The 72089-nt window shown below is 44.7% G+C and overlaps 15 pseudogenes; all 15 read left to right on the forward strand.

Annotated features, from left to right (window-relative positions):
• Positions 1-1221: 1221 nt before the first annotated feature.
• LOC146835154 (U7 small nuclear RNA) lies at positions 1222-1276 on the forward strand (annotated as a pseudogene).
• Positions 1277-8115: 6839 nt separating this feature from the next.
• LOC146835155 (U7 small nuclear RNA) lies at positions 8116-8170 on the forward strand (annotated as a pseudogene).
• Positions 8171-11557: 3387 nt separating this feature from the next.
• LOC146835156 (U7 small nuclear RNA) lies at positions 11558-11612 on the forward strand (annotated as a pseudogene).
• Positions 11613-14998: 3386 nt separating this feature from the next.
• On the forward strand, positions 14999-15053 carry LOC146835157 (U7 small nuclear RNA; annotated as a pseudogene).
• Positions 15054-18441: 3388 nt separating this feature from the next.
• On the forward strand, positions 18442-18496 carry LOC146835158 (U7 small nuclear RNA; annotated as a pseudogene).
• Positions 18497-21886: 3390 nt separating this feature from the next.
• LOC146835159 (U7 small nuclear RNA) lies at positions 21887-21941 on the forward strand (annotated as a pseudogene).
• Positions 21942-25338: 3397 nt separating this feature from the next.
• On the forward strand, positions 25339-25393 carry LOC146835160 (U7 small nuclear RNA; annotated as a pseudogene).
• A 3388-nt stretch (positions 25394-28781) lies between these two features.
• Positions 28782-28836, forward strand: LOC146835161 (U7 small nuclear RNA; annotated as a pseudogene).
• A 3401-nt stretch (positions 28837-32237) lies between these two features.
• Positions 32238-32292, forward strand: LOC146835162 (U7 small nuclear RNA; annotated as a pseudogene).
• Positions 32293-35680: 3388 nt separating this feature from the next.
• Positions 35681-35735, forward strand: LOC146835163 (U7 small nuclear RNA; annotated as a pseudogene).
• Positions 35736-39123: 3388 nt separating this feature from the next.
• On the forward strand, positions 39124-39178 carry LOC146835164 (U7 small nuclear RNA; annotated as a pseudogene).
• A 3390-nt stretch (positions 39179-42568) lies between these two features.
• LOC146835165 (U7 small nuclear RNA) lies at positions 42569-42623 on the forward strand (annotated as a pseudogene).
• A 3388-nt stretch (positions 42624-46011) lies between these two features.
• LOC146835166 (U7 small nuclear RNA) lies at positions 46012-46066 on the forward strand (annotated as a pseudogene).
• Positions 46067-49438: 3372 nt separating this feature from the next.
• Positions 49439-49493, forward strand: LOC146835167 (U7 small nuclear RNA; annotated as a pseudogene).
• A 3378-nt stretch (positions 49494-52871) lies between these two features.
• On the forward strand, positions 52872-52926 carry LOC146835168 (U7 small nuclear RNA; annotated as a pseudogene).
• The last annotated feature ends 19163 nt before the right edge of the window (positions 52927-72089 follow it).

Below are 72089 nucleotides of genomic sequence, written 5' to 3' on the forward strand. Positions count from 1 at the left end.
CTGCACATAAACAATCATACATGACTCCCAGCAGCCACTCCGCAAGGCCTGCTCTCAAAACCCTGCACTGGCTCCCGGTTGCGGACAGAATAAAATGCAAGTCTCTATGTATCGCCCACAAATCTTTCTGGTAGAAAGGCCCCCCCATACTCCAAGCCATCGTATCCCCTTACCACCCTAATAGACTTCTACGTTCATCCAGTCTCTAACTAAATGCGGTCCCAAAAATCAACAGGATGAGAAGGCGTGGTCGGTCCTTCCGCTTTACTTCCGCCAAGTTCTGGAACACGCTTCCTCCCCATCCACGATCAGAACCAAATCTCCTTCCCTTCCGTAAACTTCTGACAACTTGTTTTTTTCAAAACCCCTCCTACTAAGCTGCTGTGACCTGCCTCTCTCTCGGGTAGCGCTGGGACGCCTTCGGGTGGCCATGCACTCTACAAATATCCATAACATAACATGCATGGCGTTTAGTTGTGTTTATGTGTACAATGCAGCACACATAGAAACAGTAAAAAAGGAGGAGAAATTTGGCATTTTTTCTCATTGCACCATGTAAAGACTAGGGGCATATTATCAAGGATGGCGTTAAAAATTATCGCCGGTTTAGCGGCAGAACAGCGCCGCTAAAGCGGCGATTATGGGTTTGATAATATGCCCTTGAGAATTCCAATAGAAGTCCATGTTCTGGTGTGAACATGGGCTTCCATTGTAATTTTCTACGGCATATTATCAAGCCCATTATCGCCGCTTTAGCAGCAGTTTTCTGCCGCTAAACCGGCGATAATTTTAAATCTGTTCTTGATAATATGCCCCCAGGTGTTTTTTTGTCTTAATTTTGGCGCTGCCCCATATTTACATCACCCTTGTAAATATGGGGCAGCGGTTGTACGTATTTTAACCGGATCTAGCATGGATGCCAGGCGTCTCATTCCAGTGACGTAAAAAGCAATGGCGAGCTTTCTAGCCAGTGAGGTACTTGGTTTGACGACGAGAGATGTAAGTAGGGCGTGGCCACTGAACTAATATTTGCATATTTTCTGTGCAATGCTATCAACTTCTTTTCTTTGGTTCTCTGTGCTAAATTCTCAATACTAACTTCTGTTAGTACCCTCAGATCTTTAACTCCTTCCCATTTTAATCAAAGTGAATATATATAAGTGGACCTAATAAACGTAGGTATTACTTAGCCTGACCCGTGAAATTGCTACGTTTTGTGTTAAGAATACAGCTCTTTACAATTTGTCTAGAAGGTTCCTCTTAAAGAGGAGCCGCCTATTCACGGTTAATGAAAGTTTTAGAGAAAATGCAGAAAAGATTTGCTTAGAAGTGGGCTAAGAAATCGAATACATTTAGAGAGTTTGGCTAACAGTGTAGATTAAAAGTAGATATAGCGCGAACATTTTGTAAATACAAACGAGATTAGCAAAGCTCATCTTTGTTAATTGAAAATTGCTCAAGTTTACCTTAATTTGAAAACTGGGATTTTTTTAGTCCATGTAACTTCTACTTATGCTGCTAAGTAGAATTCTTTGTGAGAAGTTGTTGCTCGAGAGATAATTAAATGATTACAATGAGCTTAAAGTTCAACAATATGGACTTGTACAGTGTAAGGTAGCAGGCCCTGGAACCACTGGCTAAAGAAACAGTGACACTAGTTACAAAACTTACTTAACTGACCACGAGTTAGAGCACCCGGGCCCTTTTTAGGTTTCGCCTGCACAGCTGTGCTTGTGAAATCTATTGTTTTTTATATAAACTTAAAAAGGGGCTCACATCCCGCCCCTCTCTTTCCTGGCTTCTGTGCGTGCCACTTACTTTTCCTCCATTTATATTGGTTGTAGCATGTTTTCCTGCTTTTACAAAGGCTTGTTCCTTGTCTGCTTCTCTTATCAGTTTCCCCCTGCCAAAATACTGTTAACATCTGCTTTGGTGGAACTCTTTTTTTTTTTTTTAAAATATAGTTTTCCCTCATTTCGTATTTTTGTCCTGCAGCATATGTTGAGCACCCGGAGAAAGTGATTTGCCCAGAATCAGGATGTTGCGCCGCTGAGACTCGAACATGGATCCCTAGCTCTCGAGTCGGCAGCTCTGGCCACTGCACCACATCCTCTCCACTTCTGTGTTACTTGTCAGGGAGGTCCTTCCTTTGTCCCGAGTGATGATTGATAAAAACAGCATTTTATTTGTCACACAGTCTAAACGGATGCATCCCGATGCTTGTATTGACAGGGTCACCCGACTGGCGATGCCTGTGTTGTATGTGTGTGGGGTGGGTGGGTGTAGACAGTACCGCTAGGGAGGGCCTGATAAATGACGTGTTTAGCAGGCAGGGCCAGAATGGGAACACAAAGCAGCCCTGGCAAATGTTATCAGACCAGCCCCCATACGGTGCGTGCGAGCGAGCCTAACCAATAGAACGAATGTCTGGGGGAAGAATATTTGTGAAGAATTGCATTATTGGTACATTCTACACCAGTATTTTCATTATATATTGAAATGTCTGTGTTTACTGAGGGTGAGGACACTCACGGGCTTATTTACAAGCTCCTGTGCGCTGATGGAAATTCACTTTATTGACGGTCCGGTGACACACACTGCAGGGCCATATCTAAAATGCCACGTAAAGCCATGCTACGTGGCTTTTCGTTGCTTTTCATGGCCTTGTAGATATGGACTGAGGCAACGCAGCACAAGTTGCTGCGTTGCTTCACCCTGCAATAGGGAGGCGTGCCATGGGCATTACAGTGGGTGTTCCCACGTAACACCCATGGCATTTGACACATTCCCAGACTTACGAGATTTAATAAACCTGGAAATACGCAAAAAGCCTAAGCCTTCCAGGGGAGGTGTAAGTGAGGCGCAACAAGGAGAAATACCTTTATTTGTTCTCGTTTTTCCTTCTTCTCAGGCACGCTTGCACCATGGTGCAAGGGTGCTTGTGTTACCCCATGGCACCCCATTGTGAGCCAGTGAGGGGAAAAGGACAGGAATGCACGTATCTCATAAATTAAGGCTTATTCCGGTCCTTTTCTTTTGACTCAGGGCAGCGCAGCAAGATTTCTTGCAGTGCTGCCCTGTGCCAAAACCTCATAAATGAGGCCCTTAATTTGAAGAGGTTTGCCACATTTTATAGCTCTGTCCTCAAGTACCCCTTAAAATTCTCCCCTTCCCCTACCTTGCATCTCCTGCCTCCACTAAAACATTAAGGGGTATATGTACATGGAAAGTGACAGAGCGCGGCGTTAGCCTTCTTGGCGTAACGCAGCGCTCTGCCACTTTGGAAACGCAGGGCTGCAATGTTTTTACAACAATATGGTGCAGCCCGGTGTTTCCCCCTGCTGTAGTGCTAATTAAAGCTGCCTAGCGCCAATGCAGGCACCCTTGGAACATAGAGCAAAGGTGACTGCGCTGGGGCATGATTGTTTACGTGCAGGAAGGTGTCCCTTTCTGCACATAAACAATCATACATGACTCCCAACAGCCACTCAGCAAGGCCTGCTCCCAAAACCCTGCACTGGCTCCCGGTTGCGGACAGAATAAAATGCAAGTCTCTATGTATCGCCCACAAATCTTTCTGGTAGAAAGGCCCCCCCATCCTCCAAGCCATCGTATCCCCTTACCACCCTAATAGACTTCTACGTTCATCCAGTCTCTAACTAAATGCGGTCCCAAAAATCAACAGGATGAGAAGGGGTGGTCGGTCCTTCCGCTTTACTTCCGCCAAGCTCTGGAACACGCTTCCTCCCCATCCACGATCAGAACCAAATCTCCTTCCCTTCCGTAAACTTCTGAAAACTTGTTTTTTTCAAAACCCCTCCTACGAAAATGCTGTGACCTGCCTCTCTCACGGGTAGCGCTGGGACGCCTTCGGGTAGCCATGCACTCTACAAATGTCCATAACATAACATGCATGGCGTTAAGTTGTGTTTATGTGTACAATGCAGCACACATAGAAACAGTAAAAAAGGAGGAGAAATATGGCATTTTTCCTCATTGCGCCATGTAAAGACTAGGGGCATATTATCAAGGATGGTGTTAAAAGTTATCGCCGGTTTAGCGGCAGAACACCGCCGCTAAAGCGGCGATAATGGGCTTGATAATATGCCCTTGAGAATTCCAATAGAAGTCCATGTTCTGGTGTGAACATGGGCTTCCATTGTAATTTTCCACGGCATATTATCAAGCCCATTATCGCCGCTTTAGCAGCAGTTTTCTGCCGCTAAATCAGCGATAATATTAAATCTGTTCTTGATAATATGCCCCCAGGTGTTTTTTTTGTCTTAATTTAGGCACTGCCCCATATTTACACCACCCTTGTAAATATGGGGCAGCGGTTGTACGTATTTTAACCCGATCTAGCATGGACGCCAGGCGTCTCATTCCAGTGACGTAAAAAGCAATGGCGAGCCATTCTAGCCAGTGAGGTGCTTGGTTTGACGACGACACATGTAAGTAGGGCGTGGCCACTGAACTAATATTTGCATATTTTCTGTGCAATGCTATCAACTTCTTTTGTTTGGTTCTCTGTGCTAAATTCTCAATACTAACTTCTGTTAGTACCCTCAGATCTTTAACTCCTTCCCATTTTAACCAAAGTGAATATATATAAGTGGACCTAATAAACGTAGGTGTTACTTAGCCCGACCCGTGAAATTGCTACGTTTTGTGTTAAGAATACAGTGCTTTACAATTTGTCTAGAAGGTTCCTCTTAAAGAGGAGCTGCCTATTCACGGTTAATGAAAGTTTTTGAGAAAATGCAGAAAAGAATTGCTTAGAAGCGGAATAAGAAATGGAATACATTTAGCGAGTTTGGCTAATTGTGTAGGTTAAAGGTAGATATAGCGCGAACATATTGTAAATACAAACGAGATTAGCGAACCTCATTTTTGTTAGTTGAAAATTGCTCAATTTTACCTTAATTTGAAAGCTGGGATTTTTTTAGTCCATGTAACTTCTACATATGCTGCTAAGTAGAATGCTTTGTGAGAAGTTGTCGCTCGAGAGATAATTAAATGATTACAACGAGCTTAAAGTTCAACAAAACGGACATGCACAGTGTGAGGTAGCAGGCCCTGGAACCACTGGCTAAAGAAACAGTGACACTAGTTACAAAACTTACTTAACTGACCACGAGTTAGAGCACCCGGGCCCTTTTTAGGTTTCGCCTGCACAGCTGTGCTTGTGAAATCTATTGTTTTTTATATAAACTTAAAAAGGGGCTCACATCCCGCCCCTCTCTTTCCTGGCTTCTGTGCGTGCCACTTACTTTTCCTCCATTTATATTGGTTGTAGCATGTTTTCCTGCTTTTACAAAGGCTTGTTCCTTGACTGCTTCTCTTATCAGTTTCCCCCGGCCAAAATACTGTTAACATCTGCTTTGGTGGAACTCTTTTTTTTTTTATATAGTTTTCCCTCTTTTCGCATTTTTGTCCTGCAGCATATATTTAGCACCCGGAGAAAGTGATTTGCCCAGAATCAGGATGTTGCGCCGCTGAGACTCGAACATGGATCCCTAGCTCTCGAGTCAGCAGCTCTGGCCGCTGCACCACATCCTCTCCACTTCTGTGTTACTTGTCAGGGAGGTCCTTCCTTTGTCCCGAGTGATGATTGATAAAAACAGCATTTTATTCGTCACACAGTCTAAACGGATGCATCCCGATGCTTGCATTGACAGGGTCAACCGACTGGCTATGCCTGTGTTGTATGTGTGTGAGGTGGGTGGGTGTAGACAGTGCCGCTAGGGAGGGCCTGATAAATGACGTGTCGAGCAGGCAGGGCCAGAATGGGAACACAAAGCAGCCCTGGCAAATGTTATCAGACCAGCCCACATATGGTGCGTGCGAGCGAGCCTAACCTATAGAACGGATGTCTGGGGGAAGAATATTTGTGAAGAATTGCATTATTGGTGCATTCTACACCAGTATTTTCATTATATATTGAAATGTCTGTGTTTACTGAGGGTGAGGACACTCACAGGCTTATTTACAAGCTCCTGTGCGCTGATGGAAATTCACTTTATTGACGGTCCGGTGGCACACACTGCAGGGCCATATCTAAAAGGCCACGTAAAGCCATGCTACGTGGCTTTTCGTGGCTTTTCATGGCCTTGTAGATATGGACTGAGGCAACGCAGCACAAGTTGCTGCGTTGCTTCACCCTGCAATAGGGAGGCGTGCCATGGGCATTACAGTGGGTGTTCCCACGTATCACCCATGGCATTTGACACTCCCAGACTTACGAGATTTAATAAACCTGGAAATACGCAAAAAGCCTAAGCCTTCCAGGGGAGGTGTAAGTGAGGCGCAACAAGGAGAAATACCTTTATTTGTTCTCGTTTTTCCTTCTTCTCAGGCACGCTTGCACCATGGTGCAAGGGTGCTTGTGTCACCCCATGGCACCCCATTGTGAGCCAGTGAGGGGAAAAGGACAGGAATGCACGTATTTCATAAATTAAGGCTTATTCCGGTCCTTTTCTTTTGACTCAGGGCAGCGCAGCAAGATTTCTTCCAGTGCTGCCCTGTGCCAAAACCTCATAAATGAGGCCCTTCATTTGAAGAGTTTTGCCACATTTTATAGCTCTGTCCTCAAGTTCCCCTTAAAATTCTCCCCTCCCCCTACCTTGCATCTCCTGCCTCCACTAAAACATTAAGGGGTATATTTACATGGAAAGTGACAGAGTGCGGCGTTAGCCTTCTTGGCGTAACGCAGCGCTCTGCCACTTTGGAAACGCAGGGCTGCAATGTTTTTACAACAATATGGTGCAGCCCGGTGTTTCCCCCTGCTGTAGTGCTAATTAAACCTGCCTAGCGCCAATGCAGGCACCCTTGGAACATAGAGCAAAGGTGACTGCGCTGGGGCATGATCGTTTACGTGCAGGAAGGTGTCCCTTTCTGCACATAAACAATCATACATGACTCCCAACAGCCACTCAGCAAGGCCTGCTCCCAAAACCCTGCACTGGCTCCCGGTTGCGGACAGAATAAAATGCAAGTCTCTATGTATCGCCCACAAATCTTTCTGGTAGAAAGGCCCCCCCATCCTCCAAGCCATCGTATCCCCTTACCACCCTAATAGACTTCTACGTTAATCCAGTCTCTAACTAAATGCGGTCCCAAAAATCAACAGGATGAGAAGGGGTGGTCGGTCCTTCCGCTTTACTTCCGCCAAGCTCTGGAACACACTTCCTCCCCATCCACGATCAGAACCAAATCTCCTTCCCTTCCGTAAACTTCTGAAAACTTGTTTTTTTCAAAACCCCTCCTACTAAGCTGCTGTGACCTGCCTCTCTCTCGGGTAGCGCTGGGACGCCTTTGGGTAGCCATGCACTCTACAAATGTCCATAACATAACATGCATGGCGTTTAGTTGTGTTTATGTGTACAATGCAGCACACATAGAAACAGCAAAAACAAGGAGAAATATGGCATTTTTCCTCATTGCGCCATGTAAAGACTAGGGGCATATTATCAAGGATGGCGTTAAACGTTATCGCCGGTTTAGCGGCAGAACACCGCCGCTAAAGCGGCGATAATGGGCTTGATAATATGCCCTTGAGAATTCCAATAGAAGTCCATGTTCTGGTGTGAACATGGGCTTCCATTGTAATTTTCCAGTGCATATTATCAAGCCCATTATCGCCGCTTTAGCAGCAGTTTTCTGCCGCTAAATCAGCGATAATTTTAAATCTGTTCTTGATAATATGCCCCCAAGTGTTTTTTTGTCTTAATTTTGGCACTGCCCCATATTTACACCAGCCTTGTAAATATGGGGCAGCGGTTGTACGTATTTTAACCCGATCTAGCATGGACGCCAGGCGTCTCATTCCAGTGACGTAAAAAGCAATGGCGAGCCATTCTAGCCAGTGAGGTGCTTGGTTTGACGACGACAGATGTAAGTAGGGCGTGGCCACTGAACTAATATTTGCATATTTTCTGTGCAATGCTATCAACTTCTTTTCTTTGGTTCTCTGTGCTAAATTCTCAATACTAACTTCTGTTAGTACCCTCAGATCTTTAACTCCTTCCCATTTTAATCAAAGTGAATATATATAAGAGGACCTAATAAACGTAGGTGTTACTTAGCCCGACCCGTGAAATTGCTACGTTTTGTGTTAAGAATACAGCTCTTTATTATTTGTCTAGAAGGTTCCTCTTAAAGAGGAGCCGTTTATTCACGGTTAATGAAAGTTTTAGAGAAAATGCAGAAAAGAATTGCTTAGAAGCGGAGTAAGAAATAGAATACATTTAGCGAGTTTGGCTAATTGTGTAGATTAAAGGTAGATATATCGCGAATATTTTGTAAACACAAACGAGATTAGCGAAGCTCATTTTTGTTAGTTGAAAATTGCTCAATTTTACCTTAATTTGAAAGCTGGGATTTTTTTAGTCCATGTAACTTCTACATATGCTGCTAAGTAGAATGCTTTGTGAGAAGTTGTCGCTCGAGAGATAATTAAATGATTACAACGAGCTTAAAGTTCAACAAAACGGACATGCACAGTGTAAGGTAGCAGGCCCTGGAACCACTAGCTAAAGAAACAGTGACACTAGTTACAAAACTTACTTAACTGACCACGAGTTAGAGCACCCGGGCCCTTTTTAGGTTTCGCCTGCACAGCTGTGCTTGTGAAATCTATTGTTTTTTATATAAACTTAAAAAGGGGCTCACATCCCGCCCCTCTCTTTCCTGGCTTCTGTGCGTGCCACTTACTTTTCCTCCATTTATATTGGTTGTAGCATGTTTTCCTGCTTTTACAAAGGCTTGTTCCTTGACTGCTTCTCTTATCAGTTTCCCCCGGCCAAAATACTGTTAACATCTGCTTTGGTGGAACTCTTTTTTTTTTTATATAGTTTTCCCTCTTTTCGCATTTTTGTCCTGCAGCATATATTTAGCACCCGGAGAAAGTGATTTGCCCAGAATCAGGATGTTGCGCCGCTGAGACTCGAACATGGATCCCTAGCTCTCGAGCCAGCAGCTCTGGCCGCTGCACCACATCCTCTCCACTTCTGTGTTACTTGTCAGGGAGGTCCTTCCTTTGTCCCGAGTGATGATTGATAAAAACAGCATTTTATTCGTCACACAGTCTAAACGGATGCATCCCGATGCTTGCATTGACAGGGTCAACCGACTGGCTATGCCTGTGTTGTATGTGTGTGAGGTGGGTGGGTGTAGACAGTGCCGCTAGGGAGGGCCTGATAAATGACGTGTCGAGCAGGCAGGGCCAGAATGGGAACACAAAGCAGCCCTGGCAAATGTTATCAGACCAGCCCACATATGGTGCGTGCGAGCGAGCCTAACCTATAGAACGGATGTCTGGGGGAAGAATATTTGTGAAGAATTGCATTATTGGTGCATTCTACACCAGTATTTTCATTATATATTGAAATGTCTGTGTTTACTGAGGGTGAGGACACTCACAGGCTTATTTACAAGCTCCTGTGCGCTGATGGAAATTCACTTTATTGACGGTCCGGTGGCACACACTGCAAGGCCATATCTAAAAGGCCACGTAAAGCCATGCTACGTGGCTTTTCGTGGCTTTTCATGGCCTTGTAGATATGGACTGAGGCAACGCAGCACAAGTTGCTGCGTTGCTTCACCCTGCAATAGGGAGGCGTGCCATGGGCATTACAGTGGGTGTTCCCACGTATCACCCATGGCATTTGACACTCCCAGACTTACGAGATTTAATAAACCTGGAAATACGCAAAAAGCCTAAGCCTTCCAGGGGAGGTGTAAGTGAGGCGCAACAAGGAGAAATACCTTTATTTGTTCTCGTTTTTCCTTCTTCTCAGGCACGCTTGCACCATGGTGCAAGGGTGCTTGTGTCACCCCATGGCACCCCATTGTGAGCCAGTGAGGGGAAAAGGACAGGAATGCACGTATTTCATAAATTAAGGCTTATTCCGGTCCTTTTCTTTTGACTCAGGGCAGCGCAGCAAGATTTCTTCCAGTGCTGCCCTGTGCCAAAACCTCATAAATGAGGCCCTTCATTTGAAGAGTTTTGCCACATTTTATAGCTCTGTCCTCAAGTTCCCCTTAAAATTCTCCCCTCCCCCTACCTTGCATCTCCTGCCTCCACTAAAACATTAAGGGGTATATTTACATGGAAAGTGACAGAGTGCGGCGTTAGCCTTCTTGGCGTAACGCAGCGCTCTGCCACTTTGGAAACGCAGGGCTGCAATGTTTTTACAACAATATGGTGCAGCCCGGTGTTTCCCCCTGCTGTAGTGCTAATTAAACCTGCCTAGCGCCAATGCAGGCACCCTTGGAACATAGAGCAAAGGTGACTGCGCTGGGGCATGATCGTTTACGTGCAGGAAGGTGTCCCTTTCTGCACATAAACAATCATACATGACTCCCAACAGCCACTCAGCAAGGCCTGCTCCCAAAACCCTGCACTGGCTCCCGGTTGCGGACAGAATAAAATGCAAGTCTCTATGTATCGCCCACAAATCTTTCTGGTAGAAAGGCCCCCCCATCCTCCAAGCCATCGTATCCCCTTACCACCCTAATAGACTTCTACGTTAATCCAGTCTCTAACTAAATGCGGTCCCAAAAATCAACAGGATGAGAAGGGGTGGTCGGTCCTTCCGCTTTACTTCCGCCAAGCTCTGGAACACACTTCCTCCCCATCCACGATCAGAACCAAATCTCCTTCCCTTCCGTAAACTTCTGAAAACTTGTTTTTTTCAAAACCCCTCCTACTAAGCTGCTGTGACCTGCCTCTCTCTCGGGTAGCGCTGGGACGCCTTTGGGTAGCCATGCACTCTACAAATGTCCATAACATAACATGCATGGCGTTTAGTTGTGTTTATGTGTACAATGCAGCACACATAGAAACAGCAAAAACAAGGAGAAATATGGCATTTTTCCTCATTGCGCCATGTAAAGACTAGGGGCATATTATCAAGGATGGCGTTAAACGTTATCGCCGGTTTAGCGGCAGAACACCGCCGCTAAAGCGGCGATAATGGGCTTGATAATATGCCCTTGAGAATTCCAATAGAAGTCCATGTTCTGGTGTGAACATGGGCTTCCATTGTAATTTTCCAGTGCATATTATCAAGCCCATTATCGCCGCTTTAGCAGCAGTTTTCTGCCGCTAAATCAGCGATAATTTTAAATCTGTTCTTGATAATATGCCCCCAAGTTTTTTTTTGTCTTAATTTTGGCACTGCCCCATATTTACACCACCCTTGTAAATATGGGGCAGCGGTTGTACGTATTTTAACCCGATCTAGCATGGACGCCAGGCGTCTCATTCCAGTGACGTAAAAAGCAATGGCGAGCCATTCTAGCCAGTGAGGTGCTTGGTTTGACGACGACAGATGTAAGTAGGGCGTGGCCACTGAACTAATATTTGCATATTTTCTGTGCAATGCTATCAACTTCTTTTCTTTGGTTCTCTGTGCTAAATTCTCAATACTAACTTCTGTTAGTACCCTCAGATCTTTAACTCCTTCCCATTTTAATCAAAGTGAATATATATAAGAGGACCTAATAAACGTAGGTGTTACTTAGCCCGACCCGTGAAATTGCTACGTTTTGTGTTAAGAATACAGCTCTTTACTATTTGTCTAGAAGGTTCCTCTTAAAGAGGAGCCGTTTATTCACGGTTAATGAAAGTTTTAGAGAAAATGCAGAAAAGAATTGCTTAGAAGCGGAGTAAGAAATAGAATACATTTAGCGAGTTTGGCTAATTGTGTAGATTAAAGGTAGATATATCGCGAATATTTTGTAAACGCAAACAAGATTAGCGAAGCTCATTTTTGTTAGTTGAAAATTGCTCAATTTTACCTTAATTTGAAAGCTGGGATTTTTTTAGTCCATGTAACTTCTACATATGCTGCTAAGTAGAATGCTTTGTGAGAAGTTGTCGCTCGAGAGATAATTAAATGATTACAACAAGCTTAAAGTTCAACAAAACGGACATGCACAGTGTAAGGTAGCAGGCCCTGGAACCACTAGCTAAAGAAACAGTGACACTAGTTACAAAACTTACTTAACTGACCACGAGTTAGAGCACCCGGGCCCTTTTTAGGTTTCGCCTGCACAGCTGTGCTTGTGAAATCTATTGTTTTTTATATAAACTTAAAAAGGGGCTCACATCCCGCCCCTCTCTTTCCTGGCTTCTGTGCGTGCCACTTACTTTTCCTCCATTTATATTGGTTGTAGCATGTTTTCCTGCTTTTACAAAGGCTTGTTCCTTGACTGCTTCTCTTATCAGTTTCCCCCGGCCAAAATACTGTTAACATCTGCTTTGGTGGAACTCTTTTTTTTTATATAGTTTTCCCTCTTTTCGCATTTTTGTCCTGCAGCATATATTTAGCACCCGGAGAAAGTGATTTGCCCAGAATCAGGATGTTGCGCCGCTGAGACTCGAACATGGATCCCTAGCTCTCGAGTCAGCAGCTCTGGCCGCTGCACCACATCCTCTCCACTTCTGTGTTACTTGTCAGGAAGGTCCTTCCTTTGTCCCGAGTGATGATTGATAAAAACAGCATTTTATTCGTCACACAGTCTAAACGGATGCATCCCGATGCTTGTATTGACAGGGTCAACCGACTGGCGATGCCTGTGTTGTATGTGTGTGAGGTGGGTGGGTGTAGACAGTGCCGCTAGGGAGGGCCTGATAAATGACGTGTCAGGCAGGCAGGGCCAGAATGGGAACACAAAGCAGCCCTGGCAAATGTTATCAGACCAGCCCCCATATGGTGCGTGCGAGCGAGCCTAACCTATAGAACGGATGTCTGGGGGAAGAATATTTGTGAAGAATTGCATTATTGGTGCATTCTACACCAGTATTTTCATTATATATTGAAATGTCTGTGTTTACTGAGGGTGAGGACACTCACAGGCTTATTTACAAGCTCCTGTGCGCTGATAGAAATTCACTTTATTGACGGTCAGGTGGCACACACTGCAGGGCCATATCTAAAAGGCCACGTAAAGCCATGCTACGTGGCTTTTCGTGGCTTTTCATGGCCTTGTAGATATGGACTGAGGCAACGCAGCACAAGTTGCTGCGTTGCTTCACCCTGCAATAGGGAGGCGTGCCATGGGCATTACAGTGGGTGTTCCCACGTAACACCCATGGCATTTGACACTCCCAGACTTACGAGATTTAATAAACCTGGAAATACGCAAAAAGCCTAAGCCTTCCAGGGGAGGTGTAAGTGAGGCGCAACAAGGAGAAATACCTTTATTTGTTCTCGTTTTTCCTTCTTCTCAGGCACGCTTGCACCATGGTGCAAGGGTGCTTGTGTTACCCCATGGCACCCCATTGTGAGCCAGTGAGGGGAAAAGGACAGAAATGCACGTATCTCATAAATTAAGGCTTATTCCGGTCCTTTTCTTTTGACTCAGGGCAGCGCAGCAAGATTTCTTGCAGTGCTGCCCTGTGCCAAAACCTCATAAATGAGGCCCTTAATTTGAAGAGGTTTGCCACATTTTATAGCTCTGTCCTCAAGTTCCCCTTAAAATTCTCCCCTCCCCCTACCTTGCATCTCCTGCCTCCACTAAAACATTAAGGGGTATATTTACATGGAAATTGACAGAGCGCGGCGTTAGCCTTCTTGGCGTAACGCAGCGCTCTGCCACTTTGGAAACCCAGGGCTGCAATGTTTTTACAACAATATGGTGCAGCCCGGTGTTTCCCCCTGCTGTAGTGCTAATTAAAGCTGCAGAGCGCCAATGCAGGCACCCTTGGAACATAGAGCAAAGGTGACTGCGCTGGGGCATGATTGTTTACGTGGAGGAAGGTGTCCCTTTCTGCACATAAACAATCATACATGACTCCCAACAGCCACTCAGCAAGGCCTGCTCCCAAAACCCTGCACTGGCTCCCGGTTGCGGACAGAATAAAATACAAGTCTCTATATATCGCCCACAAATCTTTCTGGTAGAAAGGCCCCCCCATCCTCCAAGCCATCTTATCCCCTTACCACCCTAATAGACTTCTACGTTCATCCAGTCTCTAACTAAATGCGGTCCCAAAAATCAACAGGATGAGAAGGGGTGGTCGGTCCTTCCGCTTTACTTCCGCCAAGCTCTGGAACACACTTCCTCCCCATCCACGATCAGAACCAAATCTCCTTCCCTTCCGTAAACTTCTGAAAACTTGTTTTTTTCAAAACCCCTCCTACTAAGCTGCTGTGACCTGCCTCTCTCTCGGGTAGCGCTGGGACGCCTTCGGGTAGCCATGCACTCTACAAATGTCCATAACATAACATGCATGGCGTTTAGTTGTGTTTATGTGTACAATGCAGCACACATAGAAACAGTAAAAAAGGAGGAGAAATATGGCATTTTTCCTCATTGCGCCATGTAAAGACTAGGGGCATATTATCAAGGATGGCGTTAAAAGTTATCGCCGGTTTAGCGGCAGAACACCGCCGCTAAAGCGGCGATAATGGGCTTGATAATATGCCCTTGAGAATTCCAATAGAAGTCCATGTTCTGGTGTGAACATGGGCTTCCATTGTAATTTTCCACTGCATATTATGAAGCCCATTATCGCCGCTTTAGCAGCAGTTTTCTGCCGCTAAATCAGCGATAATTTTGAATCTGTTCTTGATAATATGCCCCCAGGTGTTTTTTTGTCTTAATTTTGGCACTGCCCCATATTTATACCACCCTTGTAAATATGGGGCAGCGGTTGTACGTATTTTAACCCGATCTAGCATGGACGCCAGGCGTCTCATTCCAGTGACGTAAAAAGCAATGGCGAGCCATTCTAGCCAGTGAGGTGCTTGGTTTGACGACGACAGATGTAAGTAGGGCGTGGCCACTGAACTAATATTTGCATATTTTCTGTGCAATGCTATCAACTTCTTTTCTTTGGTTCTCTGTGCTAAATTCTCAATACTAACTTCTGTTAGTACCCTCAGATCTTTAACTCCTTCCCATTTTAATCAAAGTGAATATATATAAGTGGACCTAATAAACGTAGGTGTTACTTAGACCGACCCGTGAAATTGCTACGTTTTGTGCTAAGAATACAGCTCTTTACAATTTGTCTAGAAGGTTCCTCTTAAAGAGGAGCCGCCTATTCACGGTTAATGAAAGTTTTAGAGAAAATGCAGAAAAGAATTGCTTAGAAGCGGAATAAGAAATGGAATACATTTAGTGAGTTTGACTAATTGTGTAGATTAAAGGTAGATATATCGCGAAAATTTTGTAAACACAAACGAGATTAGTGAAGCTCATTTTTGTTAGTTGAAAATTGCTCAATTTTACCTTAATTTGAAAGCTGGGATTTTTTTAGTCCATGTAACTTCTACATATGCTGCTAAGTAGAATGCTTTGTGAGAAGTTGTCGCTCGAGAGATAATTAAATGATTACAACGAGCTTAAAGTTCAACAAAACGGACATGCACAGTGTAAGGTAGCAGGCCCTGGAACCACTGGCTAAAGAAACAGTGACACTAGTTACAAAACTTACTTAACTGACCACGAGTTAGAGCACCCGGGCCCTTTTTAGGTTTCGCCTGCACAGCTGTGCTTGTGAAATCTATTGTTTTTTATATAAACTTAAAAAGGGGCTCACATCCCGCCCCTCTCTTTCCTGGCTTCTGTGCGTGCCACTTACTTTTCCTCCATTTATATTGGTTGTAGCATGTTTTCCTGCTTTTACAAAGGCTTGCTCCTTGACTGCTTCTCTTATCAGTTTCCCCCGGCCAAAATACTGTTAACATCTGCTTTGGTGGAACTCTTTTTTTTTTAATATAGTTTTCCCTATTTTCGCATTTTTGTCCTGCAGCATATATTTAGCACCCGGAGAAAGTGATTTGCCCAGAATCAGGATGTTGCGCCGCTGAGACTCGAACATGGATCCCTAGCTCTCGAGTCAGCAGCTCTGGCCGCTGCACCACATCCTCTCCACTTCTGTGTTACTTGTCAGGGAGGTCCTTCCTTTGTCCCGAGTGATGATTGATAAAAACAGCATTTTATTCGTCACACAGTCTAAACGGATGCATCCCGATGCTTGTATTGACAGGGTCAACCGACTGGCGATGCCTGTGTTGTATGTGTGTGAGGTGGGTGGGTGTAGACAGTGCCGCTAGGGAGGGCCTGATAAATGACGTGTCGAGCAGGCAGGGCCAGAATGGGAACACAAAGCAGCCCTGGCAAATGTTATCAGACCAGCCCCCATATGGTGCGTGCGAGCGAGCCTAACCTATAGAACGGATGTCTGGGGGAAGAATATTTGTGAAGAATTGCATTATTGGTGCATTCTACACCAGTATTTTCATTATATATTGAAATGTCTGTGTTTACTGAGGGTGAGGACACACACGGGCTTATTTACAAGCTCCTGTGCGCTGATGGAAATTCTCTTTTAGTGACGGTCCGGCGGCACACACTGCAGGGCCATATCTAAAAGGCCACGTAAAGCCATGCTACGTGGCTTTTCGTGGCTTTTCATGGCCTTGTAGATATGGACTGAGGCAACGCAGCACAAGTTGCTGCGTTGCTTCACCCTGCAATAGGGAGGCGTGCCATGGGCATTACAGTGGGTGTTCCCACGTAACACCCATGGCATTTGACACTCCCAGACTTACGAGATTTAATAAACCTGGAAATACGCAAAAAGCCTAAGCCTTCCAGGGGAGGTGTAAGTGAGGCGCAACAAGGAGAAATACCTTTATTTGTTCTCGTTTTTCCTTCTTCTCAGGCACGCTTGCACCATGGTGCAAGGGTGCTTGTGTTACCCCATGGCACCCCATTGTGAGCCAGTGAGGGGGAAAGGACAGGAATGCACGTATCTCATAAATTAAGGCTTATTCCGGTCCTTTTCTTTTGACTCAGGGCAGCGCAGCAAGATTTCTTGCAGTGCTGCCCTGTGCCAAAACCTCATAAATGAGGCCCTTAATTTGAAGAGGTTTGCCACATTTTATAGCTCTGTCCTCAAGTTCCCCTTAAAATTCTCCCCTCCCCCTACCTTGCATCTCCTGCCTCCACTAAAACATTAAGGGGTATATTTACATGGAAAGTGACAGAGCGCGGCGTTAGCCTTCTTGGCATAACGCAGCGCTCTGCCACTTTGGAAACGCAGGGCTGCAATGTTTTTACAACAATATGGTGCAGCCCGGTGTTTCCCCCTGCTGTAGTGCTAATTAAAGCTGCCTAGCGCCAATGCAGGCACCCTTGGAACATAGATCAAAGGTGACTGCGCTGGGGCATGATTGTTTACGTGCAGGAAGGTGTCCCTTTCTGCACATAAACAATCATACATGACTCCCAACAGCCACTCAGCAAGGCCTGCTCCCAAAACCCTGCACTGGCTCCTGGTTGCGGACAGAATAAAATGCAAGTCTCTATGTATCGCCCACAAATCTTTCTGGTAGAAAGGCCCCCCCATCCTCCAAGCCATCGTATCCCCTTACCACCCTAATAGACTTCTACGTTCATCCAGTCTCTAACTAAATGCGGTCCCAAAAATCAACAGGATGAGAAGGGGTGGTCGGTCCTTCCGCTTTACTTCCGCCAAGCTCTGGAACACACTTCCTCCCCATCCACGATCAGAACCAAATCTCCTTCCCTTCCGTAAACTTCTGAAAACTTGTTTTTTTCAAAACCCCTCCTACTAAGCTGCTGTGACCTGCCTCTCTCTCGGGTAGCGCTGGGACGCCTTCGGGTAGCCATGCACTCTACAAATGTCCATAACATAACATGCATGGCGTTTAGTTGTGTTTATGTGTACAATGCAGCACACATAGAAACAGTAAAAAAGGAGGAGAAATATGGCATTTTTCCTCATTGCGCCATGTAAAGACTAGGGGCATATTATCAAGGATGGCGTTAAAAGTTATCGCCGGTTTAGCGGCAGAACACCGCCGCTAAAGCGGCGATAATGGGCTTGATAATATGCCCTTGAGAATTCAAATAGAAGTCCATGTTCTGGTGTGAACATGGGCTTCCATTGTAATTTTCCACGGCATATTATCAAGCCCATTATCGCCGCTTTAGCAGCAGTTTTCTGCCGCTAAATCAGCGATAATTTTGAATCTGTTCTTGATAATATGCCCCAGGTGTTTTTTTGTCTTAATTTTGGCACTGCCCCATATTTATACCACCCTTGTAAATATGGGGCAGCGGTTGTACGTATTTTAACCCGATCTAGCATGGACGCCAGGCGTCTCATTCCAGTGACGTAAAAAGCAATGGCGAGCCATTCTAGCCAGTGAGGTGCTTGGTTTGACGACGACAGATGTAAGTAGGGCGTGGCCACTGAACTAATATTTGCATATTTTCTGTGCAATGCTATCAACTTCTTTTCTTTGGTTCTCTGTGCTAAATTCTCAATACTAACTTCTGTTAGTACCCTCAGATCTTTAACTCCTTCCCATTTTAATCAAAGTGAATATATATAAGTGGACCTAATAAACGTAGGTGTTACTTAGCCCGACCCGTGACATTGCTACGTTTTGTGTTCAGAATACAGCTCTTTACAATTTGTCTAGAAGGTTCCTCTTAAAGAGGAACCGCCTATTCACAGTTAATGAAAGTTTTAGAGAAAATGCAAAAAAGAATTGCTTAGAAGCGGAGTAAGAAATGGAATACATTTAGCGAGTTTGGCTAATTGTGTAGATTAAAGGTAGATATATCGCAAAAATTTTGTAAACACAAACGAGATTAGCGAAGCTCATTTTTGTTAGTTGAAAATTGCTCAATTTTACCTTAATTTGAAAGCTGGGATTTTTTTAGTCCATGTAACTTCTACATATGCTGCTAAGTAGAATGCTTTGTGAGAAGTTGTAGATCGAGAGATAATTAAATGATTACAATGAGCTTAAAGTTCAACAAAACGGACATGCACAGTGTAAGGTAGCAGGCCCTGGAACCACTGGCTAAAGAAACAGTGACACTAGTTACAAAACTTACTTAACTGACCACGAGTTAGAGCACCCGGGCCCTTTTTAGGTTTCGCCTGCACAGCTGTGCTTGTGAAATCTATTGTTTTTTATATAAACTTAAAAAGGGGCTCACATCCCGCCCCTCTCTTTCCTGGCTTCTGTGCGTGCCACTTACTTTTCCTCCATTTATATTGGTTGTAGCATGTTTTCCTGCTTTTACAAAGGCTTGTTCCTTGACTGCTCCTCTTATCAGTTTCCCCCGGCCAAAATACTGTTAACATCTGCTTTGGTGGAACTCTTTTTTTTTTTTATATAGTTTTCCCTCTTTTGCATTTTTGTCCTGCAACATATATTTAGCAACCGGAGAAAGTGATTTGCCCAGAATCAGGATGTTGCGCCGCTGAGACTCGAACATGGATCCCTAGCTCTCGAGTCAGCAGCTCTGGCCGCTGCACCACATCCTCTCCACTTCTGTGTTACTTGTCAGGGAGGTCCTTCCTTTGTCCCGAGTGATGATTGATAAAAACAGCATTTTATTCGTCACACAGTCTAAACGGATGCATCCCGATGCTTGTATTGACAGGGTCAACCGACTGGCGATGCCTGTGTTGTATGTGTGTGAGGTGGGTGGGTGTAGACAGTGCCGCTAGGGAGGGCCTGATAAATGACGTGTCGAGCAGGCAGGGCCAGAATGGGAACACAAAGCAGCCCTGGCAAATGTTATCAGACCAGCCCCCATATGGTGCGTGCGAGCGAGCCTAACCTATAGAACGGATGTCTGGGGGAAGAATATTTGTGAAGAATTGCATTATTGGTGCATTCTACACCAGTATTTTCATTATATATTGAAATGTCTGTGTTTACTGAGGGTGAGGACACTCACAGGCTTATTTACAAGCTCCTGTGCGCTGATAGAAATTCACTTTATTGACGGTCCGGTGGCACACACTGCAGGGCCATATCTAAAAGGCCACGTAAAGCCATGCTACGTGGCTTTTCGTGGCTTTTCATGGCCTTGTAGATATGGACTGAGGCAACGCAGCACAAGTTGCTGCGTTGCTTCACCCTGCAATAGGGAGGCGTGCCATGGGCATTACAGTGGGTGTTCCCACGTAACACCCATGGCATTTGACACACTCCCAGACTTACGAGATTTAATAAACCTGGAAATACGCAAAAAGCCTAAGCCTTCCAGGGGAGGTGTAAGTGAGGCGCAACAAGGAGAAATACCTTTATTTGTTCTCGTTTTTCCTTCTTCTCAGGCACGCTTGCACCATGGTGCAAGGGTGCTTGTGTTACCCCATGGCACCCCATTGTGAGCCAGTGAGGGGAAAAGGACAGGAATGCACGTATCTCATAAATTAAGGCTTATTCCGGTCCTTTTCTTTTGACTCAGGGCAGCGCAGCAAGATTTCGTGCAGTGCTGCCCTGTGCCAAAACCTCATAAATGAGGCCCTTAATTTGAAGAGGTTTGCCACATTTTATAGCTCTGTCCTCAAGTTCCCCTTAAAATTCTCCCCTCCCCCTACCTTGCATCTCCTGCCTTCACTAAAACATTAAGGGGTATATTTACATGGAAAGTGACAGAGCGCGGCGTTAGCCTTCTTGGCATAACGCAGCGCTCTGACACTTTGGAAACGCAGGGCTGCAATGTTTTTACAACAACATGGTGCAGCCCGGTGTTTCCCCCTGCTGTAGTGCTAATTAAAGCTGCCTAGCGCCAATGCAGGCACCCTTGGAACATAGAGCAAAGGTGACTGCGCTGGGGCATGATTGTTTACGTGCAGGAAGGTGTCCCTTTCTGCACATAAACAATCATACATGACTCCCAACAGCCACTCAGCAAGGCCTGCTCCCAAAACCCTGCACTGGCTCCTGGTTGCGGACAGAATAAAATGCAAGTCTCTATGTATCGCCCACAAATCTTTCTGGTAGAAAGGCCCCCCCATCCTCCAAGCCATCGTATCCCCTTACCACCCTAATAGACTTCTACGTTCATCCAGTCTCTAACTAAATGCGGTCCCAAAAATCAACAGGATGAGAAGGGGTGGTCGGTCCTTCCGCTTTACTTCCGCCAAGCTCTGGAACACACTTCCTCCCCATCCACGATCAGAACCAAATCTCCTTCCCTTCCGTAAACTTCTGAAAACTTGTTTTTTTCAAAACCCCTCCTACTAAGCTGCTGTGACCTGCCTCTCTCTCGGGTAGCGCTGGGACGCCTTCGGGTAGCCATGCACTCTACAAATATCCATAACATAACATGCATGGCGTTTAGTTGTGTTTATGTGTACAATGCAGCACACATAGAAACAGTAAAAAAGGAGGAGAAATATGGCATTTTTCCTCATTGCGCCATGTAAAGACTAGGGGCATATTATCAAGGATGGCGTTAAAAGTTATCGCCGGTTTAGCGGCAGAACACCGCCGCTAAAGCGGCGATAATGGGCTTGATAATATGCCCTTGAGAATTCCAATAGAAGTCCATATTCTGGTGTGAACATGGGCTTCCATTGTAATTTTCCACTGCATATTATCAAGCCCATTATCGCCGCTTTAGCAGCAGTTTTCTGCCGCTAAATCAGCGATAATTTTGAATCTGTTCTTGATAATATGCCCCCAGGTGTTTTTTTGTCTTAATTTTGGCACTGCCCCATATTTATACCACCCTTGTAAATATGGGGCAGCGGTTGTACGTATTTTAACCCGATCTAGCATGGATGCCAGGCGTCTCATTCCAGTGACGTAAAAAGCAATGGCGAGCCATTCTAGCCAGTGAGGTGCTTGGTTTGACGACGACAGATGTAAGTAGGGCGTGGCCACTGAACTAATATTTGCATATTTTCTGTGCAATGCTATCAACTTCTTTTCTTTGGTTCTCTGTGCTAAATTCTCAATACTAACTTCTGTTAGTACCCTCAGATCTTTAACTCCTTCCCATTTTAATCAAAGTGAATATATATAAGTGGACCTAATAAACGTAGGTGTTACTTAGCCCGACCCGTGACATTGCTACGTTTTGTGTTAAGAATACAGCTCTTTACAATTTGTCTAGAAGGTTCCTCTTAAAGAGGAGCCGCCTATTCACGGTTAATGAAAGTTTTAGAGAAAATGCAGAAAAGATTTGCTTAGAAGTGGGCTAAGAAATCGAATACATTTAGCGAGTTTGGCTAACAGTGTAGATTAAAAGTAGATATAGCGCGAACATTTTGTAAATACAAATGAGATTAGCAAAGCTCATCTTTGTTAATTGAAAATTGCTCAAGTTTACCTTAATTTGAAAACTGGGATTTTTTTAGTCCATGTAACTTCTACTTATGCTGCTAAGTAGAATTCTTTGTGAGAAGTTGTTGCTCGAGAGATAATTAAATGATTACAATGAGCTTAAAGTTCAACAATATGGACTTGTACAGTGTAAGGTAGCAGGCCCTGGAACCACTGGCTAAAGAAACAGTGACACTAGTTACAAAACTTACTTAACTGACCACGAGTTAGAGCACCCGGGCCCTTTTTAGGTTTCGCCTGCACAGCTGTGCTTGTGAAATCTATTGTTTTTTATATAAACTTAAAAAGGGGCTCACATCCCGCCCCTCTCTTTCCTGGCTTCTGTGCGTGCCACTTACTTTTCCTCCATTTATATTGGTTGTAGCATGTTTTCCTGCTTTTACAAAGGCTTGTTCCTTGTCTGCTTCTCTTATCAGTTTCCCCCTGCCAAAATACTGTTAACATCTGCTTTGGTGGAACTCTTTTTTTTTTTTTTTAAATATAGTTTTCCCTCATTTCGTATTTTTGTCCTGCAGCATATGTTGAGCACCCGGAGAAAGTGATTTGCCCAGAATCAGGATGTTGCGCCGCTGAGACTCGAACATGGATCCCTAGCTCTCGAGTCAGCAGCTCTGGCCACTGCACCACATCCTCTCCACTTCTGTGTTACTTGTCAGGGAGGTCCTTCCTTTGTCCCGAGTGATGATTGATAAAAACAGCATTTTATTTGTCACACAGTCTAAACGGATGCATCCCGATGCTTGTATTGACAGGGTCACCCGACTGGCGATGCCTGTGTTGTATGTGTGTGGGGTGGGTGGGTGTAGACAGTACCGCTAGGGAGGGCCTGATAAATGACGTGTTTAGCAGGCAGGGCCAGAATGGGAACACAAAGCAGCCCTGGCAAATGTTATCAGACCAGCCCCCATACGGTGCGTGCGAGCGAGCCTAACCAATAGAACGAATGTCTGGGGGAAGAATATTTGTGAAGAATTGCATTATTGGTACATTCTACACCAGTATTTTCATTATATATTGAAATGTCTGTGTTTACTGAGGGTGAGGACACTCACGGGCTTATTTACAAGCACCTGTGCGCTGATGGAAATTCACTTTATTGACGGTCCGGTGAAACACACTGCAGGGCCATATCTAAAATGCCACGTAAAGCCATGCTACGTGGCTTTTCGTTGCTTTTCATGGCCTTGTAGATATGGACTGAGGCAACGCAGCACAAGTTGCTGCGTTGCTTCACCCTGCAATAGGGAGGCGTGCCATGGGCATTACAGTGGGTGTTCCCACGTAACACCCATGGCATTTGACACATTCCCAGACTTACGAGATTTAATAAACCTGGAAATACGCAAAAAGCCTAAGCCTTCCAGGGGAGGTGTAAGTGAGGCGCAACAAGGAGAAATACCTTTATTTGTTCTCGTTTTTCCTTCTTCTCAGGCACGCTTGCACCATGGTGCAAGGGTGCTTGTGTTACCCCATGGCACCCCATTGTGAGCCAGTGAGGGGAAAAGGACAGGAATGCACGTATCTCATAAATTAAGGCTTATTCCGGTCCTTTTCTTTTGACTCAGGGCAGCGCAGCAAGATTTCTTGCAGTGCTGCCCTGTGCCAAAACCTCATAAATGAGGCCCTTAATTTGAAGAGGTTTGCCACATTTTATAGCTCTGTCCTCAAGTACCCCTTAAAATTCTCCCCTTCCCCTACCTTGCATCTCCTGCCTCCACTTAAACATTAAGGGGTATATGTACATGGAAAGTGACAGAGCGCGGCGTTAGCCTTCTTGGCGTAACGCAGCGCTCTGCCACTTTGGAAACGCAGGGCTGCAATGTTTTTACAACAATATGGTGCAGCCCGGTGTTTCCCCCTGCTGTAGTGCTAATTAAAGCTGCCTAGCGCCAATGCAGGCACCCTTGGAACATAGAGCAAAGGTGACTGCGCTGGGGCATGATTGTTTACGTGCAGGAAGGTGTCCCTTTCTGCACATAAACAATCATACATGACTCCCAACAGCCACTCAGCAAGGCCTGCTCCCAAAACCCTGCACTGGCTCCCGGTTGCGGACAGAATAAAATGCAAGTCTCTATGTATCGCCCACAAATCTTTCTGGTAGGAAGGCCCCCCCATCCTCCAAGCCATCATATCCCCTTACCACCCTAATAGACTTCTACGTTCATCCAGTCTCTAACTAAATGCGGTCCCAAAAATCAACAGGATGAGAAGGGGTGGTCGGTCCTTCCGCTTTACTTGCGCCAAGCTCTGGAACACGCTTCCTCCCCATCCACGATCAGAACCAAATCTCCTTCCCTTCCGTAAACTTCTGAAAACTTGTTTTTTTCAAAACCCCTCCTACGAAAATGCTGTGACCTGCCTCTCTCACGGGTAGCGCTGGGACGCCTTCGGGTAGCCATGCACTCTACAAATGTAAATAACATAACATGCATGGCGTTTAGTTGTGTTTATGTGTACAATGCAGCACACATAGAAACAGTAAAAAAGGAGGAGAAATATGGCATTTTTCCTCATTGCGCCATGTAAAGACTAGGGGCATATTATCAAGGATGGTGTTAAAAGTTATCGCCGGTTTAGCGGCAGAACACCGCCGCTAAAGCGGCGATAATGGGCTTGATAATATGCCCTTGAGAATTCCAATAGAAGTCCATGTTCTGGTGTGAACATGGGCTTCCATTGTAATTTTCCACGGCATATTATCAAGCCCATTATCGCCGCTTTAGCAGCAGTTTTCTGCCGCTAAATCAGCGATAATATTAAATCTGTTCTTGATAATATGCCCCCAGGTGTTTTTTTTGTCTTAATTTAGGCACTGCCCCATATTTACACCACCCTTGTAAATATGGGGCAGCGGTTGTACGTATTTTAACCCGATCTAGCATGGACGCCAGGCGTCTCATTCCAGTGACGTAAAAAGCAATGGCGAGCCATTCTAGCCAGTGAGGTGCTTGGTTTGACGACGACAGATGTAAGTAGGGCGTGGCCACTGAACTAATATTTGCATATTTTCTGTGCAATGCTATCAACTTCTTTTGTTTGGTTCTCTGTGCTAAATTCTCAATACTAACTTCTGTTAGTACCCTCAGATCTTTAACTCCTTCCCATTTTAACCAAAGTGAATATATATAAGTGGACCTAATAAACGTAGGTGTTACTTAGCCCGACCCGTGAAATTGCTACGTTTTGTGTTAAGAATACAGTTCTTTACAATTTGTCTAGAAGGTTCCTCTTAAAGAGGAGCTGCCTATTCACGGTTAATGAAAGTTTTAGAGAAAATGCAGAAAAGAATTGCTTAGAAGCGGAATAAGAAATGGAATACATTTAGCGAGTTTGGCTAATTGTGTAGGTTAAAGGTAGATATAGCGTGAACATATTGTAAATACAAACGAGATTAGCGAACCTCATTTTTGTTAGTTGAAAATTGCTCAATTTTACCTTAATTTGAAAGCTGGGATTTTTTTAGTCCATGTAACTTCTACATATGCTGCTAAGTAGAATGCTTTGTGAGAAGTTGTAGATCGAGAGATAATTAAATGATTACAACGAGCTTAAAGTTCAACAAAACGGACATGCACAGTGTAAGGTAGCAGGCCCTGGAACCACTGGCTAAAGAAACAGTGACACTAGTTACAAAACTTACTTAACTGACCACGAGTTAGAGCACCCGGGCCCTTTTTAGGTTTCGCCTGCACAGCTGTGCTTGTGAAATCTATTGTTTTTTATATAAACTTAAAAAGGGGCTCACATCCCGCCCCTCTCTTTCCTGGCTTCTGTGCGTGCCACTTACTTTTCCTCCATTTATATTGGTTGTAGCATGTTTTCCTGCTTTTACAAAGGCTTGTTCCTTGACTGCTTCTCTTATCAGTTTCCCCCGGCCAAAATACTGTTAACATCTGCTTTGGTGGAACTCTTTTTTTTTTTATATAGTTTTCCCTCTTTTCGCATTTTTGTCCTGCAGCATATATTTAGCACCCGGAGAAAGTGATTTGCCCAGAATCAGGATGTTGCGCCGCTGAGACTCGAACATGGATCCCTAGCTCTCGAGTCAGCAGCTCTGGCCGCTGCACCACATCCTCTCCACTTCTGTGTTACTTGTCAGGGAGGTCCTTCCTTTGTCCCGAGTGATGATTGATAAAAACAGCATTTTATTCGTCACACAGTCTAAACGGATGCATCCCGATGCTTGCATTGACAGGGTCAACCGACTGGCGATGCCTGTGTTGTATGTGTGTGAGGTGGGTGGGTGTAGACAGTGCCGCTAGGGAGGGCCTGATAAATTACGTGTCGAGCAGGCAGGGCCAGAATGGGAACACAAAGCAGCCCTGGCAAATGTTATCAGACCAGCCCACATATGGTGCGTGCGAGCGAGCCTAACCTATAGAACGGATGTCTGGGGGAAGAATATTTGTGAAGAATTGCATTATTGGTGCATTCTACACCAGTATTTTCATTATATATTGAAATGTCTGTGTTTACTGAGGGTGAGGACACTCACAGGCTTATTTACAAGCTCCTGTGCGCTGATGGAAATTCACTTTATTGACGGTCCGGTGGCACACACTGCAGGGCCATATCTAAAAGGCCACGTAAAGCCATGCTACGTGGCTTTTCGTGGCTTTTCATGGCCTTGTAGATATGGACTGAGGCAACGCAGCACAAGTTGCTGCGTTGCTTCACCCTGCAATAGGGAGGCGTGCCATGGGCATTACAGTGGGTGTTCCCACGTATCACCCATGGCATTTGACACTCCCAGACTTACGAGATTTAATAAACCTGGAAATACGCAAAAAGCCTAAGCCTTCCAGGGGAGGTGTAAGTGAGGCGCAACAAGGAGAAATACCTTTATTTGTTCTCGTTTTTCCTTCTTCTCAGGCACGCTTGCACCATGGTGCAAGGGTGCTTGTGTCACCCCATGGCACCCCATTGTGAGCCAGTGAGGGGAAAAGGACAGGAATGCACGTATCTCATAAATTAAGGCTTATTCCGGTCCTTTTCTTTTGACTCAGGGCAGCGCAGCAAGATTTCGTGCAGTGCTGCCCTGTGCCAAAACCTCATAAATGAGGCCCTTAATTTGAAGAGGTTTGCCACATTTTATAGCTCTGTCCTCAAGTTCCCCTTAAAATTCTCCCCTCCCCCTACCTTGCATCTCCTGCCTTCACTAAAACATTAAGGGGTATATTTACATGGAAAGTGACAGAGCGCGGCGTTAGCCTTCTTGGCATAACGCAGCGCTCTGACACTTTGGAAACGCAGGGCTGCAATGTTTTTACAACAATATGGTGCAGCCCGGTGTTTCCCCCTGCTGTAGTGCTAATTAAAGCTGCCTAGCGCCAATGCAGGCACCCTTGGAACATAGAGCAAAGGTGACTGCGCTGGGGCATGATTGTTTACGTGCAGGAAGGTGTCCCTTTCTGCACATAAACAATCATACATGACTCCCAACAGCCACTCAGCAAGGCCTGCTCCCAAAACCCTGCACTGGCTCCTGGTTGCGGACAGAATAAAATGCAAGTCTCTATGTATCGCCCACAAATCTTTCTGGTAGAAAGGCCCCCCCATCCTCCAAGCCATCGTATCCCCTTACCACCCTAATAGACTTCTACGTTCATCCAGTCTCTAACTAAATGCGGTCCCAAAAATCAACAGGATGAGAAGGGGTGGTCGGTCCTTCCGCTTTACTTCCGCCAAGCTCTGGAACACACTTCCTCCCCATCCACGATCAGAACCAAATCTCCTTCCCTTCCGTAAACTTCTGAAAACTTGTTTTTTTCAAAACCCCTCCTACTAAGCTGCTGTGACCTGCCTCTCTCTCGGGTAGCGCTGGGACGCCTTCGGGTAGCCATGCACTCTACAAATATCCATAACATAACATGCATGGCGTTTAGTTGTGTTTATGTGTACAATGCAGCACACATAGAAACAGTAAAAAAGGAGGAGAAATATGGCATTTTTCCTCATTGCGCCATGTAAAGACTAGGGGCATATTATCAAGGATGGCGTTAAAAGTTATCGCCGGTTTAGCGGCAGAACACCGCCGCTAAAGCGGCGATAATGGGCTTGATAATATGCCCTTGAGAATTCCAATAGAAGTCCATGTTCTGGTGTGAACATGGGCTTCCATTGTAATTTTCCACTGCATATTATCAAGCCCATTATCGCCGCTTTAGCAGCAGTTTTCTGCCGCTAAATCAGCGATAATTTTGAATCTGTTCTTGATAATATGCCCCCAGGTGTTTTTTTGTCTTAATTTTGGCACTGCCCCATATTTATACCACCCTTGTAAATATGGGGCAGCGGTTGTACGTATTTTAACCCGATCTAGCATGGATGCCAGGCGTCTCATTCCAGTGACGTAAAAAGCAATGGCGAGCCATTCTAGCCAGTGAGGTGCTTGGTTTGACGACGACAGATGTAAGTAGGGCGTGGCCACTGAACTAATATTTGCATATTTTCTGTGCAATGCTATCAACTTCTTTTCTTTGGTTCTCTGTGCTAAATTCTCAATACTAACTTCTGTTAGTACCCTCAGATCTTTAACTCCTTCCCATTTTAATCAAAGTGAATATATATAAGTGGACCTAATAAACGTAGGTGTTACTTAGCCCGACCCGTGACATTGCTACGTTTTGTGTTAAGAATACAGCTCTTTACAATTTGTCTAGAAGGTTCCTCTTAAAGAGGAGCCGCCTATTCACGGTTAATGAAAGTTTTAGAGAAAATGCAGAAAAGATTTGCTTAGAAGTGGGCTAAGAAATCGAATACATTTAGAGAGTTTGGCTAACAGTGTAGATTAAAAGTAGATATAGCGCGAACATTTTGTAAATACAAACGAGATTAGCAAAGCTCATCTTTGTTAATTGAAAATTGCTCAAGTTTACCTTAATTTGAAAACTGGGATTTTTTTAGTCCATGTAACTTCTACTTATGCTGCTAAGTAGAATTCTTTGTGAGAAGTTGTTGCTCGAGAGATAATTAAATGATTACAATGAGCTTAAAGTTCAACAATATGGACTTGTACAGTGTAAGGTAGCAGGCCCTGGAACCACTGGCTAAAGAAACAGTGACACTAGTTACAAAACTTACTTAACTGACCACGAGTTAGAGCACCCGGGCCCTTTTTAGGTTTCGCCTGCACAGCTGTGCTTGTGAAATCTATTGTTTTTTATATAAACTTAAAAAGGGGCTCACATCCCGCCCCTCTCTTTCCTGGCTTCTGTGCGTGCCACTTACTTTTCCTCCATTTATATTGGTTGTAGCATGTTTTCCTGCTTTTACAAAGGCTTGTTCCTTGTCTGCTTCTCTTATCAGTTTCCCCCTGCCAAAATACTGTTAACATCTGCTTTGGTGGAACTCTTTTTTTTTTTTTTTAAATATAGTTTTCCCTCATTTCGTATTTTTGTCCTGCAGCATATGTTGAGCACCCGGAGAAAGTGATTTGCCCAGAATCAGGATGTTGCGCCGCTGAGACTCGAACATGGATCCCTAGCTCTCGAGTCAGCAGCTCTGGCCACTGCACCACATCCTCTCCACTTCTGTGTTACTTGTCAGGGAGGTCCTTCCTTTGTCCCGAGTGATGATTGATAAAAACAGCATTTTATTTGTCACACAGTCTAAACGGATGCATCCCGATGCTTGTATTGACAGGGTCACCCGACTGGCGATGCCTGTGTTGTATGTGTGTGGGGTGGGTGGGTGTAGACAGTACCGCTAGGGAGGGCCTGCCTGATAAATGACGTGTTTAGCAGGCAGGGCCAGAATGGGAACACAAAGCAGCCCTGGCAAATGTTATCAGACCAGCCCCCATACGGTGCGTGCGAGCGAGCCTAACCAATAGAACGAATGTCTGGGGGAAGAATATTTGTGAAGAATTGCATTATTGGTACATTCTACACCAGTATTTTCATTATATATTGAAATGTCTGTGTTTACTGAGGGTGAGGACACTCACGGGCTTATTTACAAGCTCCTGTGCGCTGATGGAAATTCACTTTATTGACGGTCCGGTGAAACACACTGCAGGGCCATATCTAAAATGCCACGTAAAGCCATGCTACGTGGCTTTTCGTTGCTTTTCATGGCCTTGTAGATATGGACTGAGGCAACGCAGCACAAGTTGCTGCGTTGCTTCACCCTGCAATAGGGAGGCGTGCCATGGGCATTACAGTGGGTGTTCCCACGTAACACCCATGGCATTTGACACATTCCCAGACTTACGAGATTTAATAAACCTGGAAATACGCAAAAAGCCTAAGCCTTCCAGGGGAGGTGTAAGTGAGGCGCAACAAGGAGAAATACCTTTATTTGTTCTCGTTTTTCCTTCTTCTCAGGCACGCTTGCACCATGGTGCAAGGGTGCTTGTGTTACCCCATGGCACCCCATTGTGAGCCAGTGAGGGGAAAAGGACAGGAATGCACGTATCTCATAAATTAAGGCTTATTCCGGTCCTTTTCTTTTGACTCAGGGCAGCGCAGCAAGATTTCTTGCAGTGCTGCCCTGTGCCAAAACCTCATAAATGAGGCCCTTAATTTGAAGAGGTTTGCCACATTTTATAGCTCTGTCCTCAAGTACCCCTTAAAATTCTCCCCTTCCCCTACCTTGCATCTCCTGCCTCCACTTAAACATTAAGGGGTATATGTACATGGAAAGTGACAGAGCGCGGCGTTAGCCTTCTTGGCGTAACGCAGCGCTCTGCCACTTTGGAAACGCAGGGCTGCAATGTTTTTACAACAATATGGTGCAGCCCGGTGTTTCCCCCTGCTGTAGTGCTAATTAAAGCTGCCTAGCGCCAATGCAGGCACCCTTGGAACATAGAGCAAAGGTGACTGCGCTGGGGCATGATTGTTTACGTGCAGGAAGGTGTCCCTTTCTGCACATAAACAATCATACATGACTCCCAACAGCCACTCAGCAAGGCCTGCTCCCAAAACCCTGCACTGGCTCCCGGTTGCGGACAGAATAAAATGCAAGTCTCTATGTATCGCCCACAAATCTTTCTGGTAGAAAGGCCCCCCCATCCTCCAAGCCATCATATCCCCTTACCACCCTAATAGACTTCTACGTTCATCCAGTCTCTAACTAAATGCGGTCCCAAAAATCAACAGGATGAGAAGGGGTGGTCGGTCCTTCCGCTTTACTTGCGCCAAGCTCTGGAACACGCTTCCTCCCCATCCACGATCAGAACCAAATCTCCTTCCCTTCCGTAAACTTCTGAAAACTTGTTTTTTTCAAAACCCCTCCTACGAAAATGCTGTGACCTGCCTCTCTCACGGGTAGCGCTGGGACGCCTTCGGGTAGCCATGCACTCTACAAATGTAAATAACATAACATGCATGGCGTTTAGTTGTGTTTATGTGTACAATGCAGCACACATAGAAACAGTAAAAAAGGAGGAGAAATATGGCATTTTTCCTCATTGCGCCATGTAAAGACTAGGGGCATATTATCAAGGATGGTGTTAAAAGTTATCGCCGGTTTAGCGGCAGAACACCGCCGCTAAAGCGGCGATAATGGGCTTGATAATATGCCCTTGAGAATTCCAATAGAAGTCCATGTTCTGGTGTGAACATGGGCTTCCATTGTAATTTTCCACGGCATATTATCAAGCCCATTATCGCCGCTTTAGCAGCAGTTTTCTGCCGCTAAATCAGCGATAATATTAAATCTGTTCTTGATAATATGCCCCCAGGTGTTTTTTTTGTCTTAATTTAGGCACTGCCCCATATTTACACCACCCTTGTAAATATGGGGCAGCGGTTGTACGTATTTTAACCCGATCTAGCATGGACGCCAGGCGTCTCATTCCAGTGACGTAAAAAGCAATGGCGAGCCATTCTAGCCAGTGAGGTGCTTGGTTTGACGACGACAGATGTAAGTAGGGCGTGGCCACTGAACTAATATTTGCATATTTTCTGTGCAATGCTATCAACTTCTTTTGTTTGGTTCTCTGTGCTAAATTCTCAATACTAACTTCTGTTAGTACCCTCAGATCTTTAACTCCTTCCCATTTTAACCAAAGTGAATATATATAAGTGGACCTAATAAACGTAGGTGTTACTTAGCCCGACCCGTGAAATTGCTACGTTTTGTGTTAAGAATACAGTTCTTTACAATTTGTCTAGAAGGTTCCTCTTAAAGAGGAGCTGCCTATTCACGGTTAATGAAAGTTTTAGAGAAAATGCAGAAAAGAATTGCTTAGAAGCGGAATAAGAAATGGAATACATTTAGCGAGTTTGGCTAATTGTGTAGGTTAAAGGTAGATATAGCGTGAACATATTGTAAATACAAACGAGATTAGCGAACCTCATTTTTGTTAGTTGAAATTTGCTCAATTTTACCTTAATTTGAAAGCTGGGATTTTTTTAGTCCATGTAACTTCTACATATGCTGCTAAGTAGAATGCTTTGTGAGAAGTTGTAGATCGAGAGATAATTAAATGATTACAACGAGCTTAAAGTTCAACAAAACGGACATGCACAGTGTAAGGTAGCAGGCCCTGGAACCACTGGCTAAAGAAACAGTGACACTAGTTACAAAACTTACTTAACTGACCACGAGTTAGAGCACCCGGGCCCTTTTTAGGTTTCGCCTGCACAGCTGTGCTTGTGAAATCTATTGTTTTTTATATAAACTTAAAAAGGGGCTCACATCCCGCCCCTCTCTTTCCTGGCTTCTGTGCGTGCCACTTACTTTTCCTCCATTTATATTGGTTGTAGCATGTTTTCCTGCTTTTACAAAGGCTTGTTCCTTGACTGCTTCTCTTATCAGTTTCCCCCGGCCAAAATACTGTTAACATCTGCTTTGGTGGAACTCTTTTTTTTTTTATATAGTTTTCCCTCTTTTCGCATTTTTGTCCTGCAGCATATATTTAGCACCCGGAGAAAGTGATTTGCCCAGAATCAGGATGTTGCGCCGCTGAGACTCGAACATGGATCCCTAGCTCTCGAGTCAGCAGCTCTGGCCGCTGCACCACATCCTCTCCACTTCTGTGTTACTTGTCAGGGAGGTCCTTCCTTTGTCCCGAGTGATGATTGATAAAAACAGCATTTTATTCGTCACACAGTCTAAACGGATGCATCCCGATGCTTGCATTGACAGGGTCAACCGACTGGCGATGCCTGTGTTGTATGTGTGTGAGGTGGGTGGGTGTAGACAGTGCCGCTAGGGAGGGCCTGATAAATTACGTGTCGAGCAGGCAGGGCCAGAATGGGAACACAAAGCAGCCCTGGCAAATGTTATCAGACCAGCCCACATATGGTGCGTGCGAGCGAGCCTAACCTATAGAACGGATGTCTGGGGGAAGAATATTTGTGAAGAATTGCATTATTGGTGCATTCTACACCAGTATTTTCATTATATATTGAAATGTCTGTGTTTACTGAGGGTGAGGACACTCACAGGCTTATTTACAAGCTCCTGTGCGCTGATGGAAATTCACTTTATTGACGGTCCGGTGGCACACACTGCAGGGCCATATCTAAAAGGCCACGTAAAGCCATGCTACGTGGCTTTTCGTGGCTTTTCATGGCCTTGTAGATATGGACTGAGGCAACGCAGCACAAGTTGCTGCGTTGCTTCACCCTGCAATAGGGAGGCGTGCCATGGGCATTACAGTGGGTGTTCCCACGTATCACCCATAGCATTTGACACTCCCAGACTTACGAGATTTAATAAACCTGGAAATACGCAAAAAGCCTAAGCCTTCCAGGGGAGGTGTAAGTGAGGCGCAACAAGGAGAAATACCTTTATTTGTTCTCGTTTTTCCTTCTTCTCAGGCACGCTTGCACCATGGTGCAAGGGTGCTTGTGTCACCCCATGGCACCCCATTGTGAGCCAGTGAGGGGAAAAGGACAGGAATGCACGTATCTCATAAATTAAGGCTTATTCCGGTCCTTTTCTTTTGACTCAGGGCAGCGCAGCAAGATTTCTTCCAGTGCTGCCCTGTGCCAAAACCTCATAAATGAGGCCCTTAATTTGAAGAGTTTTGCCACATTTTATAGCTCTGTCCTCAAGTTCCCCTTAAAATTCTCCCCTCCCCCTACCTTGCATCTCCTGCCTCCACTAAAACATTAAGGGGTATATTTACATGGAAAGTGACAGAGTGCGGCGTTAGCCTTCTTGGCGTAACGCAGCGCTCTGCCACTTTGGAAACGCAGGGCTGCAATGTTTTTACAACAATATGGTGCAGCCCGGTGTTTCCCCCTGCTGTAGTGCTAATTAAACCTGCCTAGCGCCAATGCAGGCACCCGTGGAACATAGAGCAAAGGTGACTGCGCTGGGGCATGATCGTTTACGTGCAGGAAGGTGTCCCTTTCTGCACATAAACAATCATACATGACTCCCAACAGCCACTCAGCAAGGCCTGCTCCCAAAACCCTGCACTGGCTCCCGGTTGCGGACAGAATAAAATGCAAGTCTCTATGTATCGCCCACAAATCTTTCTGGTAGAAAGGCCCCCCCATCCTCCAAGCCATCGTATCCCCTTACCACCCTAATAGACTTCTACGTTCATCCAGTCTCTAACTAAATGCGGTCCCAAAAATCAACAGGATGAGAAGGGGTGGTCGGTCCTTCCGCTTTACTTCCGCCAAGCTCTGGAACACACTTCCTCCCCATCCACGATCAGAACCAAATCTCCTTCCCTTCCGTAAACTTCTGAAAACTTGTTTTTTTCAAAACCCCTCCTACTAAGCTGCTGTGACCTGCCTCTCTCTCGGGTAGCGCTGGGACGCCTTTGGGTAGCCATGCACTCTACAAATGTCCATAACATAACATGCATGGCGTTTAGTTGTGTTTATGTGTACAATGCAGCACACATAGAAACAGTAAAAAAGGAGGAGAAATATGGCATTTTTCCTCATTGCGCCATGTAAAGACTAGGGGCATATTATCAAGGATGGCGTTAAAAGTTATCGCCGGTTTAGCGGCAGAACACCGCCGCTAAAGCGGCGATAATGGGCTTGATAATATGCCCTTGAGAATTCCAATAGAAGTCCATGTTCTGGTGTGAACATGGGCTTCCATTGTAATTTTCCACTGCATATTATCAAGCCCATTATCGCGGCTTTAGCAGCAGTTTTCTGCCGCTAAATCAGCGATAATTTTGAATCTGTTCTTGATAATATGCCCCCAGGTGTTTTTTTGTCTTAATTTTGGCACTGCCCCATATTTATACCACCCTTGTAAATATGGGGCAGCGGTTGTACGTATTTTAACCCGATCTAGCATGGACGCCAGGCGTCTCATTCCAGTGACGTAAAAAGCAATGGCGAGCCATTCTAGCCAGTGAGGTGCTTGGTTTGACGACGACAGATGTAAGTAGGGCGTGGCCACTGAACTAATATTTGCATATTTTCTGTGCAATGCTATCAACTTCTTTTCTTTGGTTCTCTGTGCTAAATTCTCAATACTAACTTTTGTTAGTACCCTCAGATCTTTAACTCCTTCCCATTTTAATCAAAGTGAATATATATAAGTGGACCTAATAAACGTAGGTGTTACTTAGCCCGACCCGTGAAATTGCTACGTTTTGTGTTAAGAATACAGCTCTTTACAATTTGTCTAGAAGGTTCCTCTTAAAGAGGAGCCGCCTATTCACGGTTAATGAAAGTTTTAGAGAAAATGCAGATAAGAATTGCTTAGAAGCGGAATAAGAAATGGAATACATTTAGCGAGTTTGACTAATTGTGTAGATTAAAGGTAGATATATCGCGAAAATTTTGTAAACACAAACGAGATTAGTGAAGCTCATTTTTGTTAGTTGAAAATTGCTCAATTTTACCTTAATTTGAAAGCTGGTATTTTTTTAGTCCATGTAACTTCTACATATGCTGCTAAGTAGAATGCTTTGTGAGAAGTTGTTGCTCGAGAGATAATTAAATGATTACAATGAGCTTAAAGTTCAACAAAACGGACATGCACAGTGTAAGGTAGCAGGCCCGGGAACCACTGGCTAAAGAAACAGTGACACTAGTTACAAAACTTACTTAACTGACCACGAGTTAGAGCACCCGGGCCCTTTTTAGGTTTCGCCTGCACAGCTGTGCTTGTGAAATCTATTGTTTTTTATATAAACTTAAAAAGGGGCTCACATCCCGCCCCTCTCTTTCCTGGCTTCTGTGCGTGCCACTTACTTTTCCTCCATTTATATTGGTTGTAGCATGTTTTCCTGCTTTTACAAAGGCTTGTTCCTTGACTGCTCCTCTTATCAGTTTCCCCCGGCCAAAATACTGTTAACATCTGCTTTGGTGGAACTCTTTTTTTTTTTTATATAGTTTTCCCTCTTTTGCATTTTTGTCCTGCAACATATATTTAGCACCCGGAGAAAGTGATTTGCCCAGAATCAGGATGTTGCGCCGCTGAGACTCGAACATGGATCCCTAGCTCTCGAGTCAGCAGCTCTGGCCGCTGCACCACATCCTCTCCACTTCTGTGTTACTTGTCAGGGAGGTCCTTCCTTTGTCCCGAGTGATGATTGATAAAAACAGCATTTTATTCGTCACACAGTCTAAACGGATGCATCCCGATGCTTGTATTGACAGGGTCACCCGACTGGTGATGCCTGTGTTGTATGTGTGTGAGGTGGGTGGGTGTAGACAGTGCCGCTAGGGAGGGCCTGATAAATGACGTGTCGAGCAGGCAGGGCCAGAATGGGAACACAAAGCAGCTCTGGCAAATGTTATCAGACCAGCCCCCATATGGTGCGTGCGAGCGAGCCTAACCTATAGAACGGATGTCTGGGGGAAGAATATTTGTGAAGAATTGCATTATTGGTGCATTCTACACCAGTATTTTCATTATATATTGAAATGTCTGTGTTTACTGAGGGTGAGGACACTCACAGGCTTATTTACAAGCTCCTGTGCGCTGATGGAAATTCACTTTATTGACGGTCCGGTGGCACACACTGCAGGGCCATATCTAAAAGGCCACGTAAAGCCATGCTACGTGGCTTTTCGTGGCTTTTCATGGCCTTGTAGATATGGACTGAGGCAACGCAGCACAAGTTGCTGCGTTGCTTCACCCTGCAATAGGGAGGCGTGCCATGGGCATTACAGTGGGTGTTCCCACGTAACACCCATGGCATTTGACACATTCCCAGACTTACGAGATTTAATAAACCTGGAAATACGCACAAAGCCTAAGCCTTCCAGGGGAGGTGTAAGTGAGGCGCAACAAGGAGAAATACCTTTATTTGTTCTCGTTTTTCCTTCTTCTCAGGCACGCTTGCACCATGGTGCAAGGGTGCTTGTGTTACCCCATGGCACCCCATTGAGAGCCAGTGAGGGGAAAAGGACAGGAATGCACGTATCTCATAAATTAAGGCTTATTCCGGTCCTTTTCTTTTGACTCAGGGCAGCGCAGCAAGAATTCTTGCAGTGCTGCCCTGTGCCAAAACCTCATAAATGAGGCCCTTAATTTGAAGAGGTTTGCCACATTTTATAGCTCTGTCCTCAAGTTCCCCTTAAAATTCTCCCCTCCCCCTACCTTGCATCTCCTGCCTCCACTAAAACATTAAGGGGTATATTTACATGGAAAGTGACAGAGCGCGGCGTTAGCCTTCTTGGCGTAACGCAGCGCTCTGCCACTTTGGAAACGCAGGGCTGCAATGTTTTTACAACAATATGGTGCAGCCCGGTGTTTCCCCCTGCTGTAGTGCTAATTAAAGCTGCCTAGCGCCAATGCAGGCACCCTTGGAACATAGAGCAAAGGTGACTACGCTGGGGCATGATTGTTTACGTGCAGGAAGGTGTCCCTTTCTGCACATAAACAATCATACATGACTCCCAACAGCCACTCAGCAAGGCCTGCTCCCAAAACCTTGCAGTGGCTCCCGGTTGCGGACAGAATAAAATGCAAGTCTCTATGTATCGCCCACAAATCTTTCTGGTAGAAAGGCCCCCCCATACTCCAAGCCATCGTATCCCCTTACCACCCTAATAGACTTCTACGTTAATCCAGTCTCTAACTAAATGCGGTCCCAAAAATCAACAGGATGAGAAGGGGTGGTCGGTCCTCCCGCTTTACTTCCGCCAAGCTCTGGAACACGCTTCCTCCCCATCCACGATCAGAACCAAATCTCCTTCCCTTCCGTATACTTCTGAAAACTTGTTTTTTTCAAAACCCCTCCTACTAAGCTGCTGTGACCTGCCTCTCTCTCGGGTAGCGCTGGGACGCCTTTGGGTAGCCATGCACTCTACAAATGTCCATAACATAACATGCATGGCGTTTAGTTGTGTTTATGTGTACAATGCAGCACACATAGAAACAGCAAAAACAAGGAGAAATATGGCATTTTTCCTCATTGCGCCATGTAAAGACTAGGGGCATATTATCAAGGATGGCGTTAAAAGTTATCGCCGGTTTAGCGGCAGAACACCGCCGCTAAAGCGGCGATAATGGGCTTGATAATATGCCCTTGAGAATTCAAATAGAAGTCCATGTTCTGGTGTGAACATGGGCTTCCATTGTAATTTTCCACGGCATATTATCAAGCCCATTATCGCCGCTTTAGCAGCAGTTTTCTGCCGCTAAATCAGCGATAATTTTGAATCTGTTCTTGATAATATGCCCCAGGTGTTTTTTTGTCTTAATTTTGGCACTGCCCCATATTTACACCACCCTTGTAAATATGGGGCAGCGGTTGTACGTATTTTAACCCGATCTAGCATGGACACCAGGCGTCTCATTCCAGTGACGTAAAAAGCAATGGCGAGCCATTCTAGCCAGTGAGGTGCTTGGTTTGACGACGACAGATGTAAGTAGGGCGTGGCCACTGAACTAATATTTGCATATTTTCTGTGCAATGCTATCAACTTATTTTCTTTGGTTCTCTGTGCTAAATTCTCAATACTAACTTCTGTTAGTACCCTCAGATCTTTAACTCCTTCCCATTTTAATCAAAGTGAATATATATAAGTGGGCCTAATAAACGTAGGTGTTACTTAGCCCGACCCGTGACATTGCTACGTTTTGTGTTCAGAATACAGCTCTTTACAATTTGTCTAGAAGGTTCCTCTTAAAGAGGAGCCGCCTATTCACGGTTAATGAAAGTTTTAGAGAAAATGCAAAAAAGAATTGGTTAGAAGCGGAGTAAGAAATGGAATACATTTAGCGAGTTTGGCTAATTGTGTAGATTAAAGGTAGATATATCGCAAAAATTTTGTAAACACAAACGAGATTAGCGAAGCTCATTTTTGTTAGTTGAAAATTGCTCAATTTTACCTTAATTTGAAAGCTGGGATTTTTTTAGTCCATGTAACTTCTACATATGCTGCTGAGTAGAATGCTTTGTGAGAAGTTGTAGATCGAGAGATAATTAAATGATTACAATGAGCTTAAAGTTCAACAAAACGGACATGCACAGTGTAAGGTAGCAGGCCCTGGAACCACTGGCTAAAGAAACAGTGACACTAGTTACAAAACTTACTTAACTGACCACGAGTTAGAGCACCCGGGCCCTTTTTAGGTTTCGCCTGCACAGCTGTGCTTGTGAAATCTATTGTTTTTTATATAAACTTAAAAAGGGGCTCACATCCCGCCCCTCTCTTTCCTGGCTTCTGTGCGTGCCACTTACTTTTCCTCCATTTATATTGGTTGTAGCATGTTTTCCTGCTTTTACAAAGGCTTGTTCCTTGACTGCTCCTCTTATCAGTTTCCCCCGGCCAAAATACTGTTAACATCTGCTTTGGTGGAACTCTTTTTTTTTTTTATATAGTTTTCCCTCTTTTGCATTTTTGTCCTGCAACATATATTTAGCAACCGGAGAAAGTGATTTGCCCAGAATCAGGATGTTGCGCCGCTGAGACTCGAACATGGATCCCTAGCTCTCGAGTCAGCAGCTCTGGCCGCTGCACCACATCCTCTCCACTTCTGTGTTACTTGTCAGGGAGGTCCTTCCTTTGTCCCGAGTGATGATTGATAAAAACAGCATTTTATTCGTCACACAGTCTAAACGGATGCATCCCGATGCTTGTATTGACAGGGTCAACCGACTGGCGATGCCTGTGTTGTATGTGTGTGAGGTGGGTGGGTGTAGACAGTGCCGCTAGGGAGGGCCTGATAAATGACGTGTCGAGCAGGCAGGGCCAGAATGGGAACACAAAGCAGCCCTGGCAAATGTTATCAGACCAGCCCCCATATGGTGCGTGCGAGCGAGCCTAACCTATAGAACGGATGTCTGGGGGAAGAATATTTGTGAAGAATTGCATTATTGGTGCATTCTACACCAGTATTTTCATTATATATTGAAATGTCTGTGTTTACTGAGGGTGAGGACACTCACAGGCTTATTTACAAGCTCCTGTGCGCTGATAGAAATTCACTTTATTGACGGTCCGGTGGCACACACTGCAGGGCCATATCTAAAAGGCCACGTAAAGCCATGCTACGTGGCTTTTCGTGGCTTTTCATGGCCTTGTAGATATGGACTGAGGCAACGCAGCACAAGTTGCTGCGTTGCTTCACCCTGCAATAGGGAGGCGTGCCATGGGCATTACAGTGGGTGTTCCCACGTAACACCCATGGCATTTGACACACTCCCAGACTTACGAGATTTAATAAACCTGGAAATACGCAAAAAGCCTAAGCCTTCCAGGGGAGGTGTAAGTGAGGCGCAACAAGGAGAAATACCTTTATTTGTTCTCGTCTTTCCTTCTTCTCAGGCACGCTTGCACCATGGTGCAAGGGTGCTTGTGTTACCCCATGGCACCCCATTGTGAGCCAGTGAGGGGAAAAGGACAGGAATGCACGTATCTCATAAATTAAGGCTTATTCCGGTCCTTTTCTTTTGACTCAGGGCAGCGCAGCAAGATTTCGTGCAGTGCTGCCCTGTGCCAAAACCTCATAAATGAGGCCCTTAATTTGAAGAGGTTTGCCACATTTTATAGCTCTGTCCTCAAGTTCCCCTTAAAATTCTCCCCTCCCCCTACCTTGCATCTCCTGCCTTCACTAAAACATTAAGGGGTATATTTACATGGAAAGTGACAGAGCGCGGCGTTAGCCTTCTTGGCATAACGCAGCGCTCTGCCACTTTGGAAACGCAGGGCTGCAATGTTTTTACAACAATATGGTGCAGCCCGGTGTTTCCCCCTGCTGTAGTGCTAATTAAAGCTGCCTAGCGCCAATGCAGGCACCCTTGGAACATAGAGCAAAGGTGACTGCGCTGGGGCATGATTGTTTACGTGCAGGAAGGTGTCCCTTTCTGCACATAAACAATCATACATGACTCCCAACAGCCACTCAGCAAGGCCTGCTCCCAAAACCCTGCACTGGCTCCTGGTTGCGGACAGAATAAAATGCAAGTCTCTATGTATCGCCCACAAATCTTTCTGGTAGAAAGGCCCCCCCATCCTCCAAGCCATCGTATCCCCTTACCACCCTAATAGACTTCTACGTTCATCCAGTCTCTAACTAAATGCGGTCCCAAAAATCAACAGGATGAGAAGGGGTGGTCGGTCCTTCCGCTTTACTTCCGCCAAGCTCTGGAACACACTTCCTCCCCATCCACGATCAGAACCAAATCTCCTTCCCTTCCGTAAACTTCTGAAAACTTGTTTTTTTCAAAACCCCTCCTACTAAGCTGCTGTGACCTGCCTCTCTCTCGGGTAGCGCTGGGACGCCTTCGGGTAGCCATGCACTCTACAAATATCCATAACATAACATGCATGGCGTTTAGTTGTGTTTATGTGTACAATGCAGCACACATAGAGACAGTAAAAAAGGAGGAGAAATATGGCATTTTTCCTCATTGCGCCATGTAAAGACTAGGGGCATATTATCAAGGATGGCGTTAAAAGTTATCGCCGGTTTAGCGGCAGAACACCGCCGCTAAAGCGGCGATAATGGGCTTGATAATATGCCCTTGAGAATTCCAATAGAAGTCCATGTTCTGGTGTGAAGATGGGCTTCCATTGTAATTTTCCACTGCATATTATCAAGCCCATTATCGCCGCTTTAGCAGCAGTTTTCTGCCGCTAAATCAGCGATAATTTTGAATCTGTTCTTGATAATATGCCCCCAGGTGTTTTTTTGTCTTAATTTTGGCACTGCCCCATATTTATACCACCCTTGTAAATATGGGGCAGCGGTTGTACGTATTTTAACCCGATCTAGCATGGATGCCAGGCGTCTCATTCCAGTGACGTAAAAAGCAATGGCGAGCCATTCTAGCCAGTGAGGTGCTTGGTTTGACGACGACAGATGTAAGTAGGGCGTGGCCACTGAACTAATATTTGCATATTTTCTGTGCAATGCTATCAACTTCTTTTCTTTGGTTCTCTGTGCTAAATTCTCAATACTAACTTCTGTTAGTACCCTCAGATCTTTAACTCCTTCCCATTTTAATCAAAGTGAATATATACAAGTGGACCTAATAAACGTAGGTGTTACTTAGCCCGACCCGTGACATTGCTACGTTTTGTGTTAAGAATACAGCTCTTTACAATTTGTCTAGAAGGTTCCTCTTAAAGAGGAGCCGCCTATTCACGGTTAATGAAAGTTTTAGAGAAAATGCAGAAAAGAATTGCTTAGAAGCGGAATAAGAAATGGAATACATTTAGCGAGTTTGGCTAATTGTGTAGATTAAAGGTAGATATATCGCAAAAATTTTGTAAACACAAACGAGATTAGCGAAGCTCATTTTTGTTAGTTGAAAATTGCTCAATTTTACCTTAATTTGAAAGCTGGGATTTTTTTAGTCCATGTAACTTCTACATATGCTGCTAAGTAGAATGCTTTGTGAGAAGTTGTAGATCGAGAGATAATTAAATGATTACAATGAGCTTAAAGTTCAACAAAACGGACATGCACAGTGTAAGGTAGCAGGCCCTGGAACCACTGGCTAAAGAAACAGTGACACTAGTTACAAAACTTACTTAACTGACCACGAGTTAGAGCACCCGGGCCCTTTTTAGGTTTCGCCTCCACAGCTGTGCTTGTGAAATCTATTGTTTTTTATATAAACTTAAAAAGGGGCTCACATCCCGCCCCTCTCTTTCCTGGCTTCTGTGCGTGCCACTTACTTTTCCTCCATTTATATTGGTTGTAGCATGTTTTCCTGCTTTTACAAAGGCTTGTTCCTTGACTGCTCCTCTTATCAGTTTCCCCCGGCCAAAATACTGTTAACATCTGCTTTGGTGGAACTCTTTTTTTTTTTTATATAGTTTTCCCTCTTTTGCATTTTTGTCCTGCAACATATATTTAGCACCCGGAGAAAGTGATTTGCCCAGAATCAGGATGTTGCGCCGCTGAGACTCGAACATGGATCCCTAGCTCTCGAGTCAGCAGCTCTGGCCGCTGCACCACATCCTCTCCACTTCTGTGTTACTTGTCAGGGAGGTCCTTCCTTTGTCCCGAGTGATGATTGATAAAAACAGCATTTTATTCGTCACACAGTCTAAACGGATGCATCCCGATGCTTGTATTGACAGGGTCACCCGACTGGTGATGCCTGTGTTGTATGTGTGTGAGGTGGGTGGGTGTAGACAGTGCCGCTAGGGAGGGCCTGATAAATGACGTGTCGAGCAGGCAGGGCCAGAATGGGAACACAAAGCAGCCCTGGCAAATGTTATCAGACCAGCCCCCATATGGTGCGTGCGAGCGAGCCTAACCTATAGAACGGATGTCTGGGGGAAGAATATTTGTGAAGAATTGCATTATTGGTGCATTCTACACCAGTATTTTCATTATATATTGAAATGTCTGTGTTTACTGAGGGTGAGGACACTCACAGGCTTATTTACAAGCTCCTGTGCGCTGATGGAAATTCACTTTTAGTGACGGTCCGGCGGCACACACGGCAGGACCATATCTAAAAGGCCACGTAAAGCCATGCTACGTGGCTTTTCGTGGCTTTTCATGGCCTTGTAGATATGGACTGAGGCAACGCAGCACAAGTTGCTGCGTTGCTTCACCCTGCAATAGGGAGGCGTGCCATGGGCATTACAGTGGGTGTTCCCACGTAACACCCATGGCATTTGACACTCCCAGACTTACGAGATTTAATAAACCTGGAAATACGCACAAAGCATAAGCCTTCCAGGGGAGGTGTAAGTGAGGCGCAACAAGGAGAAATACCTTTATTTGTTCTCGTTTTTCCTTCTTCTCAGGCACGCTTGCACCATGGTGCAAGGGTGCTTGTGTTACCCCATGGCACCCCATTGTGAGCCAGTGAGGGGAAAAGGACAGGAATGCACGTATCTCATAAATTAAGGCTTATTCCGGTCCTTTTCTTTTGACTCAGGGCAGCGCAGCAAGATTTCTTGCAGTGCTGCCCTGTGCCAAAACCTCATAAATTAGGCCCTTAATTTGAAGAGGTTTGCCACATTTTATAGCTCTGTCCTCATGTTCCCCTTAAAATTCTCCCCTCCCCCTACCTTGCATCTCCTGCCTCCACTAAAACATTAAGGGGTATATTTACATGGAAAGTGACAGAGCGCGGCGTTAGCCTTCTTGGCGTAACGCAGCGCTCTGCCACTTTGGAAACGCAGGGCTGCAATGTTTTTACAACAATATGGTGCAGCCCGGTGTTTCCCCCTGCTGTAGTGCTAATTAAAGCTGCCTAGCGCCAATGCAGGCACCCTTGGAACATAGAGCAAAGGTGACTGCGCTGGGGCATGATTGTTTACGTGCAGGAAGGTATCCCTTTCTGCACATAAACAATCATACATGACTCCCAACAGCCACTGAGCAAGGCCTGCTCCCAAAACCCTGCAGTGGCTCCCGGTTGCGGACAGAATAAAATGCAAGTCTCTATGTATCGCCCACAAATCTTTCTGGTAGAAAGGCCCCCCCATCCTCCAAGCCATCGTATCCCCTTACCACCCTAATAGACTTCTACGTTAATCCAGTCTCTAACTAAATGCGGTCCCAAAAATCAACAGGATGAGAAGGGGTGGTCGGTCCTTCCGCTTTACTTCCGCCAAGCTCTGGAACACGCTTCCTCCCCATCCACGATCAGAACCAAATCTCCTTCCCTTCCGTATACTTCTGAAAACTTGTTTTTTTCAAAACCCCTCCTACTAAGCTGCTGTGACCTGCCTTTCTCTCGGGTAGCGCTGGGACGCCTTTGGGTAGCCATGCACTCTACAAATATCCATAACATAACATGCATGGCGTTTAGTTGTGTTTATGTGTACAATGCAGCACACATAGAAACAGCAAAAACAAGGAGAAATATGGCATTTTTCCTCATTGCGCCATGTAAAGACTAGAGGCATATTATCAAGGATGGCGTTAAACGTTATCGCCGGTTTAGCGGCAGAACACCGCCGCTAAAGCGGCGATAATGGGCTTGATAATATGCCCTTAAGAATTCCAATAGAAGTCCATGTTCTGGTGTGAACATGGGCTTCCATTGTAATTTTCCAGTGCATATTATCAATCCCATTATCGCCGCTTTAGCAGCAGTTTTCTGCCGCTAAATCAGCGATAATTTTAAATCTGTTCTTGATAATATGCCCCCAAGTGTTTTTTTGTCTTAATTTTGGCACTGCCCCATATTTACACCACCCTTGTAAATATGGGGCAGCGGTTGTACGTATTTTAACCCGATCTAGCATGGACGCCAGGCGTCTCATTCCAGTGACGTAAAAAGCAATGGCGAGCCATTCTAGCCAGTGAGGTGCTTGGTTTGACGACGACAGATGTAAGTAGGGCGTGGCCACTGAACTAATATTTGCATATTTTCTGTGCAATGCTATCAACTTCTTTTGTTTGGTTCTCTGTGCTAAATTCTCAATACTAACTTCTGTTAGTACCCTCAGATCTTTAACTCCTTCCCATTTTAATCAAAGTGAATATATATAAGAGGACCTAATAAACGTAGGTGTTACTTAGCCCGAACCGTGAAATTGCTACGTTTTGTGTTAAGAATACAGCTCTGTACTATTTGTCTAGAAGGTTCCTCTTAAAGAGGAGCCGTTTATTCACGGTTAATGAAAGTTTTAGAGAAAATGCAGACAAGAATTGCTTAGAAGCGGAATAAGAAATGGAATACATTTAGCGAGTTTGGCTAATTGTGTAGATTAAAGGTAGATATATCGCGAAAATTTTGTAAACACAAACGAGATTAGCGAAGCTCATTTTTGTTAGTTGAAAATTGCTCAATTTTACCTTAATTTGAAAGCTGGGATTTTTTTAGTCCATGTAATTTCTACATATGCTGCTAAGTAGAATGCTTTGTGAGAAGTTGTAGATCGAGAGATAATTAAATGATTACAACGAGCTTAAAGTTCAACAAAACGGACATGCACAGTGTAAGGTAGCAGGCCCTGGAACCACTGGCTAAAGAAACAGTGACACTAGTTACAAAACTTACTTAACTGACCACGAGTTAGAGCACCCGGGCCCTTTTTAGGTTTCGCCTGCACAGCTGTGCTTGTGAAATCTATTGTTTTTTTATATAAACTTAAAAAGGGGCTCACATCCCGCCCCTCTCTTTCCTGGCTTCTGTGCGTGCCACTTACTTTTCCTCCATTTATATTGGTTGTAGCATGTTTTTCTGCTTTTACAAAGGCTTGTTCCTTGACTGCTTCTCTTATCAGTTTCCCCCGGCCAAAATACTGTTAACATCTGCTTTGGTGGAACTCTTTTTTTTTTTATATAGTTTTCCCTCTTTTCGCATTTTTGTCCTGCAGCATATATTTAGCACCCGGAGAAAGTGATTTGCCCGGAATCAGGATGTTGCGCCGCTGAGACTCGAACATTGATCCCTAGCTCTCGAGTCAGCAGCTCTGGCCGCTGCACCACATCCTCTCCACTTCTGTGTTACTTGTCAGGGAGGTCCTTCCTTTGTCCCGAGTGATGATTGATAAAAACAGCATTTTATTCGTCACACAGTTTAAACGGATGCATCCCGATGCTTGTATTGACAATGCCTGTGTTGTATGTGTGTGAGGTGGGTGGGTGTAGACAGTGCCGCTAGGGAGGGCCTGATAAATGACGTATCGAGCAGGCAGGGCCAGAATGGGAACACAAAGCAGCCCTGGCAAATGTTATCAGACCAGCCCCCATATGGTGCATGCGAGCGAGCCTAACCTATAGAACGGATGTCTGGGGGAAGAATATTTGTGAAGAATTGCAGTATTGGTGCATTCTACACCAGTATTTTCATTATATATTGAAATGTCTGTGTTTACTGAGGGTGAGGACACTCACAGGCTTATTTACAAGCTCCTGTGCGCTGATGGAAATTCACTTTATTGACGGTCCGGTGGCACACACTGCAGGGCCATATCTAAAAGGCCACGTAAAGCCATGCTACGTGGCTTTTCGTGGCTTTTCATGGCCTTGTAGATATGGACTGAGACAACGCAGCACAAGTTGCTGCGTTGCTTCACCCTGCAATAGGGAGGCGTGCCATGGGCATTACAGTGGGTGTTCCCACGTAACACCCATGGCATTTGACACTCCCAGACTTACGAGATTTAATAAACCTGGAAATACGCAAAAAGCCTAAGCCTTCCAGGGGAGGTGTAAGTGAGGCGCAACAAGGAGAAATACCTTTATTTGTTCTCGTTTTTCCTTCTTCTCAGGCACGCTTGCACCATGGTGCAAGGGTGCTTGTGTTACCCCATGGCACCCCATTGTGAGCCAGTGAGGGGAAAAGGACAGGAATGCACGTATCTCATAAATTAAGGCTTATTCCGGTCCTTTTCTTTTGACTCAGGGCAGCGCAGCAAGATTTCTTGCAGTGCTGCCCTGTGCCAAAACCTCATAAATGAGGCCCTTAATTTGAAGAGGTTTGCCTCATTTTATAGCTCTGTCCTCAAGTTCCCCTTAAAATTCTCCCCTCCCCCTACCTTGCATCTCCTGCCTCCACTAAAACATTAAGGGGTATATTTACATGGAAAGTGACAGAGCGCGGCGTTAGCCTTCTTGGCGTAACGCAGCGCTCTGCCACTTTGGAAACGCAGGGCTGCAATGTTTTTACAACAATATGGTGCAGCCCGGTGTTTCCCCCTCCTGTAGTGCTAATTAAAGCTGCCTAGCGCCAATGCAGGCACCCTTGGAACATAGAGCAAAGGTGACTGCGCTGGGGCATGATTGTTTACGTGCAGGAAGGTGTCCCTTTCTGCACATAAACAATCATACATGACTCCCAACAGCCACTCAGCAAGGCCTGCTCCCAAAACCCTGCACTGGCTCCCGGTTGCGGACAAAATAAAATGCAAGTCTCTATGTATCGCCCACAAATCTTTCTGGTAGAAAGGCCCCCCCATTCTCCAAGCCATCATATCCCCTTACCACCCTAATAGACTTCTACGTTCATCCAGTCTCTAACTAAATGCGGTCCCAAAAATCAACAGGATGAGAAGGGGTGGTCGGTCCTTCCGCTTTACTTCCGCCAAGCTCTGGAACACGCTTCCTCCCCATCCACGATCAGAACCAAATCTCCTTCCCTTCCGTAAACTTCTGAAAACTTGTTTTTTTCAAAACCCCTCCTGCTAAGCTGCTGTGACCTGCCTCTCTCTCGGGTAGCACTGGGACGCCTTCGGGTAGCCATGCACTCTACAAATGTCCATAACATAACATGCATGGCGTCTAGTTGTGTTTATGTGTACAATGCAGCACACATAGAAACAGTAAAAAAGGAGGAGAAATATGGCATTTTTCCTCATTGCGCCATGTAAAGACTAGGGGCATATTATCAAGGATGGCGTTAAATGTTATCGCCGGTTTAGCAGCAGAACACCGCCGCTAAAGCGGCGATAATGGGCTTGATAATATGCCCTTGAGAATTCCAATAGAAGTCCATGTTCTGGTGTGAACATGGGCTTCCATTGTAATTTTCCACTGCATATTATGCAGCCCATTACCGCCGCTTTAGCAGCAGTTTTCTGCCGCTAAATCAGCGATAATTTTAAATCTGTTCTTGATAATATGCCCCCAGGTGTTTTTTTGTCTTAATTTTGGCACTGCCCCATATTTACACCACCCTTGTAAATATGGGGCAGCGGTTGTACGTATTTTAACCCGATCTAGCATGGACGCCAGGCGTCTCATTCCAGTGACGTAAAAAGCAATGGCGAGCCATTCTAGCCAGTGAGGTGCTTGGTTTGACGACGACAGATGTAAGTAGGGCGTGGCCACTGAACTAATATTTGCATATTTTCTGTGCAATGCTATCAACTTCTTTTCTTTGGTTCTCTGTGCTAAATTCTCAATACTAACTTCTGTTAGTACCCTCAGATCTTTAACTCCTTCCCATTTTAATCAAAGTGAATATATATAAGAGGACCTAATAAACGTAGGTGTTACTTAGCCCGACCCATGAAATTGCTACGTTTTGAGTTAAGAATACAGCTCTTTACAATTTGTCTAGAAGGTTCCTCTTAAAGAGGAGCCGTCTGTTCACGGTTAATGAAAGTTTTAGAGAAAATGCAGAAAAGAATTGCTTAGAAGCGGGATAAGAAATGGAATACATTTAGCGAGTTTGGCTAATTGTGTAGATTAAAGGTAGATATATCGCGAAAATTTTGTAAACACAAACCTGATTAGCGAAGCTCGTCTTTGTTAGTTGAAAATTGCTTAATTTTACCTTAATTTGAAAGCTGGGATGTTTTTTAGTCCATGTAATTTCTACATATGCTGCTAAGTAGAATGCTTTGTGAGAAGTTGTAGATCGAGAGATAATTAAATGATTACAACGAGCTTAAAGTTCAACAAAACGGACATGCACAGTGTAAGGTAGCAGGCCCTGGAACCACTGGCTAAAGAAACAGTGACACTAGTTACAAAACTTACTTAACTGACCACGAGTTAGAGCACCCGGGCCCTTTTTAGGTTTCGCCTGCACAGCTGTGCTTGTGAAATCTATTGTTTTTTATATAAACTTAAAAAGGAGCTCACATCCTGCCCCTCTATTTCCTGGCTTCTGTGCGTGCCACTTACTTTTCCTCCATTTATATTGGTTGTAGCATGTTTTCCTGCTTTTACAAAGGCTTGCTCCTTGTCTGCTTCTTTTATCAGTTTCCCCCGGCCAAAATACTGTTAACATCTGCTTTAGTGGAACTCTTTTTTTTTCAATATAGTTTTCCCTCTTTTCGCATTTTTGTCCTGCAGCATATATTTAGCACCCGAAGAAAGTGATTTGCCAGGAATCAGGATATTGCGCCGCTGAGACTCGAACATGGATCCCTAGCTCTGGAGTCAGCAGCTCTGGCCGCTGCACCACTTCCTCTCCACTTCTGTGTTACTTGTTAGGGAGGTCCTTCCTTTGTCCCGAGTGATGATTGATAAAAACAGCATTTTATTCGTCACACAGTCTAAACGGATGCATCCCGATGCTTGTATTGACAGGGTCAACCAACTAGCGATGCCTGTGTTGTATGTGTGTGAGGTGGGTGGGTGTAGACAGTGCCGCTAGGGAGGGCCTGATAAATGACGTGTTTAGCAGGCAGGGCCAGAATGGGAACACGAAGCAGCCCTGGCAAATGTTATCTGACCAGCCCCCATATGGTGCGTGCGAGCAAGCCTAACCAATAGAACGGATGTCTGGGGGAAGAAAATTTGTGAAGAATTGCATTACTGGTGCATTCTACACCAGTATTTTCATTATATATTGAAATGTCTGTGTTTACTGAGGGTGAGGACACTCACGGGCTTATTTACAAGCTCCTGTGGGCTGATGGAAATTCACTTTATTGACGGTCCGGTGGCACACACTGCAGGGCCATTTCTACAAGGCCAAGTAAAGCCATGCTACGTGGCTTTTCATGGCCTTGTAGATATGGACTGAGGCAACGCAGCACAAGTTGCTGCGTTGCTTCACCCTGCAATAGGGAGGCGTGCCATGGGCATTACAGTGGGTGTTCCCACGAAACACCCATGGCATTTGACACTCCCAGACTTACGAGATTTAATAAACCTGGAAATACGCAAAAAGCCTAAGCCTTCCAGGGGAGGTGTAAGTGAGGCGCAACAAGGAGAAATACCTTTATTTGTTCTCATTTTTCCTTCTTCTCAGGCACGCTTGCACCATGGTGCAAGGGTGCTTGTGTTACCCCATGGCACCCTATTGTGAGCCTGTGAGGGGAAAAGGACAGGAATGCACGTATCTCATAAATTAAGGCTTATTCCGGTCCTTTTCTTTTGACTCAGGGCAGCGCAGCAAGATTTCTTGCAGTGCTGCCCTGTGCCAAAACCTCATAAATGAGGCCCTTAATTTGAAGAGGTTTGCCACATTTTATAGCTCTGTCCTCAAGTTCCCCTTAAAATTCTCCTCTCCCCCTACCTTGCATCTCCTGCCTCCACTAAAACATTAAGGGGTATATTTACATGGAAAGTGACAGAGCGCGGCGTTAGCCTTCTTGGCTTAACGCAGCGCTCTGCCACTTTGGAAACGCAGGGCTGCAATGTTTTTACAACAATATGGTGCAGCCCGGTGTTTCCCCCTGCTGTAGTGCTAATTAAAGCTGCCTAGCGCCAATGCAGGCACCCTTGGAACATAGAGCAAAGGTGACTGCGCTGGGGAATGATTGTTTACGTGCAGGCAGGTGTCCCTTTCTGCACATAAACAATCATACATGACTCCCAACAGCCACTCAGCAAGGCCTGCTCTCAAAACCCTGCACTGGCTCCCGGTTGCAGACAGAATAAAATGCAAGTCTCTATGTATCGCCCACAAATCTTTCTGGTAGAAAGGCCCCCCCATCTTCCAAGCCATCGTATCCCCTTACCACCCTAATAGACTTCTACGTTAATCCAGTCTCTACCTAACTGCGGTCCCAAAAATCAACAGGATGAGAAGGGGTGGTCGGTCCTTCCGCTTTACTTCCGCCAAGCTCTGGAACACGCTTCCTCCCCATCCACGATCAGAACCAAATCTCCTTCCCTTCCGTAAACTTCTGAAAACTTGTTTTTTTCAAAACCCCTCCTCCTAAGCTGCTGTGACCTGCCTCTCTCTCGGGTAGCGCTGGGACGCCTTCGGGTAGCCATGCACTCTACAAATATCCATAACATAACATGCATGGCGTTTAGTTGTGTTTATGTGTACAATGCAGCACACATAGAAACAGCAAAAACGAGGAGAAATATGGCATTTTTTCTCATTGCGCCATGTAAAGACTAGGGGCATATTATCAAGGATGGCGTTAAAAGTTATTGCCGGTTTAGCGGCAGAACACCGCTGCTAAAGAGGCGATAATGGGCTTGATAATATGCCCTTGAGAATTCCAATAGAAGTCCATGTTCTGGTGTGAACATGGGCTTCCATTGTAATTTTCCACGGCATATTATCAAGCCCATTATCGCCGCTTTAGCAGCAGTTTTCTGCCGCTAAACCGGATATAATTTTAAATCTGTTCTTGATAATATGCCCCCATGTGTTTTTTTGTCTTAATTTTGGCGCTGCCCCATATTTACACCACCCTTGTAAATATGGGGCAGCGGTTGTACGTATTTTAACCCGATCTAGCATGGACGCCAGGCGTCTCATTCCAGTGACGTAAAAAGCAATGGCGAGCCATTCTAGCCAGTGAGGTGCTTGGTTTGACGACGACAGATGTAAGTAGGGCGTGGCCACTGAACTAATATTTGCATATTTTCTGTGCAATGCTCTCTACTTCTTTTCTTTGGTTCTCTGTGCTAAATTCTCAATACTAACTTCTGTTAGTACCCTCAGATCTTTAACTCCTTCCCATTTTAATCAAAGTGAATATATATAAGTGGACCTAATAAACGTAGGTGTTACTTAGCCCGACCCGTGAAATTGCTACGTTTTGTGTTAAGAATACAGCTCTTTACAATTTGTCTAGAAGGTTCTTCTTAAAGAGGAGCTGCCTATTCACGGTTAATGAAAGTTTTAGAGAAAATGTGGGAAAGAATTGCTTAGAAGCGGGATAAGAAATGGAATACATTTAGCGAGTTTGGCTAATTGTGTAGATTAAAGGTAGATATATCACGAAAATTTTGTAAATACAAACAAGATTAGCGAAGCTCATTTTTGTTAGTTGAAAATTGCTCAATTTTACCTTAATTTGAAAGCTGGGATTTTTTTAGTCCATGTAACTTCTACATATGCTGCTAAGTAGAATTCTTTGTGAGAAGGTGTCGATCGAGAGATAATTAAATGATTACAATGAGCTTAAAGTTCAACAAAACGGACATGCACAGTGTAAGGTAGCAGGCCCTGGAACCACTGGCTAAAGAAACAGTGACACTAGTTACAAAACTTACTTAACTGACCACGAGTTAGAGCACCCGGGCCCTTTTTAGGTTTCGCCTGCACAGCTGTGCTTGTGAAATCTATTGTTTTTTATATAAACTTAAAAAGGGGCTCACATCCCGCCCCTCTCTTTCCTGGCTTCTGTGCGTGCCACTTACTTTTCCTCCATTTATATTGGTTGTAGCATGTTTTCCTGCTTTTACAAAGGCTTGTTCCTTTTCTGCTTCTCTTATCAGTTTCCCCGGCCAAAAAACTGTTAACATCTGCTTTGGTGGAACTCTTTTTTTTTTATATAGTTTTCCCTATTTTCGCATTTTTGTCCTGCAGCATATATTTAGCACCCGGAGAAAGTGATTTGCCCAGAATCAGGATGTTGCGCCGCTGAGACTCGAACATGGATCCCTAGCTCTCGAGTCAGCAGCTCTGGCTGCTGCACCACATCCTCTCCACTTCTGTGTTACTTGTCAGGGAGGTCCTTCCTTTGTCCCGAGTGATGATTGATAAAAACAGCATTTTATTTGTCACACAGTCTAAACGGATGCATCCCGATGCTTGTATTGACAGGGTCACCCGACTGGTGATGCCTGTGTTGTATGTGTGTGGGGTGGGTGGGTGTAGACAATGCTACTAGGGAGGGCCTGATAAATGACGTGTCGAGCAGGCAGGGCCAGAATGGGAACACAAAGCAGCCCTGGCAAATGTTATCAGACCAGCCCCCATATGGTGCGTGCGAGCGAGCCTAACCAATAGAACAGAAGTCTGGGGGAAGAAAATTTGTGAAAAATTGCATTATTGGTGCATTCTACACCAGATTTTTCATTATATATTGAAATGTCTGTGTCTACTGAGGGTGAGGACACTCACAGGCTTATTTACAAGCTCCTGTGCGCTGATGGAAATTCACTTTTAGTGACGGTCTGGAGGCACACACTGCAGGGCCATATCTACAAGGCCACGTAAAGCCATGCAACGTGGCTTTTCGTGGCTTTTCATGGCCTTGTAGATATGGACTGAGGCAACGCAGCACAAGTTGCTGCGTTGCTTCACCCTGCAATAGGGAGGCGTGCCATGGGCATTACAGTGGGTGTTCCCACGTAACACCCATGGCATTTGACACTCCCAGACTTACGAGATTTAATAAACCTGGAAATACGCAAAAAGCCTAAGCCTTCCAGGGGAGGTGTAAGTGAGGCGCAACAAGGAGAAATACCTTTATTTGTTCTCGTTTTTCCTTTTTCTCAGGCACGCTTGCACCATGGTGCAAGGGTGCTTGTGTTACCCCATGGCACCCCATTGTGAGCCAGTGAGGGGAAAAGGACAAGAATGCACGTATCTCATAAATTAAGGCTTATTCCGGTCCTTTTCTTTTGACTCAGGGCAGCGCAGCAAGATTTCTTGCAGTGCTGCCCTGTGCCAAAACCTCATAAATGAGGCCCTTAATTTGAAGAGCTTTGCCACATTTTATAGCTCTGTCCTCAAGTTCCCCTTAAAATTCTCCCCTCCCCCTACCTTGCATCTCCTGCCTCCACTAAAACATTAAGGGGTATATTTACATGGAAAGTGACAGAGCGCAGCATTAGCCTTCTTGGCTTAACGCAGCGCTCTGCCACTTTGGAAATGCAGGGCTGCAATGTTTTTACAACAATATGGTGCAGCCTGGTGTTTCCCCCTGCTGTAGTGCTAATTAAAGCTGCCTAGCGCAAATGCTGGCACCCTCGGAACATAGAGCAAAGGTGACTGCGCTGGGGAATGATTGTTTACGTGCAGGAAGGTGTCCCTTTCTGCACAGAAACAATCATACATGACTCCCAACAGCCACTCCGCAAGGCCTGCTCTCAAAACCCTGCACTGGCTCCCGGTTGCGGACAGAAAAAAATGCAAGTCTCTATGTATCGCCCACAAATCTTTCTGGTAGAAAGGCCCTCCCACCAACCAAGCCATCGTATTACCTTACCACCCTAATAGACTCCTACGTTCATCCAGTCTCTACCTAACTGCGGTCCCAAAAATCAACAGGATGAGAAGGGGTGGTTGGTCCTTCCGCTTTACTTCAGCCAAGCTCTGGAACACGCTCCCTCCCCATCCACGATCAGGACCAAATCTCCTTACCTTCCGTAAACTTCTGAAAACTTGTTTTTTTCAAAACCCCTCCTACTAAGCTGCTGTGACCTGCCTCTCTCTCGGGTAGCGCTGGGACGCCTTCGGGTAGCTATGCACTCTACAAATATCCATAACATAACATAACATGCACGGCGTTTAGTTGTGTTTATGTGTACAATGCAGCACACATAGAAACAGCAAAAACGAGGAGAAATATGGCATTTTTCCTCATTGCGCCATGTAAAGACTAGGGGCATATTATCAAGGATGGCATTAAAAATTATCACCGGTTTACCGGCTGAAAACCGCCGCTAAAGCGGCGATAATGGGCTTGATAATATGCCCTTGAGAATTCCAATAGAAGTCCATGTTCTGGTGTGAACATGGGCTTCCATTGGAATTTTCCATGGCATATTATCAAGCCCATTATCGCCGCTTTAGCAGCAGTTTTCTGCCGCTAAACCGGCGATAATTTTAAAGCCGTTCTTGATAATATGCCCCCAGGTGTTTTTTTGTCTTAATTTTGGCACTGCCCCATATTTACACCACCCTTGTAAATATGGGGCAGCGGTTGTACGTATTTTAACCCGATCTAGCATGGACGCCAGGCGTCTCATTCCAGTGACGTAAAAAGCAATGGCGAGCCATTCTAGCCAGTGAGGTGCTTGGTTTGACGACGACAGATGTAAGTAGGGCGTGGCCACTGAACTAATATTTGCATATTTTCTGTGCAATGCTATCAACTTCTTTTCTTTGGTTCTCTGTGCTAAATTCTCAATACTAACTTCTATTAGAACCCTCAGATCTTTAACTCCTTCCCATTTTAATCAAAGTGAATATATATAAGTGGACCTAATAAAAGTAGGTGTTACTTAGCCCTACAACGTGATATTGCTACGTTTTGTGCTAAGAATATAGGGGCATATTTACAAGGCGGCGATAGAAAATGATTGGGCAAAAACGGCTGAAAAGCGCCGATAATTTTATTGTCTAATTAGCAAGGTCATGCTAACGCGTGAAACCTTGCATTAGCGCACAAATTCTTAACGCCCAGCTTTGCATCTCTAATGAGATGCAAAGTGGGCGTTCCTAACCTGACATGACAGGAGAAATGTCGCTAAGCGACATTTCTCCTATCATCAAGCCCCACGCTATGAAGCATAGCGGCAGGAAAAGTAGCGATAACCCCTGTTATCGCTACTTTCCTTACGCTTGCTTCAGGACTGACTTAGCCATGATATCCTATGGAAGGTGGATATCATGGCTAAGTTTGTGGGGCCCTATCAACAAGCTAACGCCACATTTAGTGAGATTATCGCTGGGTGTTCCAGTGATAATCTCACGTTAGGCAGTTAGCGCTAGGATTTTTATCGCTTTTGAGATAAGCGTTGCTAATAGCATGCTATCTCAGCGATGAAAATCCACGCTAGCCGGCGATAATTATCCTAGCGCTAAGTGCGCTTAGCGATAATTATCGCCGGTTGTTGCTGATATGCCCCTTAGGGGCATATTAACAAGGGCTTTAGCTCCGCTTTTTTGGCTTTAAAAGCCAAAGAAGCGGAGATAAAAATATCGCCCTATCAACAACAGGGTGCTAACATGCAAAATCGCATGTTAGCACCCTTTTTCACTTCGCTCCCCTTTGCATCTCTAATGAGTTGCAAAGTGGGCGTTCCAGAGCAAAATAATAGGAGAAATGTCGCTAAGCGACATTTCTCCTATTATCAAGCTGCACGCTAACCCTGTTGGAGACAAAAAAAGCAGCGCTAACCACGGTTAACACTGCTTTTTTACGTCTGCTAATTTTCAGATTTAGCCATGTAATCTAATGGGAGGTGGATTACATGGCTAAATCCACCATGGGCTAACAACAAGGATATCCCTATCCTTGTAGTTTTATCGCTGCATTACCAGCGATCACCTCCCAAAATGCCGCTATCGCTGGATTTTTTATCGCCTAGGCGGTTAGTGTTGTTAATAACACGATAACCAGGCGATATTATCCAGCGATAGCGGGCGTTAAAAAAATTAACGCTAAGCGCCCTTAGCGTTAAATTTCCCTGTTCCTTGTTAACATGGCCTAGGGGGCATATTAACAAGGAACAGGGAAAATTAACGCTAGGGGGCATATTAACAAGCAACAGGGAAAATTAACGCTAAGGGCGCTTAGCGTTAATTTTTTTAACGCCCGCTATTGCTGGATAATATCGCCTGGTTATCGCGTTAATAACAACGCTAACCGCCTAGGCGATAAAAAATCCAGTGATTGCGGCATTTTGGGAGGTTATCGCTGGTAATGCTGTGATAAAACTACAAGGACAGGGTTATTGTGTTGATAGCCCATGGTGGATTTAGTCATGTAATCCACCTCCCATTGGCAGACGTAAAAAAGCAGCATTAACCGTGGTTAGCTCTGCTTTTTTTGTCTCTAACAGGGTTAGCGTGAAGCTTGATAATAAGAGAAATGTCGCTTAGGAATGCCCACTTTGCATCTCATTAGAGATGCAAAGGGAAGCGTAGTGAAAAAGGGTGATAACATGCGATTTTGCATGTTAGCACCCTGTTGTTGATGGGGCGATATTTTTATCTCCGCTTCTTTGGCTTTTAAAGCCAAAAAAGCGGAGAGAAAGCCCTTGTTAATATGCCCCAAAGGGGTATATTTACATGGAAAGTGACAGAGCGCGGCGTTGGCCTTCTTGGCTTAACGCAGTTCTCTGCCACTTTGGAAACGCAGTGTTTTTACAACAATATGGTGCAGCCCTGTGTTTCCCCCTGCTGTGATGCTAATTAAAGCTGCCTAGCGCCAACGCAGGCACCCTTGGAACATGGAGCAAAGGTGACTGCGCGGAGCGAGGATTTTTTACGTGCAGGAAGGTGTCCCTTTCTGCACATAAACAATCATGCATGACTCCCAACAGCCACTCCGCAAGGCCTGCTCTCAAAACCCTGCACTGGCTCCCAGTTGCGGACAGAATAAAATTCAAGTCTCTATGTATCGCCCTCAAATCTTTCGGGTAGAAAGGCCCTCATACTCCAAGCCATCGTATCCCCTTACCACCCTAATAGACTCCTACGTTCATCCAGTCTCTACCTAACTGCGGTCCCAAAAATCAACAGGATGAGAAGGAGTGGTCGTTTCTTCTGCTTTACTTCAGCCAAGCTCTGGCACACGCTCCCTCCCCACCCACGATCAGAACCAAGGGGCATATTATCAAGCATGGCATTAAAATTATCGCCGCTTTAGCGGCAGAAAACTGCAGCTAAAGCGGCGATAATGGGCTTGACAATATGCCCTTGAGAATTCCAATAGAAGCCCATGTTGACACCAGAACATGAGCTGCTATAGAAAGTCTTAAGGGCATATTATCAAGCCCATTATCGCCGCTTTAGCGGCAGTTTTCTGGCACCAAAGCGGCGATAATTTTAACGCCGTTTCTTGATAATATGCCCTCAGATCTCCTTCCCTTCCGTAAACTTCTGAAAACTTGTTTTTTTCAAAACCCCTCCTACTAAGCTGCTGTGACCTGCCTCTCTCTCGGCTTGCGCCGGGACGCCTTCGGGTAACCATGCACTCTACAAATATCTATAACATAACATAACATGCATGGCGTTTACTTGCTTTTATGTGTCCATGGGCCATATGTAGGAAGGCAAATTGCGATCGCAAATGCTGAAATTCTGCGAATTTCGGCGTTTGCGATCGCAATTTGGAAGTGACGGAAGTGACGCAACGGCGGCGTAAATGTGTCGCAAGGGGCTTGTAAATCTGTCCCATGATATTTATCTGATGGACGATGAGTTATTGGAACACTTGAACAAAGTGAACAACTAAGGGGCATATTATCAAGACAGGCGATAAAATTATCGCCGCTTTAGCGGCAGAAAACTGCCGCTGAAACGACAATAATGGGCTTGATAATATGCTCTATGGTATTCCGATTGAAGCCCATGTTAGATGTGAAGGACATCTAAACTGAGCTTCAATTGGAATTCCATAGAGCATATTATCAAGCCCATTATCGCCGTTTTAGCGGCAGTTTTCTGCCGCTAAAGCGGCGATAATTTTATCGCCTGTCTTGACGATATGCCCCATAATTTTGTGGTTCACTACTGTGGACTACAAATTTAACTTTAAAAAATTGCCCACCGCTATGTCCTACTTGTGGGATATGAGCTACTAAGTGAAGGCAAAAGCCTAGCACCTAATTTGTTTGAACAATGTGCCCTGCTCCAACCTCCAAAGACTCTGAAAGGTTTACATCCATTTTAGGATTTCTACATTTTGGCAGAGCAAACATTTTGGATTATGCAGAAAGGTTTAAACCTTTCTACGACCTAATCAGACCTGATTTTTAAGTCCAACATTGGGCACAGGAACACACAGAAATTCTTTGTTCTGTACAAGCTGGCATGATAGCTTCCAAACACTTACACACACGTGTAAATACCGCTAATTTGGTAATCCGTGTAGTCGTGGGTCAATCAAGGCACACTTACTTCACCTTCAATGAAGGCAAAACGGTGCCTATAGCATACAAATCACATTTGCACACAAACTCTGAAATGGGTTTTGCATCCACAGAAGAAATACTGACAACAGTACAAACTGCTATAGTGAGAGAAAGAGCACTAGCACAGGGGAAAGGCATAATTGTCGTGACTCCAGTACCAATCTTAGAGGCTGTTACTAAAGCAAGCGTTCCAAACGCAAAAGCACTGTATCGCAGCAGGCTTGACATTATCACTGATCTAACATGATCATACGCATGCTACCTCTCATCGAACATTAACCTCTGGAGTTCTGTATATATGTTTTTTAAGCTTTAAAGTTTTTCGCAAAATCATTTGTACAATTAATGTTGACTTGGTAACAAAACTGTTTATAGATATGCAAATGTAAAGCGCTCTGATACCCCACTCAGGGTCATGTTTGAGCTATATAAAACACTAAATAAATAAATAAGTATCCGCGATGGATACAATGGGCTAGTTATCTCACCGCAACAGATGTAGACCACAAATTTGATTCTACATTAAAAACACAAGCATTCCTGCAGTACGAACAAGAATATCCTCACCCAAATGAAATAATGCCTCTAGATCAGTACAAACACATCATTTACACTGATGGATCTGCCCAGCCTGCCATAGGAAGTTAACAGCAATACAGCACAGCATGTGCGATTGTGAAAGAATGTATGGAGGGACAGCAAATTACATCCTAGCAATACACAGATACAGTCTCTAGGAGATTGCATGGCACAGCTGGCAGAACTAATAGCCCTGTTACTGAACCTATAAAATACAAATCGGGAAATCCCTACATCCAATGTGTGCATTGCTCCACTAGAAATTGCAGAGATTTGATAACTAAGCAATACAGAATTCATGCAATGATTCTGGTTATTTACTGCACCCAACACCCATTCATAAATCAACATTACCTTTACATGCTAAAAAAAGCATATAACCAATTCACAAAAGTGAACTTTGAAACATACCAAGCAATGAAAGAGTTGATGATTTTGAGGTCACCCCTAACCTAGGGGGACGGCAAGAAGATGCTTTGAACACAAAGAGCATATTATGCTGAACAATTTGGTGGTGGTCCCATCCTCCTAGGACCACCCCAAGCAAAGTTATGGGCAAAAATACCATGCCAACCAAAGGCCCAGCAAAGCATTTTGGGGCGAGATTCTAGAGTTTAGTGAATATTATAATATTAGCTCTCAGCTGAGCCCGGAGCCTGCCCCTTGAGGAATGTTTTGATATTGGATACTATAATATTCACTGCACTCTAGAATATCGTCCCATAATGCTTTGCAGGGGCTTTGGTTGGGATTGCATTTTTGGCCATAACTGTGCGTAGGTGGGCCTAGGAGGATGGGACCACCACTGAATCATTTCAGCATGATGTGCTCTTTGTGTTCAAGGAATCTGCTTGGTTTTTTCCCTATGCTAGAGAAAACCCCCAAATCTTCATCTCTTTACTGCTTGTTATATTTTTACTTTTTTTGAGATGATTATATGCACTTTAGCATGTAAAAATAGAAATAATTATTGTTTAACTAAACGCATTGCTTAACACACAAAGCTCATACAAATACTCTAGAATAAGCTACTATACCCACAAAACATTGATAAAACTATTTTATCTTTATGGACTAAAAAAGCTTGAAACCAATTCATAAAAGTGAGCTATAAAAAATCTTAGGCTATGAGGGAGGTGATGATTTTGGGGTCCCACCTAACCTAGGGGAAGGACCAAGCAGGTGCCTTGAACACAAAGAGCATATCATGCTCAATGATTGTGGTGGTCCCATCCTCCTAGGACCACCCCAAGCAAAGTTATGGGCAAAAATACAATGCCAACCAAAGGCTCAGCAAAGCATTATGGGGCGAGATTCTAGAGTTTAGTGAATATTATAGTATTAGCTTTCAGCTGAGCCTGGAGAGCCTGCCCCTTGAGGAATGTTTTGATATTGGATACTGCACTCTAGAATCTCGTCCCATAATGCTTTGCAGGCCTTTGGTTGGGATTGTATTTTTGCCCATAACTGTGCTTGGGGTGGTCCTAGGAGGATGGGACCACCACCAATCGTTCAGCATTTGTGTTCAAGGCATCTGCTTGGTTGTCTCCCTAGGTTAGTGAGAACACCAAAATCATCACCTCTCTCACTGCTTACTGTATTTTCATTTTCACTTTTGTGAGATGACAATCTGCATTTTGGTATGTAATGATAGAGTTATTTGTCGGTTTATCAAGGGTATGTGAGGTTTCTGTTTTATTAATAGGGATAAAACAGAACAGAGTTGTTTTCAGGAATTTTTGTTTGAGTCTGCAGAATTATTCCTTCAAGCCCACCCTTAGTTAAGATATTCCAAAGGTTGCACGATAAAGCACAAATTACAAGCAGCAGAGCTGAAAAAAGGCTTGCCACAGGTTCATGTAATTTATACATTGAGTTATCAACGTGTTGGTGTGCACATTGAAGGGAATTTACTGGCTGATGAAGCTGCCATTGCAATCTGCTGCCAGTGCTGCAATCTGCTGCCAGTGCTACAATCACTCGTTCTAGCACAAGGTTAGACGGACAGATAATGATAGCTGTTGTCAGGACCTGCTTGCACCCCTTCCTCTCAGCACGGGAGCAGAATGTCGCAAGTTCCCGGTACCTCCCCTAGACTTTCCAGTGTTCCGCGTAGTTAACTTGAGCAAACACACCAAGGAATTCCAGAGGGGGAAAAGGGATGGGACAGAGAAGAGACAGCCACTTATAGTCCTCCTGGTTCTTCACTCTTCACGCCCTTCTATCTTCTTAGGACTAGACAGGTGAGGTTTTACTAAAAGAGAAAATGACATTTTAAACATGAGTTATCCTTCCTGCCTATCCTATGTTGGGTGTATCGTGAATTCCTCCTCTGAACACCTACCCTGTCTATACTGACCAATGCTTCTCTTCTTTCTCTCTATTAATCTCTGGTCGTTCTTTCTGTTCTTCTGTGGTGCTGTAACTAAATGGGAACGCTAATAGTTTCTTTTCCTTCTGCCTATCTCTGTTAATTAATTTTTATTTTTGTCTCCTTAGGGGCCCTTACCCACTGCCTCGAGACGAGCGCCTCAACTGGATTCTGCTCTGGTAAGTATTTTTTCTATACAAGTTTTTATTCTGCTTTTAGTGTGTGTCTGCATCTCCTTCTTCTTTCTTCCTTTTCTTTCTTCTTTGATATTCGGTCCTCTACTCTCCACACTAATGAGTTCTAAAATTTTTAGTGAATCTTCACTAACGTTAATTATTATGTCTGACTGAATTCTCTATTTACACTGTATGATGCGTTCTCAAGTGTATTCTTTTAACAATAGATACTGCTCTGTTTTTTCTCGATGCTCGCTGCTTTTTGACCAACTAAATATTTACTGCTTTTATACGACAGTTGGTAACTGATACTAATTGTGCTCGAAGACGAGGCACGCTACTAAAAAACTCCGGGGAAACTTCATAATATTTTTTATATCAGGAACAGTCTTACTTTAGTTTTTCTCCGCTACGGTTGAAACAATGCTCAAACTGGTTTACGCGACGAAGCGTCTTTTTTCCCTGACTGGGTTCACGACGCATGTCAAAAATCGACCTCCTCTCCTCAGATTCTTGGTGAAGTGCGAAGCGGCAACCGCTCAACACTTGTACCTTCATAATCTTTGTGGAACGCTAGAGCGCTAACCTGCAGCTCCTTCGTTCCATTATTGGCAGCCATCTTAGATTTAGTTTTCGACACCCTTGCCCTTACAGAAGGCTTCAATCTTATTTTTGGTCTGACAGTCCTGACAGCTGTGAACGCTACGCACAACAACAGCTCAGCCTTGCCAAAAGGTTTTCCACTCAGGTATTGCTACAAGTTAGATGCCAAAAACATTCCGTATGTTCAAATTCCAGGAGTGGGGGATAGAGTAATACCAAACATGGATCGCAGATTAGGATTAATTCTAGCTGCACACAAGGGTGTTGTTTCAGCAGATGCAGATATCGCTGCAACTATTTCACTACTGAAGCAACGTTATTGGTGGCCAGGTCTTACTAAACAGACCAAGGGTGTTGTCCTTAAGTGCGACATCTGTCAGCAGATGAAATGTTCTACCGTAGCACGTCCACTGCATACACCATTATTGATATCAAACAGAACTCTTGCATGTGTCTATTTGGACCACTGCGGCTCCTTATAATCTGACAGGATGACAGGTACGTCTTGGTGGCAGTGGATTCATGCTCTAGATTCCTGTGGGTTTGGCCCCAGAGCCTGGAGGAAGCCCCAGCTGTTATAAAGGATTTGCGAGTCTACATAGGGGCATATGCAATTAGCACATTACATTCCAACAGTGGCCCTGCGTTTAGCTCATGGGCTTACAAAGAAGCCATGGAAAGTTTGGGCGTAGCATTGCGGTACTCCTCGCCGTATTATCCAGAGGGAAATTCAATTGTGGAGAGGAAGAACCGGGACTTAAAGCAATCCTTAATAGTTAGGGTATTAGGCTCGGGTGGCAGTTGGGTCAATCACCTATATGGGTCCAAAGGGCACTAAACAACATGCCAAGTAGTTCCCTGGGGGGCCGTACTCCATATGAAGTCCTGTTCAGGATTAGAATGTGGGTACCTGACCTCGACTGTGGCAGCACAGTCGTGGATGAAAAACCATTTGACATCAGTGATCGTTTGGCTGTTTTACAGGAACTCAATGAATTCAGGGCATTACAAAGCAACCTCCAAGTAAAACGCACTGCCACTGCAGAAGTCAAAGCTGTTCCAGCAAGACCTGCCTAAATCCCGAAGATTGGGGACCAAGTCAGGGAAAAGATTGGGGACAAAAAAGAATGTGGGCCATCTTACAGAGCGCATGTACCTGTCCTGGCTGTTGAAGGAACACGAACAGTACTTCTTCAGTCCCTTGCCCAAAAGAAAGAAAAGAGATTTGTCTCAATTGATCAGATGGAATTTAATTACGTTTGAAGATTCTACTCCGCGAATGAGTTACCTACAATGAAATGCAACTTGTACTTGTTGAAACACCAACATCTATTTGAATATGTCTCAAACTGAGGCCTCTGCCGCTTCCACAAAACCTGCTGCGCCACCAAAGATAGATCGATCTGTGTCTGGCTACTTAATCGATTTTAACAATTTCTCATTGGATTCATGTGAACCTGAGTTACCGATGCTGCCTGTTCCCCACAAAAAAAATTATTTGTGATTTCTACCTTTGGCTGAAAAAGACTTACTTTATTTTTCCCTGGCTATAGCTCTGGATTACGATTGGTCTACTGTTCCTAGTCCTTTGGATCGGTATAAAGACTGTCTTCTTTTTGCTCTTGAATGGACATTATCTCCCTGAACGCTCTGCGGTAATCCATGTGAACCTGGTCCTGAAACCGCATTCATCATCACACCGTGAACCGAGAAACCTGTCCTTAGTGAACATTATAGCAGTTGCACTTCCTGAAGGGATAGTTTGGGCAGAGTTTCTTAAGATGTGTATGGTCCTACTGAATTATTAAAAATACCACACTTATTTAAAATGTCTCTTGGTGATATCATCACCTCTGGCACTCTGATGATTGGGACATTGAAACTGTGCATACTATGCTATCTGATTTAGAACAATCTGCTGCATTTTCAAATGATGAATTTTATGATGGTACATCTAGTTTTGACACCGTCACAAGAAAGAATCCTGAACAGAGGGCTAGGCTTTGTACCTACAAACATGCTGAATCATTTCAAAATCAGGCAGGAACTAGCGGCCTTCTTCAGGAACATCCGACTCAAGGTCTTTTTTGAGGGGAAGGAAGATAAGAACGATCAAACTGTGACACATCTTTACGCCTGAAATCATCTTTCACACCCCCTATTGCAGCATTGCTACTCAAGGTGTCAGCTTTTGAACAGGCTGTCATCCATGATTTTGAATCCTTGCAGAGACCAGAGGGACGCCCATTTATGAATCTCACTAACACCAAGAGGGAAGCATTACAACAATATCGGCTGTGTCCATCTTCTCATAGGACCCTTTCCTGTGGCTTACTGAATGTTCGTTCCCTCGTTAAGCACCATGCTGAGATTGCTCTTTTAATAGAATCCTTAGATCTGGATATATTGTTTGTGACTGAAACATGGGTATCGGCTGACTGTGGGCTGGAACTCGGGTGGGCCTGCCCACCGGGCTACCTTATAAGACACACTCCTCGAGCCTCTGGTAGGGGGGGTGGAGTAGGTTATATTTTTAAAGACTTAATCTCTCTTGCGGAATTGCAAGTAAAAGAGGTGTCAGGGTTTGAGCTCATGGGCTTTTCTATCATGGCCCAGGGCGGCACCTTGATTTCAGGGCTCCTATGCTATAGACCTCCCTCCTCGGCTACAACAGCCCTTCAGTCACTGGTCGATTTGATCTACGACCTTTCAAACTCCCATGCTAAATTTTTAGTATTGGGAGATTTTAACCTCTGGCCCTCCGGCCCTCAAGACCTGGCCTATAGGGAGTTCTGCCAAGCGTGTAGTAACATTCAACTTACACAGCTGGTTCTGTTACCCACCCATATTAAGGGGCACACGTTAGACCTGATATTCGCCGAGAGGGAAGTGGTCACAGTGAAAGAGGTCTTGGATCAGTGTTGGACAGATCATTCATTGATTAAAATGTCCATTGTTCTGCCTGCTCCGTTAAAATCAAATAATTCAAGTGGCTTTAAGCTTAATCGTCAATGGGCTCGCCTTCTTAAGGAGCCGATCCGCCCTACTCTATTGCCTAGGGGTTTTTTGGTGGAGGATAGTGTGGACAAGAGCTATGCTGCCCTCTGTCAGCAAATTCTGACATCTCTAGATGAGCTGGCCCCTTTGCGGAGGGTGAGGGATAGACCTAGAGGAGCTAATGCTTGGTTTAATGACGATCTTAGACAGCACAAGAACCGCTGTAAACAGGCTGAGCGTATCTGGAGGAGAGGATATAAGGAGTTGGATAGGGTAGCATATAAAGTGGCCCTGCAGGTATATAAGACCCAGCTAAGAAGTGCCAAAGCAAAGTTCTTAGAAGATACCTTGGGGAAGGCCACTAATAAATCACAGACCCTATTCAAGTTGGTTAACAACTTATCTAATCCGTCCTGTACAGTCCCAGCCATCCCGGCTTCTCAAGATCTGTGTGAATCTCTGGCCCTTGCATTCGAGGAGAAAATTAGGACCATTCTGAATGGACTTTCAGTGCCCGGACAGCCGGTGTCGTCTCTACTTCTCCCCTTGGAATCCCCTTGCTATCTGGCACCTGTATGGGATAACAACAAGGTAGACCCCCCTCAGTTGCCTTGTTTCCCTATTTTTTCGCTAGAGGAATTCTGTGTTCTGGCCAATGGAGTATGCTCAGGTTCACCTCTTGATCCAATGCCTCATAAGATCTGGAAGGCATTTCAAGATGAGTTGTTTCCTCCACTCCATTCCATTTGCTGTCAGTCACTGAAGACAGCGATAGTTCCTGATAGTTGGAAGTTGGCAATAGTAACTCCATTACTAAAAAAGGCTTCTCTAGATCCTCTATGTTCGGCTAACTACAGACCCATCTCGCTTTTACCATTTGTGATAAAAATTCTCGAGAGATGGGTCACGAGAGCCTTGTCTAACTTCCTGGAGACAAATTCCTGTCTGGATGCAGCCCAATTTGGCTTTAGACTGGCCCACGGCACTGAGACCGCATTGGTTACCGTGTTGGACGATCTACGAACGCGTGTCGACAGGGGTAGGTCAGCTTTTTTAGTGCTGCTTGACATGTCGGCTGCGTTTGACACGGTGGACCATGAGGTTCTCCTGGACCGTCTTCAAAGCGTGGGAGTAAACGGTCTGGCTCTAAGCTGGTTAACATCTTATCTTTGTAACAGACAGCAAGCTGTGGCATTACCGCCATTTCGGTCAGCCACACAACAGGTGAGTCATGGTGTTCCTCAAGGGTCGGCGGTTAGCCCGATCCTGTTCAATCTATATCTCCGTCCCCTGATTGACCTAATCAAGTCATTCGGCATATCAGTCATCAATTATGCCGATGACACTCAATTGATTTTTTCATTTGAGGGCACCGAGACGGTCTCGAAGGACACCTTTCACCGTTGTATGTCGGCCACAGCAGAATGGTTGCGAGCTAACTCACTCCAATTCAATGGGTCAAAAACGGAGGTTCTCCATTGTTCTCTTGATCGTCTTCCTCGTGCGCTACCTGATGACTTTTGGCCAACCTCTATCCCGGGCTCTGTGGAAGCTGCTGAATCGGCTCGCAATCTAGGAGTTTTGTTTGAACCCGGTCTACAGCTGGATGCCTCAGTAAATAAGACTGCAGCGACTTGCATGGGCCTGCTTCGTGCCCTGCGCAAAATTCTACCAATACTCCCTCGAAGTGCTAGAGCAGAGGTAGTGCGTAGTTTTATTCTCAGTAGGTTAGACTACTGCAACGCACTACTTCTGGGAGCTCCTAAAATCTTGATCCTAAAGTTGCAGAGGATCCAGAACATGGCTGCAAAATTGGCTCTGTCGCGACCACGCTCTGCCTCTTCTTCCGCAGCATTAGTTGATCTACATTGGCTGCCGGTGCAACAGAGGATTGTTTTCAAGGCGTTATGCCTTGTATTCAGAGCGCTGCATGGATTAGGACCAATTCCACTTCAGAATCTTTTCTCTTGGTATCAAGCTGCCCGACCTCTGAGATCTTCGTCGGCGTTCCTGGTGAGGATTCCCAGGATTACTAGAGTAAGGATGGGTGGCCGTGCTTTCAGCTACACGGCCGCCACATTAAGGAACTCCCTACCTCTGGCACTGAGGAGTAGTCAAGATCTGCTCTCCTTTAAAAGGGATCTTAAGACCTACCTGTTCCCAAGAGCAATGTAATTACATCTTTCCCGATGGCTTGATATGGTCTCAGCCCCAGGATACCCTTTTGGGTGACAGCTGCACTTAATAAGTAATAAATACATACATATATACACCTGAAGGAGAATGACTCTGTAATCATAAAACCAGCGGACAAAGGGGGTGCCATTGTCCTACAGAACAAAGCGACCTACACTAATGAGTGCCTATGTCTTCTGTTGGATGAGAGAAATTACAGAGCCCTGAACAGAGACACCGGACATTGCCAAGGACATTGATTCCCTTGTAGAAGAGGGTTTAATGAACAATTGGATTTAAAAACAGGAAGACGACTTTCTTATGAAGGACGTACCCGTCTCACCGTACTTCCTAAAATCCATAAGCCAACACATTCCCTTCCTGCAAACCAATTGTGTCAGGGATTGGTTCTGTATTGGGAGCCTTATTGGAATTTTGTGATTTGTTTTTCAAACCGTTGGTCCAGAAGATACGGGCCTACAGGATACACAAGATGTTTTGAATCTCATCCAAGAGGTACCTTTTGACCCTGACCAGGATTTCCTGCTGGGATTGGACATTGAGGCCCTTTAAACTAACATTCCTCAACAGGAGACCCTGAGAGTTGTGGAAGACATCCTGTTTGAGGAAGAATGGCCATACCAAACTCCTAGAGTCTTCATTCTCGCGAGCTTCCACCCAAAAGCACTAAGGGAGAACCTATCAGTGGGACAATCCTTTTACCTCCGACGCAACTGCACGAATATCACCACCTTCCATTATGAAGCAGACCTTCTGGCAGATAGACTAAAAAACAGAGGATACCCCAGATGAGTGGTGAAGAAAGCAAAAAAGAGAGCTGTCAACACCAACACCAACAGGGGCAACCTCTTGGAGAAGGTGGAGAAGCAGAACATGAAGAAACCAGTATGCGTAACAACTTTCTACACAGCCTCACACCATTTCAAGAAACTTACCCTAAAGAACTGGCGCATACTGAACTCTAACAGGTTGAGTGTGGAAAAACTATTATTCTCATTCAAGAGAAGTGCCAATTTAAAAGATATTCTGGTCCATGCAAGACCCACTATCAGAAAATCGGCAGATACACTACATCAGGGCACGCTACCACCGGTCACAGGACATGCCAGATGTGGCTCATGTGATGTATGTCATCTGACCAAGAACACAAAAAGTGTGGAACTGGGTTTACAATCTCCCTGGGAACAGAGGGTACATACAAATTGTAAATCTGATCATATCATCTATCTCATCACCTGCCCCTGTCAGAAGCAATACATAGGCATGACAACGCGAAAGGTGAGAACACGTATTACAGAGCATAGGAGCACCGTTAGGTGCAAGAGAACCATTACCAAACTGACAAGGAACTTCCTGGAAAACAACCATACAGAGAATGACAAAAGCGGCGATAATTTTTTATCGACGCATTGTTAATATGCCCCAATATTGTTAACAACAGAAATTGACTGTCACCCCAGGGTGGGAATGAATGACCCAGATTTGAAAAGAACACGAATATAGGTGTAAGTGTAATTAGCAGCAGCCGGCCAGTCCTTACAGTATTAATAATACCCTCCGGTCAGTACATATGGAGGGTGCGTACACTACCCCTCCACCTAGTAACTTTGACCACTACCTGTATACGAGGGGACGCAATGGTCTGGACCTATTATTAATACGTAAACTCCAGAGAATAACCTGACAAAAGAGGTTAAACTGTTTGCTCTTTTATTTAAATTAACCTGCAGCTATATATTTTGCTTATTTCCCCGGAAATACACTCTTTTCTCCCCTCGGATATCATACAAGGAGATAGAGGGAACATAAATCATAGGGGAATCGAACGCCTCACCATACATGTCATTTAGGGAGGGTTGACTTGGTTAGGTGGACCTGGTAGTTTTAAAATCAACTGTGTAAGCATGGAAATCTAAATAAAGTTTTATATATATATGAAAAAAACACCAGAGAGAACAGCAAGCGTTAACATGCTTAAGTTCCCCTGTTTACCAGGAAAAGCACTGCGGCTACGCAGCCACGTGACGGGAGGACGTAGAGGGACGTTGTCACGTGACCGCTCCCCCAGCCATACATAGAGAGTGACTACAGGGGGTCTCCTCCTTTTACTCACCAGTTTAAGCATGCGCACATGTAAACTCGGTGAGTTGAGTCTTTCACTACTTTGGATGAAGGAGCGGTACGAGAGCGTAAGGGGCAGTCGCCCAACTAAGTATGTTTTTTTTTACCAAAATAAAAGGACGAGTATGTGTGATATGTCAAACTAGGGACACCAGTAGAAATGGCATAGTAATTTGATGCCCGGTCTGGATATAGAGGTGGTACATGTATACCTGGTTGTTCTAACAATACACATTCAAAAAGAGTGCTGGATGGTTACTTGGAGGGAAACAGTTTGGTTTTCACGACTGGTATCAGCCGCAAGAATGATTGACTCCACTCTTTTTCCATTTCTTTACCCACAGATTAACAGAAGTGTGTTACTGAGTGGCTCCACCCTCTGCGAACAACAAGTTCCGAGGGGACAATGAACTCGAGGTATTGAGGAATCAAAAGACACTGGGATCTGAAAGGTACTGATGAATGCTGACCTAAAATTGTGGGAGAGAGACAAACAGCTGGCGTGCACTCAAGTTTTAACAAATAGTACCAGATTTATAACGTTTTTCAAAAACTTATATTAGGTTTGGTGTGCTGACCCTGAGGTGGTTCCACCCGCCACCTGAATTCAAAATAGCGTAAGAGACTAGAGCAAAATGCACTAGACAGGAACTGCACTACTCTTGAGACTCAAAGATGAGTAAGAAGCAAATTGAGCAACATTTATCTATTTAACAAGACAGTTAATAGTATTCATCATCAAACCATCAATAGCCGTTTATAAATGTGAGAAACAAATCATAACTTCTTCTTGTTAAAGTGTTATTTATTCACACTTCTGCCAAGATCAAAAAAAGAAGAAGAAAGTTCATGTTTACAAAGTACTATAACACATGGAATATAGCTTGATCTTCCCAATGCATTTCGGGCGCAGTGTTCGCCCTTCTTCAGGGGCTTTCTAAAGGTGAAACATCAGTCAGTTACATTAAATATTGTTAAATAATTCACAAAGAAAAAGTTTATCGGAAGGCAATTCTGGCGTCACACGGACATTCAGACAAGGTGAAAGATTGAAGATTGTGGCCACTGAGTTACGTCACCAAGAAGTTGATAAAGAATCTAATAAGCTTATGCGGAGAGGAGGGG

Source organism: Triturus cristatus, chromosome 4_2 (genome assembly GCF_964204655.1).
Source record: "Triturus cristatus chromosome 4_2, aTriCri1.1, whole genome shotgun sequence".
Taxonomy (NCBI): Eukaryota; Metazoa; Chordata; class Amphibia; order Caudata; family Salamandridae; genus Triturus; species Triturus cristatus.